Source organism: Centroberyx gerrardi, chromosome 23 (assembly GCF_048128805.1).
Source record: "Centroberyx gerrardi isolate f3 chromosome 23, fCenGer3.hap1.cur.20231027, whole genome shotgun sequence".
NCBI classification, from domain to species: domain Eukaryota; kingdom Metazoa; phylum Chordata; class Actinopteri; order Beryciformes; family Berycidae; genus Centroberyx; species Centroberyx gerrardi.
Genome location: NC_136019.1, coordinates 3,771,710 through 3,843,798, shown reverse-complemented (window position 1 = coordinate 3,843,798; position 72,089 = coordinate 3,771,710). Strand labels below are relative to the sequence as shown.

General features: G+C 39.7%; 4 protein-coding genes across 5 annotated transcripts in view; 2 read left to right on the top strand and 2 right to left on the bottom strand.

The window, feature by feature from the left end:
* Nucleotides 1-11,874: 11,874 nt before the first annotated feature.
* Nucleotides 11,875-17,638, bottom strand: LOC139914089 (type I phosphatidylinositol 4,5-bisphosphate 4-phosphatase-A-like). Its single transcript, XM_071902287.2, has 7 exons — nt 17,390-17,638; nt 15,333-15,514; nt 14,077-14,183; nt 13,140-13,251; nt 12,648-12,700; nt 12,212-12,302; nt 11,875-12,018 (listed from the first exon to the last, which is right to left on the bottom strand). The coding sequence occupies exons 1-7, from the start codon at nt 17,490-17,492 to the stop codon at nt 11,875-11,877; spliced, it is 792 nt and encodes a 263-aa protein (XP_071758388.1). The 5' UTR covers nt 17,493-17,638.
* Nucleotides 17,639-23,475: 5,837 nt separating this feature from the next.
* Nucleotides 23,476-31,223, top strand: LOC139914085 (uncharacterized). 2 transcript variants are annotated; one of them, XM_078291843.1, is made up of 9 exons: nt 23,476-23,668; nt 24,939-25,129; nt 25,870-26,007; nt 26,484-26,619; nt 27,142-27,319; nt 28,298-28,439; nt 29,863-30,009; nt 30,752-30,825; nt 30,986-31,223. In XM_078291843.1, exons 1-8 carry the CDS (start codon nt 23,549-23,551, stop codon nt 30,822-30,824), a joined length of 1,125 nt encoding a protein of 374 aa, XP_078147969.1. In that variant the 5' UTR covers nt 23,476-23,548; the 3' UTR covers nt 30,825; nt 30,986-31,223. The 2 variants fall into 2 exon arrangements, with proteins under 2 accessions (XP_078147969.1, XP_078147970.1); XM_078291844.1 differs by lacking the exon at nt 26,484-26,619 and having other exon boundaries at nt 27,174-27,319.
* A 15,617-nt stretch (nt 31,224-46,840) lies between these two features.
* Nucleotides 46,841-55,516, bottom strand: LOC139913397 (palmitoyltransferase ZDHHC3). Its single transcript, XM_071901399.2, has 9 exons — nt 55,387-55,516; nt 53,145-53,233; nt 52,884-52,957; nt 50,074-50,186; nt 49,656-49,717; nt 49,256-49,376; nt 47,608-47,680; nt 47,197-47,377; nt 46,841-47,072 (listed from the first exon to the last, which is right to left on the bottom strand). The coding sequence occupies exons 1-9, from the start codon at nt 55,509-55,511 to the stop codon at nt 46,981-46,983; spliced, it is 930 nt and encodes a 309-aa protein (XP_071757500.1). The 5' UTR covers nt 55,512-55,516; the 3' UTR covers nt 46,841-46,980.
* Nucleotides 55,517-57,126: 1,610 nt separating this feature from the next.
* The window catches only part of stk26 (serine/threonine protein kinase 26), a 24,158-nt gene continuing 9,195 nt past the window's right edge, over nt 57,127-72,089 (top strand). The window contains 5 exon segments of the mRNA XM_071913175.2: nt 57,127-57,336; nt 69,092-69,160; nt 69,456-69,617; nt 70,368-70,424; nt 71,773-71,881. Of these exon segments, the coding sequence (XP_071769276.1) occupies nt 57,316-57,336; nt 69,092-69,160; nt 69,456-69,617; nt 70,368-70,424; nt 71,773-71,881 (418 nt within the window). The 5' untranslated portion in view covers nt 57,127-57,315.

Sequence of the window (72,089 nt, the reverse complement as noted above, 5' to 3'; positions counted from 1 at the left end):
TAGTGACTGACGTATCTGAACCGATCACTAGTGACCGACGTATCTGAACCGATCACTAGTGACTGACGTATCCGGCCATGTTATTTTCACTGATGCTGGCTGTATTTACTATAACTTCAACAAGAATGTCGGTCGTTTTTCACAAATATATTTCAACAAATATATTCTGCTGTGAAAAACTGTTGCATGAACGGTTCAAACTTTAGTCCCGCCCACAAAGGTGCTGATTGGCTCAATTGTTTCTCCGAGTGAGAACAAGCTGTTGACTAGAGCGACACCAGACTCTCTGAATCGCTCGATAGAAGTGGGCGGGACGAGATTCAGGAGTCTGGAACCAGGCTATGAGAGTGTTTCATTACATTTGAATGTGTAAGCATGTCATATATGTATGTGAGAGGTAAAATGTGTGTATGTGTGAAAGTTAAAGTTTGAATTATGTCCTATATGGCACCTCATATGAGGCTACTGACATCTCAAAATGTTCTCAAGTGTCAAGTCTGTAATGAGGATGTAGGTGAAATGTAGGAGAGAAAGAGAGAGAGAAAGAGGGAGAGAGAGAGAGAGAGAGAGAGAGAGAGAGAGAGAGAGAGAGAGAGCGAGAGCGAGAGAGAGAGAGAGATGGGGATAGCTTGAGTTTTTCTTTCATCTCATTGCATTCTACAAGATCAAGAGAAATAAACTAAAATCATCTTAAAAACTCCATTGAGAGAGAGGGAGAGAGACACTCTCTCTCTCTCTCTCTCTCACACACACACACACACACACACACACCCTCTCTCTCTCTTTCAATTCAGTTAATTTCAATTCAGAGAGGTATGAAGCCTTGTTGACGAAGGAATCCAAATGGACGGCTCAAATATAGACGACAGGTCATCACATGGTTATAAATCAGAGAGAGAGAGAGAGAAACACCCAAAAACACTGTGTGTGTGTGTGTGTGTGTGTGTGTGTGTGTGTGTGTGTGTGTGTGTGTGTGTGTCGCTGTATATCAGGCTCCACATAAAGTGTGATACAGATACAGGCATCAGATGACAGAGTCGTGATAAAACCTGGAAATACAGACAAGGAGGACACAGAGGTAAATCAGATTTACTTACACACACACACACACACACACTACGCACACACAACACACACACACTCCTAAATCCAGCCGTCTAAATCCACAGCAACAGAGAGCTCAGAGCAAAGCCTTGCTTCAGACCAGAGCTATTTCACACCCTACATCCTAAAACATCTCTCTCTCTCTCTCACACACACTCGCTCTTTCTCTCTCTCTCCCTCTCTTGTTCTGTCTATCTTGCTCTATCTTTTGTTTCTCTAATGCTTTATTTCTCGTCTCCATCTGTCTCTCTTTCCATCTCTCTCTCTCTCTACTTCCATCTCTCACTTTAGCTCAAATAACACACACACACACACACACACACACAAACTCACAGTGGGGAGTCTTGAAGTGTTTATTTTGTTTTATACTATTATCCCATCAGAGTCCAGCCTAGGCCTATAATGGGCTTAAGGCATGAGACGGCCACACACACACACACACCCACACACACACACACACACCCACACACACTAATAAACGCCTCCCTTAACATCGCCATTCGTTCAAAAGAAGTCTCGGCTATCTTTGTGAGGAAAACTATTAAAAGAGTTTTGGATGTAATGCATCTGTTGCTTCACTCAACACTTTCTTCTCATGTTTCCACCAGAATTATTATTATTATTATTATTATTTTATTTTTCTGGTGGAAGAGTCTCTGACACAGCATAATATGAGTTTTGCTAAAAAATAAAATATTAGATATCCACCCTTCCAAACAAGTGACACCTACACTTGGTGTGTGTGTGTGTGTGTGTGTGTGTGTGTGTCCATAGGTGTTGCTCCCTATGGGATTATCTATATCATCAGTTGTCCTCAGTGATACTAGTTAGTGTTGAAGTCGGAGACACCACCAGTCAACACACACACACACACACACACACACAGAAGGTGGCTTATGAGGATGAAGTGATGAGGAAACCAAAGCAAACTGAAGCCGAAACACTTCACACACTGAGATGAAAGGAGGGAGAGAAGAAAAACGAGTGAGAACAGAAAGTATTTATGAAAGGATGATGATAAAATATAAAGTTGACGGAGTGATTGAAAAGAAGTGAATGAGTCAATGGATGAGTGAGGGAGTGAATGAAAGAATGAATGAATTTAAGAATGAATGAACTAATGAATGAGGGAGTGAATGAATGAATGTAAAAAATGAATGGATGAATAAGTGAGTGAATGAGAGTGAATTAATGAATGAAAGAATGAACAAAATAAATGAGGGAATGAATGAATGAATGATTGAATAAGTGAATGGATGAGTGTGAGTGGATTTATGAATGAAATGAATGGATGAATGAAAAATGGAATGTAAAAAAATGAATAAGCGAGTAAATTAATGAATGAGGGAGTGAATGAATGAATGAAAAAATGAATGAATGAATGAATGAATGAGTAAATGAGTGAGTGAGTGAATTAATGAATGAGGGAGTGAATGAATGAAAAAATGAATGAATGAGCAAATGAATAATGGAGTGAATGAATGAAAAAACTGAATGAAAAAATAATGAGAATGAATAAGTGAGTAAATGAGTGAGTGAATTAATGCATGAAAAGAATGAAAGAATTAATGAATGAAAGAATGAATGAATTACTGAATGGAGTAAATTAATGAATAAATGGCCGTATGCATGAATTAATTAATTAATGAGTGAATGAGTGAGTGAAAGAAAGATTGAATAAATTAAAGATTGAATGAATAAATGAGTATTTAGGATTTGTGTCCAATGAATGAAAAAATTAATGAGTGAATAAAGGAATGACTGAATGAACAAATGAATGAATAAATGAATGAATGATAGATGAATGAATCAGTCAGTAAACGGATGTTGATATCGACTAAATCAAGTAAAAAAAAAAAGCAAAATAGATGAAATGAAGGAAAGTCGACAGTTCAGAAAAACAGTTTGACTGTTAGTGGCTGTTATGGTGACACACACACACACACACACACACACACACACACACACACAGTTTCCGAATTGTTGACTTGTACATTCTTGTTGGGGATGACACAGTGACTGATGACAACTCATTTAGGATTCATGTCAAACTCTCCAGACGAGTCCAAACCAAAGCTTCTGTTTCACCCAGAGCAGCAAAGTGACGTGTCGTCCACTGGAGATTCATGTTTTCATGCTGATGGATCCAAAATTCACCAGCCGCTTTCACTATTTTACGAGCCAACTAAGTATTTAGGATAAAATAGGAGCTCTCAGTGATGGTTTCCTTCCAAACAGGCTGGTAGAGTAGACTAACATAAAACCAAAAGCACTACAGCTGAAACATAGGCGCGAAAACAAAAATGTCACAGCAAATGTAAAGAGGAGTATGCAAATTTTCTATAGTAGAGACTGTGTGATCACACCTAGACTTTGTTTTCTTTGGTCTGAACCATTTTTGCATTTGGTTCGTTTAGGTTCACGCTGTCCGATTACAAGTGAACCAGAGCTTGTAAACAAAAGTCACATGACTCACAAGAAGCTTGTTTATTGGACAGAGTTTTGGAAACCTGTCATCCTGCAAATTAGAGATTTTGGCAAAACAAATCTGATTCCAGTTCCTGTATCTCAGCATGATGGACTTGTCTGTCTCTTCTTCTGTGGTGTTCACACCAGTTAAGAACACATGAAGAAGTAGCTGAATATGAGCATCAGTCCAGACTTCATTTTGTTCTGCTAGGCTTTCCTTCTGGCTATCAGATGTCAACATCTGACGTCTACTTCTACCCATAATCCCTTGTGTTTTGGGGTTGTTTCCTGTAGTTGGTTGGATTACGTTCTCACTCCTACTGAGTGCCTACAGTGACATATTCACCCACCAATGTCTACTCAGAAGACACATCAGGTACGCTTGCTTAGGTGATATTATAGGCCTTGGCATGTTTATCATAGCGAGTTCGGTCCTTTGGCTCGAATTGCATTTTCACTACCAAGAAACTGCACCAGAGTTTGTTTGGAAGCGGACTGAGACCAGCCTCTCAAGATGGTCTCAGTCCGGAGTGCGGTTGCTGCGTTCATGTATGCCCAAACAAACCGAACTTGGGGAGGGGGGGGAATGCTCCAGGGTCCGAAATAAAGGCTCCAAACGAACTAGGTGTGAAAACGCCCTGAGACTCGCATTTTCATGCGTTCCGGTACGATTTTTTCAAACGGCATCATTCTCACCCGGACAAACGAACTGAACCAAAGGAGGAAACGCTGCAGAGTTCAAACACCAACAGAACAAACCGTTCCAAACATGCTCAGTGTGAACGCAGCCTAACTCAGGGGCCACAGACAAAATGTAGCAACAATTGTCTGGTGGTCATTTCAACCCAGACATTATATGATATCCTTGTCGAAGTAAACTTTTAATTCCTGGGATTTAGACAGATGGAATACCCATACACACACACACACACACACACACACACACAGTTGTCCTCTTGTTTTAGCTATAGGGTCAGAGGGGCTGCACAGGCTATTTCACACTTGCTAATTACTCCATATGCACACATGCCGACGCAAGAATGTGACTGACAGAATCAGAAAGAACACATCATGACAAACTTCCTCTGGTGCATTTAACACAGCTGGGATAGATAGTTTAGATCATGCTGAACAGGAGAATCGCTACACACACACACACACACCTCCTTCTTCTTCCTGTGTGTGTGTGTAAGTCATCAGTAACACCACCCGTCTGTCCTCATGACTGTAACTGAAGTGTGAAGTTATTCCTTCGTACCGTTTTACCGTTCCTGATGGAAGACGGAAGGAACGGCTGGTAGAAAATTATTTATTCGATTTGTTAGCGGAAAAAAACATCGCAGGATTCCCACGGGCCTTGAAAACCCTTGAAAGGAAAATAAAGTGAGGCCTTAAAGGTTTTTGAAAATGAACGGATGGCCTTGAAAGTACTTGACTTCGAAATTTGTGTTGATATCGCAGCACTTTTAAAATGATTTCTGAGTAATAAACGAAGCCTCTCTGGTGTCTGATTTTGAGTCCTTGAATTTCACCAAACAAGACCTTGAAAGTCACTGAAAAGTCCTTAAAATTTGATGTTCAAGTTAAGTGTGGGAACCCCGACGACGAGATTAAGGTTATTAATTGAAAATGTATTTTGCGGAACATGTGAAAAAAACAATCTGAGGTCGTATTTTGTGAGTTTGAACTGTAGTTTCTGCTCCGAATCTTCAGTTTTCACCTTTTATTTCAAACTGGCAAGAAGCGCCGGCTGATGTGACGCGTCCGTATGACATCATCACTCTCTCTCTCACACACACACACACACACACACACACACTGGTCTGTGTTGTTCTCACCGGTGTGCAGGGTTGGTGGTTTTACCGGTGGCAGAGTTTCGGGTGCCGTTGCTGATCTTTGACGCCTTCGGGTGCCGGGAACCCTGGGTCTTCTTTCCCTCCAGCATGGCCACACACACACACACACTCGTATACACACTCTTTCTTACTCTCTCTTTCAGTCTTTCTGTCTTCCTCTCTCACACACTCTGTGTATCTATCTACCTATCTCTCTCTCTCTCACACACACACACACACTCGTATACACACTCTTTCTTACTCTCTCTTTCAGTCTTTCTGTCTTCCTCTCTCACACTCTGTGTATCTATCTACCTATCTCTCTCTCTCTCACACACACACACACACACACACTCGTATACACACTCTTTCTTACTCTCTCTTTCAGTCTTTCTGTCTTCCTCTCTCACACACTCTGTGTATCTATCTACCTATCCCTCTCTCACACACACACACACACACACACACACACACACACACACTCGTATACACACACTTTCTTACTCTCTCTTTCAGTCTTTCTGTCTTCCTCTCTCACACACTGTGTATCTATCTACCTATCTCTCTCTCTCTCTCTCTCTCTCTCTCACACACACACACACACACACACACACACAGGTTCACTCGTGCAAAACGTCTTGAGTCAGTCTGTGATTTCGGTTGGGAAGCGCACTTCCGAATATCAAGATAAATCCAAAAATCCACTAATTAGGAAGTGAACAGAAAAAAATTCCCTCAGCTCTGTGTTACTTCCACGTTTAATTTTTTTTTTTTTCAATTCCCTCTTGTTTAATCCCAAGGTAATTCCAGAATAATTCTTGAATTGAGAGAATAATTCCTGATGTGATTCCTGAAGTGAACTGAACGATCTCCAAGTGTTCAGAAAACAAGATCCTGGGAAAAAAAGAAAAACACAGAAATCAGTCAGTAAAACCTTCTGAAAGTTCCAAAGGGAAAAGTACTTCAACATTCCGTATTCCGGAATTCAAGCATTCCGGAATTCAGGCGTTCAGGAATTCCGGAGGCTCAAGTCACTCAGCTCTCTGTGGGATTCAAGCCGAGGGACTGAGAGCTGAATTATGAGGAACGCCGCACTCGTCCCTCTGAGCCAGCAGCTGGAGAGAGAGAGAGAGAGAGAGAGAGAGAGAGAGAGAGAGAGAGAGAGAGAGAGAGGGAGAGGGAGAGAGAGAGGGAGAGAGAGAGAGAGGGAGGGAGGGAGGGGGAGAGAGGGAGAGAGAGGGAGGGGAAGAGAGAGAGAAAATGAGAAGTGAATGAGTGTGCGTGCTTGTGTGTGTGACATGGGTGTGTGTGTGTGTTTATTCTGAAAGAGAGAGGGAGAGAGTGTGTGAGTGGGTCAGTAAGTGAATGAGTTGGAGAGTGTGTGTGTTTATGGAGAGAGGGAGAGAGAGAAAGAGAGAGAGACAGAGGCTGACAGAGACTCAAGAAAGAAAAACTGTAATTGTAATCGTGTTTTTAATGTTTTAATTGTATTTTTTTAATGTGTTTTAATTGTATTTTTAGTGTTTTAATTGCATTTTTTAATGTTTTAATTGTATTTTTAGTGTGTTAATTGTATTTTTTAATGTGTTTTAATTGAATTTTTAGTGTTAATTGTATTTTTTAATGTGTTTTAATTGTATTTTTAGTGTTAATTGTATTTTTTAATGTGTTTTAATTGAATTTTTAGTGTTTTAATTGCATTTTTTAATGTGTTTTAATTGTATTTTTAGTGTGTTAATTGTATTTTTTAATGTGTTTTAATTGAATTTTTAGTGTTAATTGTATTTTTTAATGTGTTTTAATTGTATTTTTAGTGTGTTAATTGTATTTTTTTATGTGTTTTAATTGAATTTTTAGTGTGTTAATTGTATTTTTTTATGTGTTTTAATTGTGTTTCAGTGTGTTTTAACTTGTCTTCCAAATTGTCCAGTTAACCAAGCTGAAACTGAACTGAATCTTCTCTCTTCACTCTAATGGAAACAGGGAATCTCTTCACTGGAAGTAGAGCAACCTGAATTGACAAAATCTCTCTCGCTCTCTTCTCTCTCTCTCTCTCTCTCTCTCAATTTAATTCAAATCTGCTTTATTGCCAAGACAGGAAAGAAGTACAGTAATATCCACTTTTAAGGTGACAAACTGAATTTAAAGTCACAAACCCAACATGGGTTATAAAAATGAGGCTTTGCGTAAATAATGAAGTCAAATGAATGTATAGAGCATGCTTCATACAATGATGCAACTCAAAGGGCTTTACAGACATGATTAAAAACATGAGAGAGTAGGAATAGAAGTGTAAATATATAGTACATGTATAAAAGTGCAATGTAGTTAAAAGAAGATAAGCTGAATGAAGTGCAGCAGTGAAAAGATGCTCTGAGTGATGAAGATGTGTTGGATGTTTTCTCTGCTGACCCCCTGTGGCACAAAGTGATAAATACAGGGAAACATGTATATACTGTCTCTGTATAGCATTTGTTTCCACCTGCTTGAGGAGCCAGACAGTTGGTGTTTACTGCATCATGACACTACGGTCACAGGAAAATAAGATTTTATACTAAATTGACTTTAAAATATTTCCCATACTCCGACTTCACTGCCTTATTGTTAAAGGTCTTTGGGTCAGATTTGGATCAAATGGTATTTCCAAATACTAGCAATAATAATAATCTGTAATAAATGCTTAATGAATCATTATTTCATGTTTATGAATAGTTGCTTAATGTTAGCAAGTTATTGATGGTTCATTTCCTCTTTACTAATTAATAGTAAATGAAAGTGTACAATATTGACTCATTAACTAATGATGTTACTAACATGCAAAAACACGTTGAATCTCTGAGGGCCTAGATATTGTTAATTTATGTCTTATAAGCCACTTATTAACTATGTTAACCATTTCTTAACTATTGTAAACACTTAAATTTTATACAAATAAAGTTATACTTATCACTTACAAATTGTTAACCGAGATAATTAGTCATTGCTTTAATTTCATAACAGTTACGATTGATTTAACATAAATGATTAAATACGTACACTACATCATTTACTATTATTTAGTAAACAATGTAGGAAATGAGCTTATCATTCATTAGTTGTTACTTAACCCTTAAATGATAATGAATTAATATTGAATAACGATCAATTCAGCATTTATTAATGATAGCTATTCTAAAATTAATAAAATAATTGAAATATATAGTCTCTAATTAGCATTTGTTTTACTCTGCTTGGTTATCAGATGGATTTTACGGCATCAGAACAATTCAGAAGTCAGGAAAGAAAACTGGCTTTCAGTTCTTTCCTGTGATTGGCTGAACTTCCTAAACTAAAACATGAATTATTCTGATGTGTGGGAGGAAACCCGTCACTCACAGGATTATTGATAAGTGATGAAAAGAAGAATAAGTGTGTGGAGAAACAGAAACATCAGAGTCAGAGGACCTTGTTAAAAGTATTATTTTAGTTTCACAATGTACAAAAACCCAGAACAGACACCAGTATGACACCGACCAGGACACAGTGGTACATCAGAACAATGTAGTGCAACAAGTTTCACAGTCAGCTACTTACATGAATCAGCCAGGAGGGGAAGCCAGAGCTCAGAGTATTCTGTACAGTACAAAATAATCAACATCCACAGGAGATATTTACACGTCAACACAGTCGGGAGAGTTTAGTGTCGGCTGGATTCACTTTCTGATTGAAATAAGAAGCTGCACGGCTTTGAATTATAAAGACAGAAAGCTCAAATAAATAAATCCTTCCCTGTGTGCTGCAACTGATTTCTGTCGCTCACTCCAGGAAGAAACTGCACTTTTGATTAAAAACGTAGCACAGAATATGAAGAGTTATTTCCAAAATGCTATATATATATATTTATTTTTTTCAGAGAACAAAAAACAACTTGTGAAAGTTCAGTTTCTGTCAAATTTAGGCGAGATGGAAAAGTTTGCATTTTGTCGATTTACCTACCAGTCTTTAAAAAGAATTAGATTTAGTTTTGTGCATTTTAAAAGAGTAGGTGCCACTTTTTTTGGAATGAAACTCTTCATATATAAATCAGGTCAAATGCCCCGTGTCACGTGTGTGTGAACAGATCTGAGTGCCGACATGCTACTTGATTAAATGTTTAAGTGAAATAAAAATGACGCTGCTTAGTCCCAAATCACACTTGTCTACTGATTTATGTGACGTTTCCCCACGTGTAAATATAAATTACGTACTAATATTTATTTCCCTTGTCATATTATAAATGTTATCGTCACTCGATCAGTTTCTGTTCTTATCTGATCAGTTAGCTTGTCATGTTGATTTTTTGTTCGTTTGGAGCTTACAAGCTGCTTCGTTTTTGAATCTCATCCGCTCAAAGTAGTAATTTTGTCTCTTCTTTCTTTTATTATTGTATTTTATCTGTTTTTTAATAACTTTGCTTTTACATTTTATCGCATATTAACCAGCTTTAGAGTAATGAAGGCCTTCCTGTGCTGAATCAAATGACACATACTGCATGTTCATTTCGCTTCACATCATCTCTAAAAATCACTCTTACCTTAATTGTTCCCAATAATCTGTCAGTGATTTCTGTGACAATTCAAATTAGTCAATGCCAACTTGAAATTTCCCATTTAATGCACCATGCCACAAAAAAAAACCTGTTGCTCACCTTGTGTCTTTTAGATACTGCGTGTTTCCCCTTCTCACTTAAAATAAACCATGAAATAAAAAATATATGCATATATCCCACACACCCCCCTCCCCCATCTGTACATACAGTATATCAATTGATATGTGCAATTTGATTCATGTGGTTACCGAGACGAACGCATGTTTTTATATTTGGTCAATTGGAGAGAAGTTATTGATCGCCTGGTGTAGAGTCATCGAACGGTTTGTAGTTAGTTTGGTTTGTTAAGTTCTGCTCATCGATGACCTGCAGAAACCTCCAATTTAACCTCTGCCTGCCTTTATTCTAATTAAGTTCAACAAAATAAATTTAAAAAAAGCTCAGTTACAAAATGCATTCGCAAAGACCAACTTTCTGTTTTAATAATCTGGTCCCATTTTCATAAACTCTACTGGAAACCTTGGTGATCTGACTCTGTCCCTGCGTTCAAGGCAACACGAGTCGATCCCAGAAAAAACAGTTTGATCCAAATTTCAAACAGTAAATTGAAGAGTTTTATTCCGAAACAAAACGGAATCCGCTTTGGGAAAAAGACATGACTTCAAGTTCATAATTCAATTCCCTTCAGAGGATCCAGCCGGGGGAAAGTTACCTACTATCCTCTAAAAGGGAACGTCATTTCTTTTCGTTTTTGTGGTGTCGATCGTGTTGAAAATAGTAACGCAGGATTCACTTTTTTTGCCAGTGGTGGATTTCTCGTTTCGGAAGAAAACTCTTCAGCTGGACCCGGAAAATAACAAAATGAGCACAGAGAGAGAAAACCAAAAGCGGAAAGCCACACAGAAGGAAGAGCTACTGGAAGTCGAAGGTTTGGGCTGCGTTTCAATTAAAAAAAACACAACCTTTCCCTTTTCTTTCTAACTTTCCCTCAAACCTGCTCGGTTTGATACGGGATAATTACTGTTTTTTTCTTTCCCTTATGTGATATTCAGATGATTATGTAACCCAAAAGGCATAAAACACACCCCTCCTTTGTCTTTCTCTCACTCCATCCATCCTTCTCTCTCTTTATGTGACGTTAGTAAGGAAGTCTAGACTGATACATCGGTTTGGCTATATCATTTCATTAGTTTGAGTTTCTGTGGAGAGTTTTAGTGTCCCGTGACGGTCTAAAAGCTGCTTAAGAGGCTTTTCCACAACTGACAAGAATTCAATTCTGGGGGGAAACAGTGATTCCTTGTCTTGTTTTTGGCATGAAAATGGCCGAAGTTACATATTTAAAGAACATTAGCATAAATATATCGACTATCTGCAGCTGCAATCCAAAAATATCAGTATCGGCCTTCAAGAAACCCCATCGATCGATCGAACGTAGCTGAAAGCGACGGGGTCAAATATTCTCCGGTAAGATGTCGTAGCGCTCTCCTCCTTTTTCCAGCGCATCTATCCATCCCTCTCCATCCATCCATCCAACCTCATTTTCTCCTCCTTTCCTTCCATTCGTCCGCCCGACCTTCCGACCCCGACTCGCTGCCGCGTCCGAAATTCGTGACGCCAAGTAGGAGAAATCAGAGCCGAAACACAAAGCTCGTATTTACGGTGAATCTGATATGATTTGAACGCAGCACACTCTTTCCTTCCCTCTCTCAATCTCTCTTTTTCCCCAGCTATCCCTCTCTCTCTCTTTCTCTTGATCCCTCCTTCTCTATCTCCACCTTTCCCCTCCAGTCGCTGCTTCTCGCCATGGTGAGGATAGCTATATCAACCCGTCCTTTTGTTTTCCTTCCCTCTCTCCCTCCATCTACCCATCCCTCCTTCCCTCCCTCCCTCCATCCCTCTCTATGTGATGTTGGATATGGGGTCGCTGATCCTCAAACACCTCCAGTAGATGGTTCTTGCCATGGTGAAGAGAGCCAGCAGGATCACCAGCACCCACGACACGTAGATCCCTTTGGAGAGCTGGGCGGCCTTCCACGTACCCACCTGGACACACACACACACACACACACACAGTTAGAAATTTAACTGTCACTTCAAACAATATGAAAAATTAAATGAATAACTAACTGTTTAAAGGAATACACCGAGTTTTTGGGAGATTTATCCGATTGGTCTATGGAATAATCGTAACACCATGACTACACAAGTGTCTACACACACACACACACACACACACCATGAGTCCCGCAGTGGAGGCGGCGATGACGACGAAGAGCAGGAAGCACAACAGGCTCCTCCTCCTGGGGTACCGCCGGCCAATAGAAGAGCTGGAAATTAAAACCAGGAAGTGAGTTACAAAACCTTCTGTAGCTCAAACCTAAAAGCTCCTATACTGACGCTTTGAAGTACACAACGTTAAAACATGCTGAGGTTTTATACAAGTGTAACACAATGTAGAAGAAAATATTATATTTTACTTTAATAATAATAATAACAAAATGAGGTTTGGTGTATTTCTACCGCATACTATTTATTTACTAATTTTTGTAGGGTTGTTTTATAAAGACTGGGAGGATTTCTCTATCTCCATCTCTCAATCATTCTCTCTCTTCTCTGTCTCTCTCTCTCTCACACACACACACACACACAGAATTGTGACGGTATACACTTACACTTTGCGGCAGTGTGGACATCTGGCCAAGGTCCTGTCTGAAAACTCTGTCCACTGGAGGAGGGAGGGAGGGAGGGAGAGAGAGAGAGAGAGAGGTCAACATGTGTGTGTGTGTGTGTGTGTGTACCAGTTATCCATCTAAATCTAGTAAAACACAGAGAAGTATATAAGCAAACCACACTTTTCATAGCTAGATATTGGATTTAAAAACTCAAAGTACAGGTTAGGGTTCTTTATCTTCGTCATAATAATCACAAAATTTGTGTGTACACTTCTTGGTATTTGTGTGTGCTCTTAGGTGTGTTTGTGTGTGTGTGGATGCTTGAGTGTTCAAAACATCTCTGACACTCACAACATCATAACACTCATACAACTCATAGTACTATGAGGTGCTGTGGATAGAAATGCCTACCAAATGGCATATTATGTTATGTTGTGTGTGTCTATATGTACTGTGTGTGTGTGTGTGTGTGTGTGTGTGTGTGTGTCCTACCAGGAACGTATTGGAGCAGTGTCCACAGATGACCCTGATACCAACAGGCTGGTGCTGCGGTTCAGGACTGTCCCTCCCGATGTGAACCGGGCCCAGGTTGATGATGCGTTTACTGGGAGACAAACGAAACTCATTTAAAAACAACTAAAGCCTGAGCTCACACACTTGTCGTACACCTGTATATCTTTTCATTTGGACATGATTTTTGTAGGGCTGCCCCCTAATAGTCGACCAAATGTTAGTCGATGAGAAGAGTCTTGGTCGACCAAGTTTTTATTGGTCAGTTAGTCGCAGAAAAAAAAAAAAAAAAAGCCTCAAACTCCATTCGGGAGCTGCGCCTTGTCGTTAAAAAGTTATTAGACCAGGGTTGCACTTGGCGGGTGTATTGCTGGGGACCCGAGGACGTGCAGTGTCGGATTTGGTGCAATTTGGACACACGACACGTTCAATATTAATAAACTTTGAATAAACAAGCGAACAGCGCTCTGTGCAGCAGCGGGGCTCACAGCAAGCGACTGATAGCCTACGCCTATTGTGTGTTTTTTCCCGTGAACCAGAGTGTATTTCACCGGTGTTTCTGACCGCTAGAAGCCGCGACTTGGGTGTGTTTTTTCAACAAAAAAAAATAAATTTAAATTATTAAATTAATATCATAAACGTGTGACGACTAGTCGACTAGTGGCTTGAACTAACGACTACTAGTCGACTAGGAAAATCTTTGGTCGGGGGCAGCCCTAGATTTTTGTGAGATCTGATTCTACAGATTGGATTTCCCGATCACATCGTGTCCGCACTCGGCCTCTAACGATTACATCCGTGGAAACATTTTGCTGCCTGGCTGCTGAAGTTTCTCACACACGGATGCGGTGTTCACGAACCGGAGCCAACGCTGTGATTCACGTAAAAACATTCCCCACACAAGCGTTTCCTCTCTCACCAGTACGGTCTCGGACAGGCGATCCTCTGCGATGTGACCTTGCAGATCAGCAGACAGTTACATGGACAGCGGACGTACTTCTTCCCCACAGGAGCGTTCTTTATCGGCTGCAGAGAGGAGGATACAGAGAGAGAAAGGAGAGTAAGAAAGAAAAACAGACACTTTTTTCCACTTTCTTTCCCCCAGGTGTTCCCAAATCCCATCCTGAGGTTCTTCATTATTCGTTTCATTTCATTCTACAAGTTAAATTATTTTGGTTTCATCAGCAGAAATTCTGTCTGGTTTTCTCATATGAGACGATGGAAAGACTTATTGATCTCGGAAAGATGAGAGATTGACAAAGTAAAGGAGTTTGTCATTTTATAGTTTCCTAATGCAGTGGTTCTCAAACTCAAGACGATTTATGGACTGAAAAAAAACAAACAAACCCAAAAGCATTTCTGATATGTCTCTAATCTTTGTGACGTGCAAAGTGCTCTTCTGGTGACATAATGGACCTGTTCCAGCATTTAAGATTAGATAAGATTAAACTTGAATGATCCCTGTGGGGGAATGTGGCTGTTGAAGCAGCAAATAAAAACTGGATATAAACAAAAAGTGTAACAAAAGAGACTCATATTAACATGCATAACCGATGAGTCCGATGTTAGAATGTGAAGTAGAAATGTGTGAGTGAAAGTATGAAAACGTTACAGTGTTGAGAAGGGGTGAGCAAAATAGCAGCATTAGCATCAGCAGAACAAATAATAAAAAACTTTATTTCTATAGCGCTTCTCGCAAAACAGAGTGCTTTACGTGGTATGAAAACAAAAACAGAACAACAGCGGTGCACAAGAAATATTAAGAGGTAAAGACAAGCTTGTAAAAATGTGTTTTCTGTTGTGACTTCAACAAAGACACAGTTGGCCATTCGTATTTCGACTGGTAAGTTGTTCCAAAGTTTAATCCAAAAGTCAGAGGAGATTGGTCTGCGAAGCTCACAGTTTTGTTCACTGGGAGACAGAAGAAGCTCCTCAAAATAATAAACACAAATAAATTGAAATAGCTGGAAAAAGGGGGAAAAAATCTTTGGTTGGTGTCAAATTTGATCATTTTATGCTTGTGCAGCCATATCAGGGGGCTGAGAGCGGGAATTGGTTTATTTTTAGGAGTTACAGGCAAAAACCACTGTTCGAAAGTCCAGTAAGCGTAATATGACACTCCAGAGGACTCCTCAAATGTGTGTGTGTGTGTGTGTGTGTGTGTGTACGACTCACCGTAGCTTCATTGCAGATGCCACACTTGACCACATGCTGGTGCGTCTTGCCCTCCACAGATATGGCGCTCTGACAGACCCGGCAGCTGATGACCGGAGCGCTGCTGCTGTCCGGGCTGCCCTGCGGCGAGTAAGGGGGCGGAGCCTCGCCGGGCGCCACCGAGCTGGGGAACGGAGCGAAACCTGGAGACAGGAGGCATGAAGAGAACACATGAGACTTGACTTGATGCATGAAGAGAAGACTTGAGACTTGGGTTCTGGTGACTTGGGACTCGACTCTGACTTGTACTCTGATGACTTGAAAAGGTTTCTAAAGTCTTGACTTGAGATCTTGTGTTTGTGTAAATGACTTAGATTGAAAGTGATGAGATTTGTTCCAGCGGACGACTGAATTTAAATTCTGTTTTCTGAATTTGTATGGAATGATTGAATTTATTGAAGTTGAAACTGATTATAGAAATCAAACTCATGATGCTCTTACCAAGTTTTTATCCTATTAAAACCATATTGCATTGAAAAGTCCTAGATATTTAGTTTTCTTTAAGATATTAAATTGATACTGGACTCTTGATTTGTTCTGACTTGACTTGCTGTTCTACATTTAGACTTGAGACTTGTGCCTCAAGACTTGAGACTGACAAACAATAACAACATGTCTGTGGAGAAAATAAAAACACTGAATTTGGCCTCAGCAGTGTGAACAGGCTTGATGACTGAATTAGTGACATTCTCCTCACAGCAGTGTGTAACCACATCAACAACCTGTCTAAAATATCACATGATTAGTTGTGGTTTGCCTTGTGGGAAAGCGTCTCCATTTCCTTTTCCAGTTGATTGACTCTATTTACATCTCTGTGCTACCATCTTTTATCTTTTTTGCAGTCCAACATATACTACTACTTCTAAATCCTTATATTACCTCAGCTGACTTGGCTGCTTTATCACCACCACTACTGCTGTTGTTGTTCTCTGAGGTTTTGTCAGGTAATGATACTGATACAGGAATTGAGACCAGAAGCTCCTCTGTGGTCCAAAAGCTAAATCCCCCCCCCCCCCCCCCCACCACTGCTATAAACCACTGTAGAGGAACCATTACAGTTTAGATATTATTGTTGTCCTCGGGCACATTAATTTAATCTGCAGAAGCCAATAAAACATTATCTACCCACCTACAGTATCTATTTCTGGTGATGAATTTATTCTTCTGTAATACATCAGCCAACGGGACATTATCTTTGGCCGCCCAATGACTATGCATAACACGGGGGGGGGGGGGGGGGTATGAAGGGAAGTTGAGCATAAAGATTAAAGTGAGTGGTTAGCAGGAAACGACAGAGGAAGACAGGATGAAGATGATAAGAAGAGGATTTGGAAAGAAGGAACAGAGAATGGGTGGGAGGAGGGAGAAGCAGCGATGAAGAGGAGATGAAACAAGGAAGTAAAGTAAGAGACAGAGAGTTGAGGTATTAGGTTGGCAGGAATTAAGGCCCAGAAGAACAGGTAAAAACAATAAAAACAAATGGTAGAAAGATGAATCCAACAGTTATCCATGTTTATAACCACTGATGTACTGATGAATTATAGGCTGGGTGACCTCTGACCTCCAGTCAATAGGGCAAACAACCACCACTATAAACAAAAATCAGATATACTATCTGAAAAGCATTCATTTAAACAACCTATTGTGTACAACTTAAATCAGTAATACTATTTACTATGGTGTGTGCACCCTGAATTAACATCACATTTATGCCTAAAAACTCTATTTCTGCAGCCAAAGGGGTGCGTAAAGTGATTTTAGGTGGATTTATCCTCCACTATATCCCTGTTTGATTCATTAACTACATTGTTTACTGCTAACGTTAGCTAAACTGCTACCTTGTCAACTGAAGTGAATGCTAGCTAACGTCAGTATACAAGCTAATAACATTGACTGTCCCATTTTGTGCATCCTCAAATTTAAGTATACACTAAAATGCCTTATCTAGCTCTTTAAAAAAGCCAGAAATGTGCCTTAATCTTGCAAGCTAAGCTAGCTAACAGCAGTCACCGACATACTCTGCGGTTTTGGCGGATATCCATACGAGCTGCCCCCGGGAGAGAAGCCGTTGGTCCCGTCGTGCTGCTCGGACAACAGCGGCGACCGTTCCCCGTCCGCCATGCCACCGGAGCCTCTAGGAACGACCACAAGAACGGTCTGTGCCCGGGTGGGGAGCCCTCAAACCCGGGTAGAGCTTGCGGGGAGAGTCGCTGAGCAGATTTCACCCTGGATCCTCTCTCTTGCTTTTTTGATTTGACGTTCACATGACAGTGCGAGAAAAACGGAAGGAGGAAGCGAAACAACAAAAACAATCGTCACGTGACTTGACCTGACTCACGGCTGGGATGGACGGGGCGCTCAGCCAATGAACGTGCTCGGTGTGAGTGAGGAGGTTCAAAGGCGGTGTGGTGATTGGTTGGCTGGTTTGACAGTCAGGGCCGCGTTCAAATACTATTGCAAAGCGTCCTTCACTGCCCCTTTTAGACAGGTGTTAAACATTTTTGTGATATTAAACGCGAAGTACAGTGTATTTATCACATTTTAGGGTAGTTTCAAAGTGATGCAAGTTAAAAAAAAAGAAAAAAAAAAGCCATAAACTTACCTTTTTCTGAAAATGTAATTGATTTTTTATATTGGTGGTTGTTTGACTTTCACCATTATAGTTTACCCACTGCTTTATTTGCAGCTACATTATTGTTTGCGACCCAGAGTATGTGCACTTGCCTTGCCGGGACTCACCAGAAACAAGTAAGTAAGCAATTTTGTGTCCCAAAACATAGTTTAATAAACACTTTTCTAAAAAGAATCCGTATGAAAATCCAGTAACATTCCCAAAGAAATGTTATGCAGACTAAAAGACCAAAACTCTACCTCAGAATGACTGGAATGGAAGTTCTTTGTGGAGAAGCAACATCAAACAATACACATAATTCTATTTAAAAAGTAACTGCAACACTATGAGGATGTTTAAGATGCAAAATACATCATCTTGTTGATATGCATTCTTTTCAAAATTCAATGCATTTATGATACATACTCTATATCATCATCTTACTCCAAAAGTGTAATAGCTCAATGCCAAACTCACATAATTCAAAAGGTACAGGTTTTAAGATTGAATGGGATTTCTGCTTTATTATAATAAAAAAATCCAGTGACACAATACTCCACTAAACTGACACTTTGATTCATACTGTAAAAGAGATCTTAAACTTACCTGAAAGAAAGAAAGAAAGAAAGAAAGAAAGAAAGAAAGAAAGAAAGAAAGAAAGAAAGAAACTGTCACATCTATCTGGAACAGGAAGGGGGAGCTGCTGTCAAAAGAGCATGGCACATCAAACACCAGTGTCAGGGGGTTATGTTACCGTTTTTTGAAATCAGATCTCTGTAATCTGGTTACATATGTCCATGACTCCACAGTGCTGTGAAGGAACTTGTGAGACACAGCTCAACAGAAATCAACACTAAGCTTTTGTGCGCAAGTAGTTTGTTTTAGTTTTGTGCGTCACTTGATAAATCCCACCAAACATGTTGCCTTAATTGTATCCCTGAAATCAGTTCAATTTCTCCATTACATAAACATTAACTATCCATTAAGAATAAGATCGTAAGGGTTAGTATCATGGGTTTTTAAAGGATCTATTCATCGGTTGATTCATGGAGATAATACAATTAAGGGATTTTTTAATGCTTTTTGTGCATGGTTTACAGGGTTATTAATGAAAAGTTCTAAGTTATATTGTGTGTTTGTGGGGTGTTTAAGGGGGTTTCTTAACTAATTTTAAGGGGATTTTGCATGAATTCAGGGGTGAATTAATGTATATAATATCATATTTTCAATATCATATCATATTTGTAAAAGTTTGTTTTTGTGATTAATTCATTTTTAGAGCACAGACAATCAAACAAAGACAAAAAATATGAATCAGATAAAAAAAAAGGCAGAGCATGAACCCTAATACTTTCTATTTTTCTTTGTGTGCGATTGAATAATTGCAATTTTCTAATGTTCGGTTATTATTAGTTATTATTGCTATTTTGAATTGAATTGTTAGTGAAGCAGGCTTATAACTGGAGCGTCGGTGGTTTGAATCCTCAGACTGGCAGGGAAAATCTGGGTAGGTTAAAAAAATGAGAAGCACTCTGCCCTCGCTCAGAAACTACTGCTGCAGTGCCTTTGAGCAAGGCACTCCGCCTCCAACTGGCAGCTGCTCAGTGGCCAACAGCTCCAAGGTGTGTACTGCTGTAACCAGAGGTGGAAAGAGTGCTAGAATGTTCTACTCCAGTAGAAGTACTGTTACTCTGCTGATATTTTACTTCAGTAAAAGTAAAAGTACTGGTGTAAAGTGTCTCATTTAAAATGTCCTCAGAGTAAAAGTTACTGAGTTACATTTTAGAAAAGAGAACTTGTTAGCTGTGATCTTTTCCACATGATTCTTAAAGGATGAGAGGACAGAGTTCAAACTAGATTCTCTTAATTGGAAAATTTGGAAATTACAAAATAAAATGCACAAAGAAAGTAATGCCAGATTACTCTTCTCACTGTGAATCGCTGCACAACTGGCCAATTTATGATTGTCCAGTTTCTGTTGCTGATGCTGATGTGATTTAAATTGTAGGTAAGTACAATACTTCATTAAAAATGTAGTTAAGTAAAAGTAAAATTACTGACATTAAAAAATACTCAAAAATGTACAAGTACACAAAAAAAGCTACTCAATTACAGTAACAAGAGAAAATGTAATTAGTTACTTGCACCCTTGCCTGTAACTGTATGAAAGCTGAAACAGAGTTTGTGTGCTCAGGCAACTAAAAAACTTTCCAGAATAAATGAAGAGTAAAAAAACACTTTGCATGTAGCGGTCATGTGGCAGACAGGTAAACTATTCCTGGAGCGAAGAGTTCGCCCTCATATCACATACCGATCTTTTGTGTTACAAGTTATACAGCCAGGCAGCTGTCATGTGAACCGCTGAAGGGTTCAATTCCAAAATAAAAACAACAATAATCATTTCAAGGCACTCAATGATGCTTGAAATAAGAATAGGCTATCCACCATTTGAAATTCCTGAATTTCCTCAAGGGGATTAATAAAGTGCTATCTTATCTTATCTTATCTTATCTTAAAAAGTCCAAAATAAAACACATTAAAGGATAAGGCTGGTGTTTTTAATGCATTGCTTACCGTCAACAATTCCTATGAAAATAACAAAATCAGCAATGATTTTTTTTTAGCAACAAGTCTCGTCCATGTAGCCGGTGCCCAATGCAGCCTCATGTCCCAGCAGCCATAGAACTCCACTGTATTAAAAAAAAACGATTAAAAACACGTCAAAGAGCCATGCCGTTGCTCTGGGCAACATATTTCATCATCACGATGCACCGGGCCAGCCGACTTTTTCCTCAAACAACTTAACTACTAAGTTAGTAACTACTAACCGGAGTAGAGCAAACACATTGTTGATTTTGTTATTTTCATAGGATTTGTTGACGGTAAGCAATGCATTAAAAAACACCGGCCTTGTCCTTTAAGGTACTTTTTAGAGGACAGTAGATCACAAAAGTCCTTGATTGACACACTGATAACACTTGGACAATGAATCAATAACCTCAGGCAACAATTTTTTTTAATGAAAATGGATAGATAGCATTTTGGAACAGAACTCTTCATTTAATCATTTGTAGATTGTATACTGACACAGTGTTCAACCTTAACTGATTGTATTATTATTATTATTTTTAGTATTTTTATTATTACTGTTATCTTTTTTCTTCTTTTTCTTTCTGCATATGTATAAATGTAGATCTGTAGGCATGTGTATATTTTGCGTTTGTGTGTTTCTTTGTATGTATGTAATGCATGCATGTTCATTTGCATAATAAAAAAATAAAACAAATATGGGCCTGAGTCATTGATGTGGCTGTGAAAAAAAATAAAAAAAATAAAATAAAATACGCATTAATCCGCAATAGGAACATCTTCCTAATACTGAGCTCCTGTCCTCATCTTTTGCGTACTCCACTTCGAAATTTGAAGATACTGAATACAAACTCTGTGTTTCCTTAGTCCTTTTAGGGGAATTTCCTTTTCTCTTGCCACTCTGCATAGACAGGCTGTTCCCCTTATTGGCTTCAGTGGAAAATTTCAGTGTTAAATGGGACAGTAAAATCTCAGAGGACCCTTCCCTTTTTGTGCGTTATTTAAGCAAAGTACTCCAAACTGGTCTGACTGCTTCTCTGCTGTTTTCTGAGCCAACTGTGGTTATCGGTCATCGGGCTTCATTGTTGAAGATCAGATCCAAACAAAAATCACGTGTCACTGCTGCTGGACAATGTTAGGCCCCACCTGGCTCATCAATGACCTTCCTGTGAACTTTTTATTCCCTCTCTCCATCTTTTCTCTGTATTCTGATGACACCCTTAAGGTATCCAAAGGTACCGATACATTTCAGTAAACTAACTACGTAAAGTAGTTCCTGATTACCAGGCAGGTCAGATAACGATACCTTTGTAGCGTCTCCTTATCAGCGGGCAAACCTCCATCCCAACATAATTACTACATCTGACGGCACAATAGAAGACAAAAATTTTAATTGGTACTTGGGAGTGTAGTGCGTTATTTCATTACACAAATCACATATCACAAAATAGCGATAGTAGACACTTTCTCTCACTGTGAACATTTTTGGGAGTCAAACTGGGAGTCAATATGGCGACATCAACAGAACAGTGACGTCACTGCTGTATATTTATTGTCATTGGCGATTACAGAGAATATGACTCTGGTTGTACCATCTTACTTGCGATATGCATGTTACTATCCTTTGTATGTGACTTGTACAATCTACTGTCAATTATATGTCTTTCACTGTCCTTACGCGCTGTAGTTAGGGTCCTGTCGTCCCTCTGCCATGTGTGTCACTCATTCTCCGGCATTTTCAACTGTTCAGCGATGGAGGACGGTGTTACGAGTGAAACAATCAGAAAGGAAATGCAGTTACGAAGGCTAAAATGCCTTGTTCTAAAGCCAAAAACGTAAATGACAAAGCAGTACACCTATTATTATACCAATATTTAGTATGATGATATATTACCTCTTCACTTTCGTTTCGACATTTCTGTTGGATCTCTGCAAAGTTACAAGGAAAAAATAAAATGGTTCCAGTTCCTGTAGCTAACCATGATGGATCTTTCGGCTTCTTTGCTGTAATTTCCCTTCTCTGGTATTCATACCAGAAAAGAACACTAGGCTTTCCAAACATGAGGAACTGGCTATCAGATGTCAACATCCGTCTCCTGATAGCCATAAAAACGTGCTTTTTGGGGTTGTTACCCGTAGATTAGGAAATGGAGACGCTTTCCCACAAGGCAAACCACAACTAATCATGTGATATTTTAGACAGGTTGTTGATGTGGTTACGCACTGCTGTGAGGAGAATGTCACTAATTCAGTCATCAAGCCTGTTCACACTGCTGAGGCCAAATTCAATGTTTTTATTTTCTCCACAAACATGTTGTTATTGTTTGTCAGTCTCAAGTCAAGTCCCAAGTCTAAATGTAGATTACCAAGTCAAGTCCAAGTCAAGTCCAAGTCATTAATGTCAAGTCTCAAGTCTAAATGTAGAACAGCAAGTCAAGTCAGAACAAATCAAGTCCAGTATCAATTTAATATCTTAAAGAAAACTAAATATCTAGGAATTTTCAATGCAATATGGTTTTAATAGGAAAAAAAACTTGGTAAGAGCATCACTTTAGAAACCATTTCAAGTCATCAAAGTACAAGTCAAAGTCAAGTGCCAAGTCAGCAGAACCCAAGTCAAGTCAAGTCTTCTCTTCATGCATCAAGTCAAGTCTCAAGCAATCAAAACTGTGACTTGAGTCTGACTCGAGTCCAAGTCATGTGACTCGAGTCCCCACCTCTGCTCTGCATTGATTTCCACCAAGACAAATGACTGTATACTATCAACGTTCCCATCACATGGAAAATTGCTGCATACCAGTTTACTTCCTTGTTCATTGTTTGATCCCAAACTAAAGGCGTTTTTTCTTCCGTGTGTGTGTGTTAGACACAGATAAAAAGAGATAGGAAGAGAGAGAGAGACTGTCAGAGAGGGTGTGTGTGTGTAAGTGCCAGCATAAATCTACTGTCTGTGTGTAGAGAGACTACTACATTCACTATGTCTCTCTCTCCACTGCTGCTGCTGCTGCTGCTGGTCTGCAGCTCCCACGCTAGTCACTTCTATGGGACGGTGATGACTTTTATCCCCAAAAACAACAGTGCAGATGGATCTGTCCAGGTAGGTAAAATTATAACTGAAGAGCTTCATTCCAAACTGAGATATACACCATTTGAAAATAATTATAATAATTGTAACACATAGTCTTACAAAATGATTGACTGAAAACAAAATATGGTGGGGGGTTTTTCAAGAATGGAAGGAAATGTTTTCACAGACTGGTCTTCACTTTTGGGATACAGAAACAATTAAGAGTTTTATTCCAAAATGAAATATCTGCCATTTGAAATAATAATATTAATACACAGACTCTTATAAAATGAAACAAATTATGTTTTTGTTTTTCTTGAAGGAGAATTGTGTTATGTGTTTAAATGAAATAAATGAGTTTTATTCTAAAATTAAATATTCACCATTAGAAAAAAGTGGCACCGACAGTTACAGAATGAATAATAGCACAAAATAAAGATAAATTCTGTGATTTTTTTTTTAAAGGATAATTAGCAGCTTATGTTCTTTGTTGACAAAATGAGAATATTTCTACAGACTACACTCTTATGTTTTATAAATATTGAATAATGAATTTCCGGTAATATTCCCCCCCCCCCCCAACAAAAACATTGATTCATAGTGTTTTGGAAAAGAATGTTTCATGAGGTGTTTGTTTTACAAAGTAGTAATTTTTCCTCTTTTATATATTTTTTTATTTAATTGCATTTTATCACTGGTTTCATCACTTCACCTTTATGTTTTATCACTGTGCAAATTAACTAAACACTAAACAGTCTGTAAAACCTACAATTACATTTTATTTTTCTTTACGCATTTTATTCATTCATTTAATAGTTCAATAATGTATATATTTTATTATTATTATTTTTTCTTCATCTTCAAGGCAGTAATGTATCCCAGAGTTTCCTTAACATTGATTAGGTGTGGTGGGTCTCCCTGCTTTAAAGAGCTGCTGACACTAAAATAATTTCATCAGTCTGTGTTTCAGTGGAGAGTTTTAGTGTCCCATGATGCTCTGAATGCTGTTTCAGAGGCTTTCCCACCCTGACAAGAATACAATTCTGAATACTTAAAAATTTTCAGCATGAAACCGGAAAGATATTGAACATTGGCACAAATATCCTCCATCAGCAGCGTCAATACAAAAACATCACCATCGGTATCGGTCGAACCCTAATTCATACTGTTCAACGCGTTTTAACTGCATCAAAGTGACATCTATTCCCAAACTAACATCCTGAACAACTACCATCATAAATTATGTTATTAATAAGAATGATTCTTAATGTAATAATATCATATTATTGTAATATTGCAGGTGGTCCTTCGCTACAAGCTTAACTTTCACTCATGCACACAAGAGGACACGTGGGTCTGTATCAGCGGGGACTGTGGGACTGTTGAGAGTTTAACGCTGAACATCGTGGATCAGGAGAGCAGTGGGGAATGGTGCCAGAGGGAAGGAGTCATGTTTCGGCAGATTTCCACCAACGCTCCGTTTCAGCTGCGGTGAGTACACCAAAAAAAATCAGCTTTGCAAGTAATTTTGACAGCTTAACTGACAGCAAAGTAATTTGTACCCATCTGGTTTTCCACGGAGGGTAAAACAAACTAGAGTTTCTTCTCACTCCTGCCGGTGAAAACCTTGTATCTCCAAAATGTCAACGGTTCAGGAACTAATAAAAATAATCTTGTTTTTAACTTGACGGCCATGCATTTTTGAGTTTATCCAAATGCCTTTGAAAGGGTTTCATCAGCCCAAGCGTTGAAGAAATTTCTCATCCTATAGAGGAACAATTCAATTCAATTCAATTAAAACATGCAAAGCCCCAGAATTGGAGTTACAAGGTTTTCATCCGTCAGCGACAAAATACTACTTTGATCTGGTCTTCCTATATTATACAATATTGTGAAATATGGTTGATAAATAGTTTGGGCCACTGCCATCATGTTTAGAGATGAGATATGTTTGGTCCCTAAGATAATGAAGCAATTATCCCATCATGCTTAGCGTGTGACGTCCCTCCAGTAGAGTTCAGACACTTGTAGAATTGATGCCAAGGAGCGTTGAAGCTGTTCTGGTGGCTCCTGGTGGACTAACACCTTATTTACACACTTAATGTTGGTGTTTCCTATATCTTGGAAGTTACCTGTACATACACACCTATATAAATAGGTACATACAGTACATTCGTACACACACTTCTGAGCAACACAATAACCTCATCTCCCATGAACTTCCACCAAAGGTTGAATAGCGGCAACTGGGTAAGTAATGAAAATGGCATCGCTGCCTGGAGAGCCTTGACTCTGGTGGACCTGAGGAACCGGTCCGACACCGGCCAAGCCAACAGATCACCTCAGACCACCATCCTGCCGGCCCTGCGGTGAGCCTCTTCACCACTCTGTTGTTTTTGTTCTGTGTGAGGCGATTGGCACCAAAGATCCAGTTTTTCAGAGTTAGCTAACTGGCAAACTTCAATGGCAAAGAGAAATCTGGTCAAAATATAAATAAATATATTATATAAAATACAACATAAATGGTAATGACTTTTTATTTTTTATTTTATTCATTCATAACTATGGCATTCATGATCTTGGCAGGTCAGCCGGGTTGCAGGACTAACTAAAAACTAAACACCAGTGCATGTATTTTTGCATGGGTTCACCTCAGTGGGAATTGCTCACATCTCAGACAGAATATTGGTCCTGAATGCTTCCCTGCTGGGATGTTTTTAGACATTGCTTCCCAATAAATTCAAAGTGATTTTAGCTTGAAAGGTAACTTATTAGGTCACTGCTGACTCACAGAAGCTGTTATGATCTCTCTCTCTCTCTCTCTCTCTCTCTCTCTCTCTCTCAGAGTTCCTTCAAACTGTCAGCGAGAGATCAACCTGTTGGCGTTCGACCCTGATGGAGACCGGGTTGAATGCAGATATGGAAATACACAATCGGAGTGTAACCCTTGCACACCGCCGTCTGTTCTGAGCTTATCAACAGTGAGTAGCCGCTCATAACCAAATAGAAATAGATCAGTCCCACCAGGATTTTGCAGAGTTTTTTTGTGATTATTGCGGCCAAAAATGCTTGATTTTGCTGCTGCTTTTCTCAAAAATTGCGATACAATTTGCAAGGTTTTATGTACTCTTTTTGCGGTAAAATTGCGGGAATTGGGAAAAATGGCAAGCAAAGGAAAACTTTTTTTTTTTCTCTCACTCACTCACTCACTCACTCACTCACACACAGCCTCCCCCTATTCTCTCCCACTCTCCGTTTAAGCTATTAACTCGAATTTGAATTTCGAAGAGCTTGAATTTTGCAGTTTGTAAGATTAGCAGATTTTGGAAGATTGGTGGATTTTCTATTTGACAGAATTCGGAATGTTAAATGGAAAATGTTTTGTTCCAAAATATCCACCATTCTTACAAAATTATGTTTCAGACATTAACTCTTCATTTACATAAAACAAATGCAGCAATATTGAGTTAGGTTGGACTTGTCTCCTTTCTTTTCTTTTGCAGTCTTGTGTTTTGTCATTTTCCGCCACCAGCAGGAGTAATGAAGGCTCGTACGTGGTTCAGCTGGTGATGGAGGACTTTCCCAACCAGAATATTGTACTCACCCAAACCGATGGTTCTGAGACGGGGAGAAGTACTAACGAAGCTCTCAGCAGTCTACCTGTCCAGTTTGTTGTAAAGGGTAGGAGATCTCTCGTCACCTTTTTTCAGACTGAAGTTTTAGCTATACAAACAAACAAACATTTCTCAGAGGCAGAGCTGCTTTGGAGATAGACATAATCTCATCGATTGAGTTGAACCCAATGGGCGGAGCCAAACAACTACAGTTTTTCAGAGCCAAGTTAGCTAATTGACAAACTGGCAATGACGGAAATCTGGTCAAAATAGATATAAAAAATACGAATGACAGTAACTTCCTTTTTTCATTCATTCATGATAATGGCATTCATGATGTTGGAAGGTCAGCAGGCTAGCTAGCTACAGGCTAGTATGGCTAGTTTGAACTTGGAAGGTCAGCTAGGCTAACTAGCTAACCTAGATAACTTAGTATGGATAGATTGCATTGTTTCAGTTCGTAGCAACAGCGCTAGGCTTCATAATATTAGTTTCCTCCTCTCTTACCTCTTGTCTTTTCACTGGACTTCAGTCTAATGCTACTTAGCCAGAAAAACTGTGGTTCTCTGAGAAATGTTTGAATAACAAGCTCCAGTCTGGAGTTTGTAGTGTTTGTCGCTCGAACAGCCACACAATATTGCTGTTATTCATAAAAGCTGTAGGTCTGATGCACGCATAATCAATAGTAGACCAACTTGTTTCAAGTTTTTTATTCTTCTTCTTATTTATGTAATCATTTGGCACATAGAAGATGTTTCGCATTGCTGCATCGTGAAGATATTCTGCATTACTGGGCCGAATCAGAGGAAGCAGCATTGTGAAACGTGCGATTCACAGACTACTGCACTTAAAAATCTAGCAGTCCATGGTGGAAACTTACTAAAGAAATTTTGAGAACAAAAAGCAAAGGGATTTTTTATAAACCCCGTGAGGTAGGCGCTGTATCAGAACCTGATTTGATCCAGAAGCTTCTTGCTGCAGGATTGTGTAGACACTGAAATTACACAAGGTTACACTAAAACTGTATTTTTCTTTATTGTTCCAGTGGACGCTCCAGTGCCATCCTGTACAGAGGGACACTATCTGCCCAGGTTCCTGCCTCCAACCCCAGCCAACAGAGCTCAGCTGTACACTCCTGTCCGTCAGACCTTGTCAATCACCATCAACGCAGAGGCAAATAACGCCATGTGAGTAAAAAGCAAGCAAACAAAAAAGCATTCAGATATTAAAATACCATAGATCCCCTGTGTACCCCTCTGAGATGCTGGTTAGAGAAGGAATAATTATCAATTTAAAGACACAAGTATTTCAACAGGTGCACAAGGAATTTCACCTGATTAATTTGTACTGATAAATGCCAAGACAATCACACAATACAGGTTTGACGCAGGTGCAGCAAAGTGTAACAAAACCTAACATATAGTGCAGACAAGATATACTGACAAGTAGATGCAGAAGTATGCATTCAAAGCCAAAAAACATGACAACATGAAACTTGTCCAATCGTGCTGATAATCAATTTCATTAGATTTTAACGTTTTCATGCCAAAAAATCATATGGATTCAGTATTTCCCACAGATTTTTATTCTTGCCACTCTGGTGAAATTCCTTTAGGGTTAGCAGGGTGACTCACCCCACCCATTAAATGGTAAGGGGAAATTGGGGATAGATTACTACCTGTAAATGAATAAAAAAAAAAATTAAATGAATAAATAAAATGCGCAATGAAAATCAAATGTCATTGTAGGTTTTATAGATTACTTGTATGTAGCTGTGGTTAAGAAGGAATTCTGCTTGGCAACTAAAGTGATTCTGATTCCTAGAGTATCATGCCAATCTTCCTCGGCACATCCAAGATGGCTATGGATTTACACTGGGGGACGCCGGGGACATGTGCCCATCACTTTTTGAACTGTCTTGATTCTGAACTGATTCTGTCCCCACCATTTTTTTTAAACCTCCTTTAAGCGATGCAATCGGCCGTCTCACAAACGGCCTCTCAGCAAATGCAAAGGAACCCTCAGCGATGTTTGTTGTTAGATATGCAGTAGAGGGAACCTGTTAAGAGATGACAAAACTTTTCTATTTATTTTGCGGGCTGTGCATTCCATAGTGGCAAAAATGGCACAAAATAAATGTATTCCTTAAAAGTCAGAATTCCCATTATCTAAAAGTACAGCTAAGCAAAATTGTTTGGATCCAAATTTTTGGCTGCGACCAGCTGCTAGTGCAAATCACTCTGTCGGTCATTTGGCCCAAATATTTCAAGAAAGTTGGATGCAGACAGATTGCTGTGTCACTTTGAGTTTAGCTTGGCTGGTAAAGCAGGTTTGCCATGCCAGAGATCCCAGGCTCTAATCCCCAGTGAGTCAATTTAGTGCTAAACTGGTCGCACCTTATCACACATTACGTGCTTGTTCATTGGTAAAAGAAAGCAACGCATTTGACATAAAAAATCAATCATACAACTATCATGAGGAACAAAAGAAAGCTGAGTCAGAAGCCATTTGTCCATTTGTGGGCGGAAACTCAGAACAATGGTGTGTTCACCACAATCTTTTGGGTAATGCTGATTCAACTCAACATGCCCTCCTTTCTGTTTGTTAAAGTGTTTCAGAGCTTTTGTTCAGCGGGCCACACAACACAGAAAACCCGACTGGATCAGTAGCAGGACAGTTCATCCTGACTTGGACACCGTCCGAGCAGGAAGATGGAGAAAGCCATCCCATCTGCTTTGTGGTCCAGGCAGTTAACAAGTCAGTCTCTTGTTACTTCATTGTATTAACCTAAGCATTAACCTATCGAAAAGTATTCCAAGTACATAGTAACACTGTAGTATTATATATATGTAAGTATTTCAGGAAAATCTCCCTCATAAGGTTTTTCGAGAGGGTAATATCACAATGCAATTACAGACTGTACAATGTAACTATTTGCACTTGTGTTGTGTATGGCACAGTATAAAGTCATTAACCCATGCTAACCCATTTGAAGAGTACATGATGAAATAAAAAAAAATGTTTCCTAACACTACAAAACCAAACCCCTTAATTTTATCCCTGAACTGTCCTTGATTTCTCCATTTCATAAACATTAATTATCCGTTAAAAATAACATAGCTTTAAAAAAGTAAGGTTAGTATCATGGGTTGATTCACAGAGACACTAGTAATTAAGGGATTTTTCATGCCTTTTGTGCAGGGTTACAGGGTTATTAAGTGGAAATTAATGACAAAGTTCCTCCCTGAATTTTTCATTTAATTAGAAAGTAAGGAGTCAAGATTAAGGGGGTGTTTAAAGAGGTTTCGATGGGATCTCCTCCATTACTAACTCCCTTAATTAAGTTTAAGGGGATTTTGCATGAATTAAGGGGTTAATTCATGTAAATTAATGAAAATGTAAGGTTATTTTAAGGGATTACTGCTTCATAGTAAATCATCTAATTTCTCCAAAGATGTACATCACATTTTGTAACAAAGCTATTGATTTATTTCCTCAGCCGTCAGCCTAACCCAATAAAGTATCACTCGGCGCTACGATGTGTGATTGTACGCGTTGGAAATGGTGAGTAGAGTCAGTTACTCATTTCTCCAAATTTCAAAATCCTTTGCTGATTTCCTGGTTTGATAGAGTTAATGTGAAATGTTTTTGTAACTTATTTTTACAGAACCAACATTACCTGGAATGGACATAGATTCGAACACCCAACTGACAACGGGAATAACAACTTCAGCTGTCCCTCCTACAACTACAACACTGCTCATTACAACTACAACCAACACACCAGCTACGGTCACTACCACACAAAGTACAACCAGCACTCCCTCTACAATTACACAAGTAATCACAACAACCACGACTACACCAACTGCAGCAACTACCGTACAAGATTCAACCTCCACTCTCCCTACAACTACACCACTAACTACAACCACGACTACACCAACTGCAGCAACTACCATACAAAATTCAACCTCCACTCTCCCCACAACTACACCACTAACTACAACCAGGACTACACCAACTGCAGCAACTACCATACAAGATTCAACCTCCACTCTCCCTACAACTACACCACTAACTACAACCAGGACTACACCAACTGCAGCAACTACCATACAAGATTCAACCTCCACTCTCTCTACAACTACACCACTAACTACAACCACGACTACACCAACTGCAGCAACTACCATACAAGATTCAACCTCCACTCTCTCTACAACTACACCACTAACTACAACCACGACTGCACCAACTGCAGCAAACACCATACAAGATTCAACCTCCACTCTCCCTACAACTACACCACTAACTACAACCACGACTACACCAACTGCAGCAACTACCGGACAAAATTCAACCTCCACTCTCTCTACAACTACACCACTAACTACAACCACGACTACACCAACTGCAGCAACTACCATACAAGATTCAACCTCCACTCTCTCTACAACTACACCACTAACTACAACCACGACTACACCAACTGCAGCAACTACCGGACAAAATTCAACCTCCACTCTCTCTACAACTACACCACTAACTACAACCACGACTACACCAACTGCAGCAACTACCGGACAAGATTCAACCTCCACTCTCCCCACAACTACACCACTAACTACTACACCACTAACTACAACCACGACTACACCAACTGCAGCAACTACCGGACAAAATTCAACCTCCACTCTCTCTACAACTACACCACTAACTACAACCACGACTACACCAACTGCAGCAACTACCGGACAAAATTCAACCTCCACTCTCCCCACAACTACACCACTAACTACTACACCACTAACTACAACCACGACTACACCAACTGCAGCAACTACCGGACAAAATTCAACCTCCACTCTCTCTACAACTACACCACTAACTACAACCACGACTACACCAACTGCAGCAACTACCGGACAAAATTCAACCTCCACTCTCCCCACAACTACACCACTAACTACTACACCACTAACTACAACCACGACTACACCAACTGCAGCAACTACCGGACAAAATTCAACCTCCACTCTCTCTACAACTACACCACTAACTACAACCACGACTACACCAACTGCAGCAACTACCGGACAAGATTCAACCTCCACTCTCCCCACAACTACACCACTAACTACTACACCACTAACTACAACCACGACTACACCAACTGCAGCAACTACCGGACAAAATTCAACCTCCACTCTCTCTACAACTACACCACTAACTACAACCACGACTACACCAACTGCAGCAACTACCGGACAAAATTCAACCTCCACTCTCCCCACAACTACACCACTAACTACTACACCACTAACTACAACCACGACTACACCAACTGCAGCAACTACCGGACAAAATTCAACCTCCACTCTCTCTACAACTACACCACTAACTACAACCACGACTACACCAACTGCAGCAACTACCATACAAGGTTCAACCTCCACTCTCCCTACAACTACACCACTAACTACAACCACGACTACACCAACTGCAGCAACTAACGGACAAGATTCAACCTCCACTCTCCCTACAACTACACCACTAACTACAACCACGACTACACCAACTGCAGCAACTACCGGACAAAATTCGACCTCCACTCTCCCCACAACTACACCACTAACTACAACCACGACTACACCAACTACCATACAAGATTCAACCTCCACTCTCTCTGCAACTACACCACTAACTATAACCACGACTACACCAACTGCAGCAACTACCATACAAGATTCAACCTCCACTCTCCCCACAACTACACCACTAACTACAACCACGACTACACCAACTGCAGCAAATACCGGACAAAATTCGACCTCCACTCTCCCCACAACTACACCACTAACTACAACCACGACTACACCAACTGCAGCAACTACCATACAAGATTCAACCTCCACTCTCCCCACAACTACACCACTAACTACTACACCACTAACTACAACCACGACTACACCAACTGCAGCAACTACCGGACAAAATTCAACCTCCACTCTCTCTACAACTACACCACTAACTACAACCACGACTACACCAACTGCAGCAACTACCGGACAAAATTCAACCTCCACTCTCCCCACAACTACACCACTAACTACTACACCACTAACTACAACCACGACTACACCAACTGCAGCAACTACCGGACAAAATTCAACCTCCACTCTCTCTACAACTACACCACTAACTACAACCACGACTACACCAACTGCAGCAACTACCATACAAGGTTCAACCTCCACTCTCCCTACAACTACACCACTAACTACAACCACGACTACACCAACTGCAGCAACTAACGGACAAGATTCAACCTCCACTCTCCCTACAACTACACCACTAACTACAACCACGACTACACCAACTGCAGCAACTACCGGACAAAATTCAACCTCCACTCTCCCCACAACTACACCACTAACTACAACCACGACTACACCAACTACCATACAAGATTCAACCTCCACTCTCTCTGCAACTACACCACTAACTATAACCACGACTACACCAACTGCAGCAACTACCATACAAGATTCAACCTCCACTCTCCCCACAACTACACCACTAACTACAACCACGACTACACCAACTGCAGCAAATACCGGACAAAATTCGACCTCCACTCTCCCCACAACTACACCACTAACTACAACCACGACTACACCAACTGCAGCAACTACCATACAAGATTCAACCTCCACTCTCCCTACAGCTACACCACTAACTACAACCACGACTACACCAACTGCAGCAACTACCATACAAGATTCAACCTCCACTCTCTCTACAAGTACACCACTAACTACAACCATGACTACACCAACTGCAGCCAACACACCAACAACAGTAACTACCACACACAGTACAACTACCATTCCCCCTTCAACTACTACACCATCAATCGCAACCTCAACACCTGCAGCCACAACTTCACCGACTACAGCTTCCACGCCACCTGTAACCGAAATCTCAAACACGACAAGTACCGAAAGTCCTGGGCCTCGTGAGTATGACACAATAACTAAGCTGTCAGGCAGAAATGCACCGGAAGCGTCACACGTGCGCTTTTTCCAAATGCGTCAATGGATTTCAGCAAATCTCTTGTCTGAAATGCCGCCATAGAAGCATCAAATTAGCAGCGTGCATTATGTGATGCCTGTCATCTATCGCTTCTGGTGCATTTGGGCCCTAAGATTGTTTGACTGTAAAATATGCAGAGCTTCACTACAAACTGAGATATTTGTCATATTTTTGAAAAGTATGACTGCTACTTTGACCAAATAGCTACTGACTGCAAACCAAATGCAAAAATACAGCAAAGTAATCTTTTCCACTATGGTTCGGACCAAAGAAAACAAACTGTAGATGTGATTGCCCCCTAACTTCCCAGCCACAAACAAAATTTTCCAGCATTTGGCTGGTTTCTGGTGATAATTTCCCACCCTGAACTCTGTCTGTATTCTATTACTCAGTTTCAGCACTTTCTATTGTGTAATAATAAGAATCTATTGTTATAAGCTTTCTTTCTTTCTGCATTGTAATGACGAGTCACTGTTTCTCCAGGTTATGTTTTAGGTCTGAATGTGAGACTTTCCTCTGAGACTCCACTGTCTGAAGACAACATCAGGAATGAAGTCCTACAACAGGTCTGTCATGTCTCATCAAATCAAAAGACAATTTACTAATGACCCATGTAACATAATGCTTAGTCAGATAACTGCACCCTCCAACTTGGATACACTTGAATAAGCATAGTTCCAGTTAAGGATACTTCCTGATGTGAGGTTTCCATGTGAAACTGGAATGCGGAATTAGTGCTGGGGAGACTGTTCTTCTTTTAACTATCTTGATTCTTTCGGATTATCTGATGGTAGAGAATCGATTATGGACCAGTCCTGTTGATTCACCTTTGTTAAAATTACAGTTTCGTAAGGCAAAAGCACTTCGGGCTACACTCGCAAATGAACCGCTGAACAAACTGAGTGAATCAATCATGAATCACCTACACACCTAAACAGTTTGTTTGGTCCGATACAGAAACTGAGCTACTAACCCTAGCAACTGAACAGCTGAATCAGCTGAATTAATCACACACTTGCGCTAAGGAAGTAATATGCTGTTTGGGTGTCACATAATCATCAAAATGAATGAAGGAACAAGGAAGTTGTTAATGGTTAAGCCCAGTTTTGGAGAGCAGCCATGTAGCATTGAAGTCTTTGCCAGGATAGGCAGAGACTTATACAAATTAAGACTAAACCGCACACCCCTCACAACGCTTTTTGCAAATATTCACCAAAAAACATTTCAAACCTTGTTTTGTTTTACCCAGATCCTGATAGAAAAAGAAAATGCTGAGTTTCAGTAACTCTCCCTTCATAAGAATTGCACACGTCATTGATATAAAATACAAACCTCCCTATGTACAGCTAACACAAACAAACCTGGGCAAGTATGCAGTCAATATTGTAAAGTATAACAGCCTGTCACAGAGAGTTTGGAAAGTGGTTAGCAGTCGTTACCAGGGACATACCGCCATGTTGGAAGAGTGACAACAAAAGCAAGTCCTGTCCCGTTCATAGTAATAGTTAAACACCCTAACACCCACAGAAATAAGGCATTTTCTCTGATATGGGAGGAACTGTGCATTCCCTCTATGAGCAACATGATCAACAAGTCACCAGAAGTCAAGTCACTTGAGCGACCAGGGAAACTCTTGGGAAGAACGTTCTCCACAAGCACATAAGTATCGACTTGCCGTTCTTGGTTTTGATAATCAGCCCAGATTTCTGCGCTTCCTTCCTTGAATACTGGAGATTCACCAAATAGGCAAGTGACACTTTGCTGAACATCTACTTTTTGTCACCTGATAGTTGAGTATCAACACTGGACTGTCCAAATAAAGTGTTACCAAAAAACAAAATTGTATATTAAATGAATAATAATATTGGCCCAATCCATCTAACCCAAGGATCAAGATCCATTCAAAGTCAAAATGTTAGCTGGTAATGTTTTGTACGAGCGCAGTACTGAAAAGTTACGCATCTCGTCCCTGAGCGAAATGTGACGAAAATAACAAATCTTTTAAAGTGTGTGTCCATTGTGACGACCCTCCCACTCTCCTGGCTCTGTGTGTCTTGCAGGAGCCTGGGGGGTGGGGTCATCGTTGAGGCTGATTGGTGTACTCCTTGGGCTTAAAAAGCCTTCAGACATCAGTGTCTCTCTCCCTCCTCACCTATGCACACCTTTTGTTCTGTTCTTTTAGTTTGTGTTTGTTTTCCCCTAGAATTTAGTTAATAAATTGTTTTAACTTTTACTTTGACGTATGGCTTCCTCATTGTTACTTCCTTGAGCCGGGTTGTAACACCATGTCTGTCTGTCTCAGTTCAGTTTGCCTTAAGAAATCTAGTCCTGCCACTTCAGATACCTCAGGTAACAGCTGTCATATCTCAATGCCACCCTTTCTTTTCTTTTCCAGCTTAAAGATGAACTGGTCAGACAAGGGCTGCCAGCAGACATCACTCTACGCCTCGTACGCATTAAGTAGGAAGTGGAAAACGACGCCTACAGCGCTGCCTGCTGGCCACATCGCACTTTACTGATCCATTTAGGGAAATTTTCTTTTCATTTGCCTCCCTGCATTCCAGAGGTCAGCTGCTTTCACATTACTGTTTAATATGGTTTTTTTTAATGTATTTTGAATTATTATTTTTTTAATTGAATTACTTTAATGAGGACAAGGACAGAGGGAAGAAGCGGTTTTTGGGTCTGATATGAACATAAAGCTGCTCTTGGGAGGGACAGGTAGATTCAAACTGATACTAGAAAACTTTGGATCCTTGACTTGCTAGTAAAAGATTGAAGATAATATAAATTCTAGTAAGCAGGGCCAATATTTTATCATCGTCATGACCCTGATGAAGACTATTAGCTCGACATTATTTGTAGTTGTCTTGCAGCCCATGCAATAAAGGCTTTTTGTCTCTTTTGACTTAAGACACAGTGCCTTGTTTTTTTTGGATCACTGCTTTTAATATATTTTTTTTTACTAGCAAGTGAAGCAAGTTTTTCTAGTATTAATTTCATGACTTTGCCACAACAGTCATTTTTGAAAAGATAAGGGTGCAAATTAAAATTTACTTCAATTAAGCCTTATAAAAATTAACTTTATTGATCCTTAAGAAGACATGGCATCATTGTAGCAGCAAAGAATAGGACAGATAATAGAATAAATAAAAAATATAAAGATAGACATTGGTTTTCATCATGCTAATCCTGTTGGTTAGAAATAATTCTTGATATGTTGACTGTTGACAGACTTGAATATTTACAGATTTATAGATATTTCTAGTTTGCAGATTTACAAAGCACATTTGCAAATGTGCACCTTTCAGCATTTCGCTGGATAGAAATTACTAAAACCAATGAAAGATTATTTTTATACTGAAATGGACTGAAATTTGAATGTATTTGAACGTACAATTTTATGTCAATGCCATGTTTTACTTCAGATCTTGTTGATTTTGTGGGACAAGTAATCCACAAGTAAATGAAAGCCATGAGATTACATTACTGACTAGGCCTGTACCAATATGAAAATTTCATAATACAATTATGTTGACCTAAATTATCTCAATACACAATACTATCTTGTGACTTTGTGGAGAAAGTTCTTCCCAAGTCGTCTTGGAGAGAACAATCTTCTCATTAAATTGAACAGAGGAGCTTCCTTAGAGTTTGAGATGGACTGTGCGCTTCACATCGCACACAATTAAGACACACAGCTGTTACTTTTCCATCTGTTTCATGTTGTTCTCGCAATGAATCTTGGGGCTTTCAGTTTGTTGTTTTTGTTCAAGTCACCATCTGATGCATCCTCAGCTGGCAAGTAAACTTCCGGGATGTTTTATCTGTCCTCTGTCCTCTAATTCTTTTGTTTTGGAATCATACTTCAATGGTTAGATATTACGTAACGTGTCATGGAGGAGACAAGAACCTACAAGAACACCTATTGATAAAGAGCTCAGGTGTGGCTCATTAACCGCCAGGGGAGGAACAAAAACCTTGAGGACCAGAATCGAGTACCTAGGGCTGCGGTCGAATAGTCAAAAAAATACGTCCTAACTCCTATTCCTAACCACTTTTCCTTGACCTCGTTGGAAAACGTCATGAGGTCAAGGAAAGATGTGAAGGAGAATTCATAAGGGCTTAGGAAAAGACAACCGCGGTGCTAAGAGAATCCGACTGCACTTACACTAGGCTACGTAATTATGCGACGGCGGATGTTAATGACGTGGGTCTGCCGTGGTGAAACTACAGTGTTCCAAAGATGGACTACTAAAAGCGCATCTTAAGATACTTCGCCCTGTGCGTTCTTACCGTGTTGTTTCATATAACCCGGTGAAAAATATTGCTTCATCACCAAGGTTGGAATTGAAATAAAAAAGGAATATAGGCTACCAGAAACTAAATGGTTGTCACATTGAGAATGGTTGCTCACGCTCACCCTCCTGTCCACTCATATTTATCGACATGAATCCCAATTAGTATGATTGTATGAAAATAATTGTTAAATTCATGCAAGATAGGCATAACATGTTAGTAAACACACAACTCAGTAAACACCTTGAAATGTTGACTTGATTGTGCTTTGAAGTTGTTATGGCTGATACAGGCCTTTATTAAGGCAAGGGTTTCAGCATCTGTGACTGAAGTAAAATTAATTAATGATATTCCTAAAGGCTGGCAATACAACAACGCTCAGAATGAAGAAATAACTAATGCAAACTGAGCATAGGTTACGCTACAACGTTAACTTCACTTTGATCATTTTACAACAGCAGTGTAACGTTCATAGTTCGCCTCTATGGGTTTAACATATTGTTGAAAGTTCAAAACATATAAGCATATTAGCAAGTTATGGCATAAGATGGAACATGCTTACTAAGAAACGGTAACTTGCATGATGATCTGCGTCCCTTGTCGGTCATGATCGTTTGTTTTCGTGAACGGCCGAATGGTGCGTCGCTTCAAATGTTGCTGCCGCACGGAATTGTGGGACGGCATTATCTCCTTTCGTTTCGTAAAGGATAGTCCAGTGTACCCTATGCTAAAGGAGCTAAGTAAGGAAGCATTGAAGCACCTTTCCTTAACATTTAGAGAATTCGAACAGCTCTTATCATGGCTGCCACTTAGATACTTCTGGGTCATTTCACTCAGGAACCTTCCTAAGCAAAAAAAAACAATTAGACCGCAGCCTAGGTCCTAAATCATCTTGATCCTGGTCCTCAGGACTCGGCCATGCTGGTTTTCATAGCTGTATAATCCAATAATAATAATACACCTGGGATGCAAGGTGAACGCAGTTAACTCCAATGACCTACCTGGCAGAACAGAAAGACTGCAGTACTCTGGGCTCCGAGGACCAGGATTGAGAACCACTGGACTCTAAAGGTTGGAGAAGCAGGCATGTGAAAGTTGCTAGTTTGAATTCCCAAATCTGCTTGGGGAAAGTGAATGAATATCACTCTTCTCGCCCCTAAAGAATAACTACTGGGACGCTCTTGAGCAAGGAATTTAACCCTCCAAGTTCCAGGTTTGTGACTGTATGAATGTGAAGCAGGACGATGCTGAAAAAGAGCAGACGAGTATTAGATAATTTGTTTTTATGTGACTGTTTGATCAGCAATTTACTGCTTTTATTGTTTTTTGGCTGCTGTTGTCATTGATTTTATGTATGCTGTGGACTTGTGTATTCATTTGTGTCTGTTTTTATTCACGTCAACTGCAAAAAGAATTTCCCCTTGGGGAGAATAAAGTTGAATTGAACTGAAATGACGTGCCCAGAAAACCTTCCCAGGGGAAAAAAGTAAAAGCACCAAAAAAGGAGAAGAACCAGTAAAGTTTAAGACATCTGTTTTACTTCCGGTTGACTGAGCCAGAGCAGCATCTCAATAGGAATAATACACAGGTCACGGTTTCAAGATAGTAACAATAAATAAACATCAGTCGGTTGTAAACTTGTTCATCATGAAGCCACATGATAATAAACTCTTTGTTGGTTTGTTCGCAGGGCATGAAACTAACTTCTTAAGTCAACCAGCCAAAGAATCAAGAGTTTCACCAGCCAAATGAATTTCTTAGCATCCGAAGTACAAAACATCAAGACCTCCTCCTGTGTCCATGATCCCTTATTAACCTCACCTGCTAAACCCACTTTTACCATGTAACGGTGATGAGGAGACGGGCTACAAGATTTTTAAGCCTTGAGATAAAAGGAATAGAACGTGTAACAGGGTTCAATATTAGGAAGGTCCTCTTAAACGGGTAATAAGTAAGGTATGGTTGTTTTTTGGTGATTATTTTGGGACAGTTTTTGCCTTTATTAGACAGTCAAAGGATCCAAACCTGCCTGAGACTTGTGTAGGAGGAGAGAAGGTCTGTCAATGTTGGTCGATAAATGCCCCTTTAATTGTTTGAACACTGACTTTGTTTGTACACACTAGTTATCAGTATAGAACACAGGTTGGTGAATCAGTCAACTGATATATTAACCAGCTAAGTGACATTTTCTAGCGTCTGGCTGGTGGCTAGTGTTAATTTCAAGCCCTCATTATTTGTACACACATTCCTTCCCGCTGTCAAGTAAAACAGCAATGGGGGTGCGCTTGTTTTGTTTCACCGAACGGTGGGTGGAGGTCAATTTGGAGGTTCTGAACAGGGAATCAGTGGTACAGAGGCAACTCCGCCAATGTGGGTGAATCAAAACAAGTGCACCATGTTAATTAACATTGATACAAAAAACAAAAACAAAACAACTGCATTTTTCAACAGAATCAAACAGGCAAGCCAGTACCCTGATAGTTAACACACACCTGGACAAAAAACATTTACAATTTGAAATGTTTTCAGATATTTGACAAAGCTGAGGTGCGTTTGATTTTAATTATAAGACGCAGAGTGATTTGAGAGGGGATTAAAGAGGATTGTAAGTTATTCAGTGCTTCGCCGGGTTAATATAAGATTTTGTGGCAAAAGGCATTGTCAGGCAATTTACCCACTAATCACCAAACTGCTCGTATCCTTATACAAATTAAGACTAAACCTCACACCCCTCACAACGCTTTTTGCAAATATTAACCAAAAAACATTTCAAACCTTGTTTTGTTTTACCCAGATCCTGATAGAAAAAGAAAATGCTGAGTTTCAGTAACTCTCCCTTCATAAGAATTGCACACGTCATTGATATAAAATACAAACCTCCCTATGTACAGCTAACACAAACAAACCTGGGCAAGTATGCAGTCAATATTGTAAAGTATAACAGCCTATAACAGAGAGTTTGGAAAGTGGTTAGCAGTCGTTACCAGGGACATACCGCCATGTTGGAAGAGTGACAACAAAAGCAAGTCCTGTCCCGTTCATAGTAATAGTTAAACACCCTAACACCCACAGAAATAAGGCATTTTCTCTGATATGGGAGGAACTGTGCATTCCCTCTATGAGCAACATGATCAACAAGTCACCAGAAGTCAAGTCACTTGAGCGACCAGGGAAACTCTTGGGAAGAACGTTCTCCATAAGCACATAAGTATCGACTTGCCGTTCTTGGTTTTGATAATCAGCCCAGATTTCTGCGCTTCCTTGTTTCCCTACTGATGAGATTTAGTTTCACGAATCATACTACTTTTACCTGACAAGAGCAAAATGGACTAGAAGTTGATTCCATCCATTTAAAGCTTTTATTTTAAAGACTACAGGAATAATAACGCTTGAAGATGCTTGAAGAACGGTTGCATCCATTGTTGGGGTCGATATATAGCTCTGTAGTCATATTATTGTTTTTTCTGTTATTTTTAATTCATGCTAACTATATAGCTAGCTAGCTAGCTATGTTAACTCATCAAAGCAAAGACCTAATGTTATGAAAGGCATTACCAAAGCAGTAAAAAATACATGTTTTGTGTAAATACATAACTTATTTTTCTTGGCCAGAACTGTGAACGCATGGTAAAATGTGATATTACAGTCTCTCCTTTAATGTTCAGCCCTCCAACAAGGCTGTATGCCCCTCACTGCTAACCACTATCCAGATATTCTGTTGCAGGTCTGCACTGGGAGAGTGAAGATAAAGTTAGCATATTCTGCTGTTGTTTCAGCATGGTTTAAAATATAGGCTAATAAAAGACCCATTATTGAAGATGACACAAAATCCTTTTTTTCTTATCATTTTTAGGTCGCACTCTCGATACTTATGCAACTGAATGTACATTTGTAGTAAGAGTACTTTAGGCCTAATTTTCCGTTGAGTCTTAAAATCATACTTTTCTTAAAGCAAGTGAAAAATCATTTGCCAATGTAGTGTGACAATTTATTTTGCTTTTGCGCTGAAGTTTCACTTCACTTTTCTTAAACTAAAATTAAGTGACAATATCTTGAGAAAAGGCAGATCACTCAAGAAAACTCAAGAAAACAAGGTGATTTACAGTGGAAACAAGAGAGATCATCTTTCTCAATTGGCAGTTTTTCACTTGTTTTCAAGAATGTGATTTTAAGACTAGCATAAATACTTGGTTAAAATGGATGTTTTTGCAATTTAAACCACTGAAACACTTCTCATGATTTTCCCTTATATATTTCAAACTCCCTCAACTCATATTTAGCCCAGGTTGGACACAGATAGTTAGAGTAACTATTTACACGTACATAAAAACACGCTACGGGGTGAAGTTGCCTTTGTATCTGTAGAGGAGGGACCAGTTTCACTACAACCTCTACTCAGTGTAAAGTAAGACGCCACCCACAAAAAACTTTTCATTGTTTCACAGTTACATTTGAGGCATTCAGCTGACGCTCTTATCCTGAGCAACTTAGGCCCGTTACATAATCACACACAGCAACGAAAACATAGTCACACAGCAACAAAGGGGCTTTTCTTGCGTAGAAAAATGTGTTGTCCAAAATTTTGTAAAGTGAACTTAACGTTAGAGGTGGAAGCAATAGATGCAAATACTTCTAAAGGAAGAATTAAAAACAAAGAAGTAGTTATCGACTGTAAACACATACCGACAACCGTCATAGTTGCCAACTTGTCTAATCAGAGGCAATACGATGAAGGAGGTTGTCAAATTTTGATGCTGACATCTGAAAATATTGGTATTGCCTCTCTTCACCTAAATTTAGCATGGGCAAAAGAACAGAATAATATTCCTGTAGCAATATGTTGTGAACCTGCGTTAGCGTATGCGTGCACTGTCTTAAATATGTACCAGGCCTTAAAGTTAAGTGCAGCAGGAAGGGGTTCAATGCCTTGCTCAAGGACACTTTGACAGGGCACATGGCTGTTGATGGACACATGGACTGTAGCAGGAATTGAACCTACGATCTATTAGGTATTTGATAATTTCACTAGCTGTTGTGGGTCTCTTTAACCAGTACATATATATGAAGGGATTGATTTCAAAGCGGTATTTATGCTTCTATCCTCAAACATCTATTCTGTAAGCCAAGGACTTTAGGCGACTCATAACTCTAATAAAAACCAAAATGTGCGTTACTGTATTGCTAGCAATCATTTCATAAGAGTAGGTGTAAACTTGTTCAAAGGCTGGATATCTCATATACATATATCACAAATACATACATTTGTGCGTGTCCAACTGAAGTAAAGCATAAGTGAGGTAGTGACATCACTACGGGTAGCCAGGACAGCCAATATTGTTGTCGGTTGACTGTTAGGTGAACCCACACTGGGAATATGTGTTCCCAAAGCTACAACTGTTACATTTAAGTTAATCGTGCGTAGCCACGCCTCCGACTTAAACAAGGAGGTCTGGAGAAATTCTCGTCATAAAACGTGGGAGAAGGAGACCTTGCTGGGCCAAAGGCAGCTCTGATTGGCTCTGAGTTTGAAATGGGATTCTAAAACAAACCAATAAAAACGGCAATACTGGTTTGTTTTTCAGCCCGAGGAGAACACGTTTGCATTGTTGGCTTAGCTACAACGCTGGCTACGTCACCGAGTTAATTCACGTTAATATACACACTCTTTGGATAAATTAAATGAGCGAGATAAAAGATAAGATTTTATGGGCTGTTGCCGCTGCACATCGTTTAAACCTCGCCTTTGTAAAGTTTAGTTTTGCTAGCTAGCTAACTGTAGCAACTTCCTTGTTGTTCCTACGTAAACGAGTGAGCAGCAGTGTCAGGCTCCGCCCAAAGCGAAATTTGATTGAATTTCTGGTTTGAATGATGACGACACCCCACTGCGTCATCGCCGTTTTCTAACCAACTATTGTGTTTAAATTTCTCCAGACCTCAGTCGTTTTTAGCCGGAGTCAAATATCACTTTAACCATTAGTGAGGAAGCAGCAAATCCGAACCATGATTAGTGTAGAAAGGCAACTTCACCCCTTCACATAAAAATACACAGTCATTGGTAGAGTCAACTCCACGGAATAGTTAGAAACAAATAAGTTAAGAATTGTCCCTTCACTGAGATATTGTAGAATACTGAAGTGTGTGTGTGTGTGTGTGTGTGGTTAGGGTGATTTGGGGAGGAATCAAGGAGGTTAACATTGTCCTTTTTAGCACAAAATATTAATTTAATCTCCCTAGTTAAAAATAGAATTTAAGGAAAATGTCTCAGTAAACAATATTTATGTGCCTGCCCGACATCCCCCTCGTTTTAACAAATCACTCCGTTTGCATGTTTGTATGAGTGTGTGTGTGTGTGTGTGAGTGTGTGTGTGTGTGTAGTGGTGTAAATCTGTATGTGTAACACAGTTTAGTTACTAGCACAACAAACTGCACTTCTTTGCATTTCAAAATAAATACAGGAATGAGAGGAAAACAGCAAAACAAAACAAAACAAAACAAGAATCTCTTTATAGACAATTTCTGTCTCCTGAACCAAATTCCCCAAGGCATGACATTAAAGCCCCGATCTGGTAAGCTGATAACCTTTTTTCATCTTATAATATGTTAAAAAAAAACTTGTTCAGGAACAATATGAATGTAAAAAAAAAAAAAACCTTTATGGTACGTTTAAAACTCGATTTTGGATGTTAAATACTGTCGGTAATTGGTATCATGAGCTCAATTGATCGATTTGAGAGAGCAAAAAATTCTTTGAACTACATTTTGTTTGACTCCTTTTTGTTCGTGTTCGAAATAAGGGGCGGGACTTCAAGCTAACTCAGTAACTAAAGCAGTAACTATTTAAAGCTTGACTTAAAATGAACTGGGATCCCAACAACACTGAAACTGGGTCTGTTAAGAATAAATAAAAATAAATTTCTCAGTCATCTTGTGCAACACAATTGAACAACATCATAGAAATTTTAGGGAAACATCTATTTTTACAGTACAACAACCTAGAGGCCAATTTTGGTGATTTTAGTGGTTTTTGATTTAGGGGGTCAAGGTGTCAAAATGCATCACGGAACAGGAAATAGATCCCAGGCCACGCCCCTCAACTTCCTTTAGATTTGAGTAGCTTTTGAAGACGTTGACGCTTGTTACGTCGGTGTAACCGGCGGTCTGACGAAACTTCCTCAGGGATACCATGATAATAAACTAGGGTTAGACCGATATATAGGGCCAATATTTACCTTTTATTAGAAATACTGGATGGATATCATGCAGTTTGATTGAATATTTATTGTATAACTGATCAATATTAGACTGGCTGTCTATGGGAAGCCCTTAACTTGAACTGAATCGGATTCCACACAAGTACGAACAAATATGTGTTGTTATTATTTAGGGCTGCAACTAACGATTATTTTCATTGTCGATTAATCTGTCGATTATTTTCTCGATTAATCCATTAGTTGTTTGGTCTATAAAATGTCAGAAAAATGTCGATCAGTGTTTCCCAAAGCCCAAGACAAACAAATGTCTTGTTTTGTCCACAACCCAAAGATATTCAGTTTACTGTCACAGAGGAGTAAAGAAACCAGAAAATATTCACATTTAAGAAGCTGGAATCAGAGAATTTTGACTTATTTTTCTTAAAAAATTACTCAAACCGATTAATCGATTATCAAAATAGTTGGCGATTAATTTAATAGTTGACAACTAATCGATTAATCGTTGCAGCTCTATTATTATTATTATTATTATCTTGGGGTTTCAGTGGAGAGTTTTACTGTCCCACGATGGTCTAAATGCGGTTTCAGAGGCTTTTCCACCACGAGACGAGAAGAAAATTCTGGGGGAATCTCTGAATACTTGCAATTCTTTGCATGAAAATGGTAAAATGTATAGATACTGAATACCAGAAAATATCGGCTATCAGTAGCTTCAATGCATAAAAAACCAAAACATATCGGTCGAACCCTAGTATCGCCACAGAGTCGGCTCTTCCAGGCATCCCATAATAATCAAAGAACGCTGTGTGTTAAACTACGGATCGGGACCAAACGTTTGTTTTCATGAGCCTGGGTTCTGGGGATCAGAGACAGAATTTTTGTTTTAGGTCCTCGGGTGAAAAAACACTCACTCACACACACACACATCATTATTCATTCATTCTTCCTCTGCCTCTTTCTCCTTCCTCTTCATCACTCAGGTCAAAGGTTAGACATCGTAGTCAGGCAGAAACTTCATTCTCTCTCTCTCTCAGACACACAAAAAATCTTTCTTGCCATCCCTCTCGTGTCGTCTCTCGCTCTTGCTCTCTCTCTCTCTCTCTCTCTGGGAGGTCAAAGGTCAGACGTCGTAGTCTGGCAGGGCGGAGTAGCTGATTCCACCGACCGACGGAGGGCTGGAGTGGAGGGGAAGAAGCCAGCAAAACACCGAACCTGGAGAGAGAGAGAAAGAAATTTGATTAACAAAGGGAACAATTAACAATCAATCTGCTGTATGTTCACAAGTGTAATTACTTAACTGAATTTGTGCACAACACACACACACACACACGCTCACCTCTTCCGAAGACCTCCCGCAGCAGGGCGAGCTTTGGCTTGCGGGTGTGTGTGGGGTGATGGGGCAGCTGGGAGGAGGAGGAGGAAGAGGACGAGGAGGAGGAGGAGGAGGTTCTGTCCTTCATCATCAGCCTGTTCCTCATCTGCTCAATGGGAGTCTCGTCTGTTATTATAGAGACCAACTGGAGCGAGAGAGACAGACAGAGAGAGAGACTTTAATCAATCGTTATAGGCTGGAAAAACTCATTACCAATATTTTCCTTTAACATGGTATCTGTAATAGAAATAGAATTTAAATACAATTTAAGGAAAATGTGACAGTAAACAATACTTATGTGCTTGTTAAATATGAACAAATCACTCCCTGTTTGCGTGTGTGTGTGTGTGTGTGTGTGTGTGTGTGTGTGTGTACCTGGTCGTAGAAGATGACCATGACAAACACGCCAAACAACACCGACTCCACCAAGAGAATGATGTAGTGAGCACTGAGAGAGAGAGAGAGAGCGGGAGAGGAAGAGGCAGAGAGAGAGTAAACAGCAGACTCATCAGTAAGTTGAACCTGTAACCTCAGTGTCTTTCAAGCAGCAATTCACAAAAATTATAATTCCAAGTCTGCAATGTGATGTGAACCAAGTAAAAAAGTGCAGGCCGGTCACTGCGCTAACTGACTGGCTAAATCACTGACTGACTACCTGACTAGCTAGCAAAATAACTGACAAACTAACCAATGGACTACCTACCTACCTAGTACCTACCTAAACAGCTAACAAACTATCTGAATATCCAACTGACTAGCAAACTCGCTAACTGATGGACTACCTAACCAGCTAACTAGCTGACTGAAAATCCAACTGACTAGCTAACTATCTGAATATCCAACTGACTAACTGGCAGACTACCTAGCTAACAAGCCAGCTAGCCAGCTGACCATCTGAATATCCAGCTATTTACCTAGCTAGCTAACTGACAAACTAAATGACAACCTATCTACGTACCTACCAAACTGGCTAACTAGCTGACTATGAATATCCAACTATCTACCTAGCTAACTAACTGAAAAACTAACCAATGGTCTACCTACCCATCTACCTATGTACCTACTTAACCAGATACCTAACTATCTGAAAATCCAACTATCTAGCTAACTAACTAGCTAACTGAAAAACTGATAGACTACCTACCTAGCTAACAAGGTAACTAAATGATTAACTATCTGAATCCAACTGATTAACTAGCTAACTGACAAACTGACAGACCTAACTAATTAACTATGTGATAAACAAACTATCTGACTAATTAGCTAACTGATAAACTAATCGAATAACTGACTAATTAGCTAACTGACTACCTGACAAACCAACTGACTGACCTGGAAGTGGACGTAGGTGCTGTCCTAGCTCCTACGGTCGTTACTGCTGTCCGAAGTCCCATCTCTGATGCTGTTTCTACCTGGATTTGAATCGTGAGTGCTGTCCTTGTTTCTGTGGACGTTAACGCTGATCTCTCCACTCTCTGCCTCATCTGTTTTTCTTATGCCACTGTCCATGTTACTGTGCGTTCCACTCTTTGTCCCGGCCAAGGTTTCTTCCGTTTCTTTCCTAATACGGTTATCTTGGAAGTTTTTCCTTGTATGTTTCGCCGGGTACATTATGTAGAATAGGTAGGCTGTTATGTCTTGCTAAAACTTGCTATCGTATGTCTTGTGCTTTGTGCTGCTTCCTTGTGTTTGTCTTACATCATTCTCTTCTACGATTGATTGTTGATCAGTTAGATCTAGTTAGGCTCTTTCTCTGTAAAGTCGTTTGAGTCATGCTTGTGATAAAGGGCTATAGAAATAAATGAACTTGAACTATCTAAAGAACTAACTGAGTGACTAAACAGATGACTGGCCAATTGCCTAACTTACTATCTAAATCAATTTATAGTGGTAAACCAATATTTCTCCACATCCTTTTAGATCTATAACTCAGTTTTACACTTTTGACTGAAGGCCAAATCGTTAATTACATGAGGTCTGTACATAATGCTAGTCATGAGCGAATAGGGCTATTTTTTCTCACACTATCAGGTGCTTGCTGGGCGTCTCCTCTCCTTCTTTCTCGGCGTCGCCCTCTCTCTCGCTGCGTATTCGCCACACCCAGGCCGACACCACCAGCACCATGGAGTACAGGCTGGCCATGCCTACAGATGGAGGAACAGGGATAGGGAAGTGGTTGTGATACCGTTAGTGTTAGTTTCAGTAGTAGTTGTGACAGCAGTGATAGTGCCAGTAGCGGTACTGGGTTCCAACACTTTAAAATGTATTTTACAACAACTGGCAAACTTAAAATCATCATTTAAAATTACATTTTTTCCAAAGTTTCCTGGAAAACAAAACAACTTTTCCAGGATTTCCATGACTGGTAGCAGTAGCAGCAATAGTAAAAGTAGTGTTGGCAGTAGTATTAGTTGTGTACTCACCGGTGTAGAAGAGAAACTGGATGAAATACTTCTGGTTCAGCTCCCCGACACAGTTGTTGATCCTAAAACAAACACACACACATACACACACACACATACACAAATTACAAATTTAGCGTAGCTGCTTAGTGGTTTGATGATCAGGGAAAGAGTGAATAGGAAAGTGGATGACAAGAGGGGAGAGAAAAGAAAAAGGAAAAGAAAAGGGGGAGACAGGGTGATGGTAAGCAGGAGGAGAGGAGAGAGAGAGACGGTGTGGTCAAAAATCGGTGTGACAAAATCAAAGGAGAGGAGAGAAAAGAGAGGGATGAAAAACAGAGGGATGAGGGTAAGTAGTGAGAAGACATAATGGTGAGAAACAGAAAAGGAGAACAGGAAAGAAGGGAAAACAGAGAGAGGGCTGGAGGTTTGGACTGACCAGGGACAGTGATGGTCCATGCGGCGTATACACCTCTGACAGACCCTGCAGTGATGCGCTCTGGGAGGCCTGTAGGTTTCACACCGACTGCACACCGTCCAGCCTTCACAACCCTGGAGGCAGTGCACAGAAAGCTAAAAATACAAATCCTGAATCCACAGTCATCTCTGCTGTCGTCACAGCATTAAAGGTCCGGTGCAATGAGAACTGCATTTCTCAATTTTCGTTGTATAATTTAACAAAGGACCTGTTAATGTAAAGTTACCCACATTATTATAACTGTCAGCACTGTGGAAATTTGACTAACACAGAATCAAACAGATTTAGAATCCCAACCTATTTCCTGGTGTAAACGATGTCACCTAGACAGGGGTTTTAATGAATGCTCTGATTGGTCGACAGTGTGCAGAGTTAATGAGGTGTCCCATGGTCTGTCAGACAGTAGCCAGCCAGCTACTGTGGCTAAACTAGCCAAAATGTCCATGCCTCCATATTTGCTGGGTGTTGAAGTTCCAACTCTGGATATTTTTTTAAGATTGAAATACAAGCTTTGTACCATCTAATAGGGCTGAACGATTTTGAAAAAATATCTAATTGCGATTATTTTGACTGATATTGCAATTGCGATATGATTTGCGATATTAGAGGGAATGATCATTTTTACATCATTATTCTCATTTTCATTGAAAAACGTATTAAAATGATTATGCTGTGATTTTTGCGGGGATCTGTACCAAACAAAGATGTTTTCTTAAGTCTGTAGAATATGATGTGTAGGCCAGGACATCTCTGCAGCACGACAATATTTAATCTAAAATGGTATTTTGACACACATTCTGCCTTTAACAAATATTGCGCCTCCTGCGATTTGAAAATTGCAGTAGGCCATATTGCGATTTAGATAAAATTTCGATGAATTGTTCAGCCCTACCATCTAACCATGAAAAACTGAAAAAAATGAAGCTCTTTGTGTTAGAAATCAACATCAAACTTCTCCTGACTGAGTTGAAATCACTGCACTGGATCTTTAAGCTCCAGGTTGTTGTGGCTGCAGCAGGAAACCAGCTGCTCCACTTCTGACTTGTCGCCGTCGGATACGAGTCCGATCAGCATCGGCGTCGTCAGCAAACTTGACAGCGCTATTCCCGACAGCACCTGAAGGCAGCATAATGCCACAGATGCAATACGCTTCACGACACTACCCAGCAAGCGTCTGACGGACGGAGCAGGCCGAGTCCAAACCCCGATGGTCTACGTGACGTGCTGAGGTGCAACGTCAACCCAAACAAGCAAAAACTCTCACAATATACTGTATTATGGCAGAGAAAAACATCATATTAAAACAGCTTTGGAAACTGTTCTGATGTCAGAAAGATATTTAGGTCCTGACTTCACAAAACGATGCGGGTAGTGAAAGCGTGACATTTCCTGTTTCCCCTGTTAATTGACCCTTTGCATGTGAAATTAAGTTTTCACATGTGAAACAAATATTGTCACATGTAAAGGCAGGTGAAAGCATGTAGGAAAAAAAAAAGTTCACGTCACATGCCACACTATACATTGAAATTTTCACATCTGAACTAGCTTGATATCAAAATACAACGTGAAAAAAGCACTGGATACATGTGCTTTTCTGTGTGCTTTGAATTCACATGTGGGTTTTTCACATGTGACTTTTTGGGGTTTAATTGCCTGGATAAATAAAAAGAAAAGAAATCCCTGACACACACAACCTGTTTTGTGATTTGATATGATTTGATGTGATATGATTCACAGGAACAAATCACTCGCAGGAACGTCACTGAACTAATTACGCCGAGTGCAACGCTCATACGCAAAACAGCATCATGGACACAGTTCTTCACAACGCCGTCATTTAAAAACACACCAAGCAGCTCAGCCACTGTGCTCATAAATTACATACTAACAAGCCCTGAAACCGCCATAAACACAGTCACACAGTCATAAATACAGAGTCTCACAGCCATAAATGCAGAGTTTACAATAAGTGCGGCTTCTCTCTGATGCTCTGCACCGTATTATTAGTGGGTTTTTTTGGCATTTCGCTTTCAGCCAGAGCAAAGTACAATGAGGGAGCAGGTGGAGAGTAAGTAAGTAAGTAAGTAAGCTTTATTTATATAGCACTTTTCAAAAACAAGTTACAAAGTGCTTTACAAAGACATAAAAACAAGAGAAATTACCAGATAAAAAATAAAAGTAGAATTGATACAGTAATCATGACAAGCGAGGTATGGATTACAAAAACACAATAAAACAATTAAAATAAAACAGAAGAGTAACTGATTCAAGAGAAAGCAATTCTGAAAAAGTTCGTTTTTAAGAGAGATTTGAAAGAAGAAACAGAGCTAGCCTGCATGATCTCCTCCGGCAGGACGAGAGATCAGAATCTTGCTCAAAGACACGCAGACGATATCGAACCTGTGACGTTTCTGTTACGGGCCACGGACTGCGATCCTACAGAAACTTTGGCTCTCTGAAACCTGTTGATTTTCCCATTTACGTTCACGTGTTTTTCACATCTTCACTGTGTTATTATTCGTGGTTTGGCTCGATCACAACACATAATTAGATTGTGATATTTCGATTTTTTGCTGATTATTGCAACAGTGCGTTCTGCATATATTCCATTGTTGAAAATGACTATGCAAACATTTAGGTGTTAGTTTGATTAAAATGGAGAGTCAGTGGACCCTCAGTCCCTGAAATTAACTTTGTGCCTCACCTGCCGAGAGCTGGAAAGCTAAAAAGAGAAGCGAGGAGTTCACATTCACACTGAGAGTGAAACTCACCCTCTCACTCATCCGTGACGACTGGGACCGCAGGTCTGAGAAGTCTATGGCCGTTTCAGGAAGAGGCACCATACCTGGACACACACACACACACACACACACACACACACAGAGTTAAAAAGTATATACACACATTTTACATGATGGATTAAGCGTACTTTTTCCTTTTTTGGTACTTTTCCCTCAGCATTTTTCCCTCATGACTCATTTAACTGAATAGTAAATGGACACACGCACACACACACACACACACACACTAACCAGGATCTGAGAAGACAGCTTTGGAGTGGCAGGCCAGCAGCAGCAGCAGAATCAGGTTAAACACTGATCCATGTAGAGTACACCACACACTGTCAGAGAGAAGAGAACAAATAAATAGCATATTCATTACCTGAACAAATATGATTTCACCTTCCTGATTTCATTTATTTTTCTTCTATTTGCTTGATGAAGGAATACTCTACAAACCAGTAATCCCTTAAAATACTCTTACATTTACATTAATTGATGCAAAAGCCCCTTAAAATGAGTTAAGAGAGGGAGACCCCATCAAAACCTTGTTAAACACCTCTTAACGTTTGACTGCTTACTTTCTAATTTAATGTAAAATTCAGGGAGACAGGAACTTTCCATTAATAACTTATTAATAACCCTGTAAACCATGTACAAATGGCATAAAAAAAATACCTTAATATTTATTGTCTCCATGAACTAACCCATGAATAAATCTCTTAAAAACCCATTATACTAACCTTAGTTTTTTAAAGCTATTTTATTTTTAATGGATAATTAATGTTTATGTAATGGAGAATTAAGGACATTTTGGGGATAAAATTAAGGGGTTTGGTTTCACAAGCTCAACGAAAGAAACACAGACGGGGGTGTGGATCACAAACGCAGCGAGAAACCAGACAAAAATCACACACAACATTAACTAATGCTCCCTTGAGATAGACAGACACAACATTATTATGAATTAAATAATTGAAGGAGCTAGCAACATGTTGAAAACTACATCTAGCTTATTAATGGAAACCAAAAAGATGCACTGTTTGGTTTGGTGGATCCAAAGCACAGCTGGTAAACAAACAAAAACAATACATTTCCTCTAGCTCTTTATCTAATTTACCCAATTTGTCCACAGGGATCATTAAAGCTTCATCTGATCTATAGGTGGATACAGTTAAAATATATGTTGTATTGGGAAAAACAAGCTGATACAGAGCCAGCAAAGAGAATTATATGATGTTAGGTACAACACTATCAATGTTCAGGTAGCTTATAGCTAAATGTCAACTCTATTTCTCATTAGTAAGGAAATAAACAGGCTAAGAAGACAGTGAAAACTACATGAATAGAAAACTACACATATCTAACGTTGACTAAGCCCCAAACCATTATCTTTATCAAGTTTGTCCACTTTCTCCACAGGGATCATTAAAGTTTTATCTAATCTAACACGGGCACAGCTAGAATCTGTGCCGTTATGGGAAAAACAAGTAAAATATGAGATGTTAGCTACTAAATGCGAATGTTATTTCTCATTAGTAACAAACTTAAGAGGCTGGGAACACATTGAAAACTATGAATGGCAACAAAAGAGCTAGTAAACTAACAAAATCTACACATATCTTGTCTTGACAAAGTGAAAAAGTATTATGTCATCAAATTTACTCAATTTAGGTTTCATCTAATCTAAAACAAGTTCATATAGAGCCAGTAGAGTCACACATGTGGTGTCAGTTCATATTAAGTACAGCATGATCACTGTTTATGCAGTTTATGGTTAAATGTCGACGCTATTTCTCAAAAGTAAGGAAATAAATAGGCTGGAAACACACTGAAAACTACACCTATCTTAGGAAGAGCAAACAAAAACCTTCACTGTTTGGTTATGGCTGATCATAAACTAGTAAACAAACCAAAACTACACGTATCTTATGTTGACGAAGCCCGAAAGTTTAAGCTAATCTAACGAAGGTAACGTACAGCTAAAATGTATTTAAACGTATATATCTTAATATGAGAAAACCAAGCTGACACAGAGCCAGAAAACTAAAATATATGTCAGCTAACGTTAGGTATAACATAATCAATGTCTGCGTCGCTTACAGCTAAATGTCAACACTATTTCTCGTTAGCAAAGCATTACAGATTGTCAGCAACAGAAAACTACACTTGTGTTTATGAATAGCAACCAAAGAGCTTCATTGTTTTGGCATGGATAAAAAAAAATAGCTAGTAAACAAACGAAAACTACGTGTATCTCGCGTTGCCCATGTACAAAAGCGTTATTAACATCAGCCCAAATATATTCAAATACGCGTGATTATTGAAAAAACAAGTTCATACAGGGCTAGCAAAGAAAAATACGTTATATTAGCTAGCTTAACCGGCTAGCTGTCATTCCCCTCCAGTATGAAATGAATGGAGCGCGCGCTGAGCCACTGACGCCATGTCGTTTCTTTACGGTTTAAACTTGACAGAAACAGAAAGCACCGACCTTCCCGAGTAGGCCGGGATGAGGACATACTGTATGACCACGTAGTCCGCGTAAAACACGCTGAAATAAGTTAAAATTAAACAAATAAAGCCGCAGGGGTCTCGCCTACAGCGCAGCGACGCCATCTTCTGCTGGGCTCCGCCCCCCCTGTCCCCCGCTTCCGCGTGACGTCGGGGAAAACCTGGTGCTGCCTTCAGGTGCTGTCGGAAATAAGAAGGTTTTATTTATTTTTGCTTTATTTGTCTGCACCTTATTATTGATATTTTCTATTAAAAACAATGTGATTACCTCCCAACAAAGCGGAGAATACATTGGGAAAAGTTGGAATTTTCTATGATAGCAGAGATGCTGAAATGTCACATTTAGGGGGCGGAGAACATAGAAGCAGTGTCGACAGTTAATGACAAAACGTATGTATTTAATGATGGAGAAACTATGGATTATTCTCCTTCCATATGGTTATTTGTTTGTTCGTTCGATCATCCGGCATATTACCTCTTTAATCTCCTCCCATCAGGTAGAAGATACAGGAGCATTAAGTGTAGAACATCTCGCTGCAGGGATAGCACCTACCTCAAAGCCATCAGGCATCTGAACTTGCATTAATTATCTCTAAATGCACTTAACCTAGCACTTTAACACGGTATGCACTTTACTACGTGCTGGATAACGTACTGTTTTCTGGGTATTGTGCCGTAAATGTAAATTCTGTGTGTTGTATAGTGCTGTTTACTGTTTTACTGCGTGCATATTGTGTGCTGCTATTGCTTTGTTGTAGTAGGAGAGTGAACCAAGACAAATTCCTATCAACTATGTTGACATGGCAATAGAATTATTGAATCTTCAATCTTGAATTACACACGATAATTCAGACACTGCTTATCAAATTTTGACAAAAATGATGCATCTCACCACTGTGTTTCTGACATATTTGTTACTGATTGACCCAGAGGCAACATCATGTTTACTGTTACCTTGTTTATTATTGTTTATATATGTTACCTTATTTCCTCTTGTAACTTCAACTGAAGGAAGGATTACATGGTGTATATATCTATGGGGTGAGAAAATTCAGTGACCCATTCAATCATTCAACCTTTATTTAGTTGTCAGAAGACACACAACAACAACAACAACGACAAAACAAATAAATAAAAGAACTTAAATGTGCGACAAGTTGTATTCACGACTTCGAAGCTCAGAAATCGGAGCTTATGAGTATGACCTGAAGGCAACATGAGGCTCAACTACCTTTTGTTGATTCCTTCAATGATTCCTTGCATCTTTCCTTCCTAACTCCTTCCTTCCTTCGCCTGTTTCACTGCATTCACTACATTTATTTATCAAAAGAGGACAGACAGCCAGACAGATAGATAGATGGATAGATAGATAGATATATAGATAAATAGATAGATAGATAGATAGATAGATAGATAGATAGAGAGCACAGTGCGATGATAAAGACACGAGGTGGCGGTAGACTGCCTACTGTGCAAAATTTACTCTCTCTTTTTCCTACACACACACACACACACACACACACACACACACACACACACACACACACACACACACACACACACACACACAGTCGCTCCTCCCTTAAAGTGGGCAGTAACCAGCTCGTCATTCTGCTGCTGAACACTTTGTTGCTGCAGATACAGGACGTGTGCTTCTGGTTCTGAGGGCTTCTTTTTTTTTTTTTTCTCTCTCTCTCTCTCTCTCTCTCTCTCTCTCTCTCTGGTGTTTAGAAACAAATCCCATTTTCTGTCGGATTTTTCTCACGGCTCGCGCGCAGGTAAACCGGAGCAGGGGTGCGGAGACGCTCGGAGAGAAGAAGAAGAAGAAGAAGAAGAAGAGAGAGAGAAAGTTGCAAAAGAAAGCTGAAAAACTGGAGGAGGAAAAGGGCGTTTAGACTTCGAAGTAACCATGGAAGTTCCTGGTATGCAGGTGAGTGGAAAGGTGGACGCTCAGCAGCAAAGATTTCAGCCGGACTTGACTCTGTTTGGGCCTGAAGTTCACCTCCTCTACACCATTTATCAGCACTAGATTCTGTATCGTGGCACTAACAGGCCTTATCCTGCTGTTAGGAAACATTTAGTGTTGTTTATTTCACTCTAAACCTCAACAACGACACTTTCATTCCGCCGCCCTGCCTCGTTCTCCACACCCAACATGACCAAAAGTCATTATAATATTCATATAGCAGCTTGTGATATGTCTGTATCACTGTTAAGTTTCCATATGAACATAATAGTGAGTCTGTGGTGTTCTACAGTGACTTTATGGTGTGTTTTTTAAAGTCTATAATATTCATATTAGGACATTTGTGTGTCTGTATTCCTATAATATTCCTATAATATACCTAAAGTGACTTACAGTGTGTCTGTGGTACTCAATTGTGAGTTTTACAGTGGCTTTATGGTATTTTTTTATCTCGTATGGCATCACTATAATATTCCTATTATATTCCTTTGTGTGTGTGTGTGTGTGTCAGTATAATATTCCAGTGTGTCTGTAGTTCTCAAAATTGAGTTTATAGTGATTTTATGGTATTTTTTTTAATCTCTTATAGTATTAATATAATATTCCTATAAGGACATTTGGGTTTGTATCGGTATAATATTATTTACAGTGTGTCTGTGCTAGTCCATAATGAGTTTACAGTATATCTTATCTTCTTAACAGTGTTTCTTATCTCCTATATGGTATTCCCGTAATATTCATTTAGTAGGGCTGGGCGATATTAATATTACAGTTTACCGTCTTTTAACGTGATATCAAATATCTGGTCAGATTTCTCAAAATTTCCAAAAATCATATGAGAAAGTCATGAAGAATACAGTTTCGGTTTAATACTTCCAGTTACCATACAGCTCAACATGATGAACATCAACTGGATTATTTAGCACTTGTTATTTATCAGTATCGAAAAAAAAATCCAACTAATTATCAATTATCATTTTTTTTGTATTGTTGAGCCTTATATACCTTATAGTGACTTATAGTGTGTCTGTGGTACTCAGTAGTGAGTTTATATGTCTTATGATATTAATATAATGTTCCTATAAGGACATTGTGTGTCTGTATTCCTATAATATTCCTATAGTAAGGCAGGCGATAATTCAATGTTATCGTTTGGAATCATATGGTGATGATTTGGTGATTTTGGGATATCGTGACACACAGTTCTGTCTGAACTGATGACAACAAGCAAACTTTATTTAAAAAATAAGGTATGACACATTTTAAGGAATATTATTTGACAAATTTCAGTTTTGTTTGACACACCTAACATTACCATTCCCTTCAATGGGATGAACATTCATTTGATTCATCATTTCGTGATATACATATAGTGATATTGAAAAAAATCCTTATAATTATCGTGATTATTGATTTCAACCATATTGCCCAGCTCTATCCTATAGAGACTTACAGAGTGTCTGTGGTTGTCAATAGTGAGATGGTATTAATATAATATTCCTATAAGGACATGTGTGTGTCTGTATTCTTATAATATTCTTATAATATTCCTGTAGTGCCTTACAGTGTGTCTGTGGTACCAAATAGTGAGTTTACAGTGACATTATTTGACCTCCTATGGTATTACTAAAGGATTTTCTACAGTATAGCTTGTTTCACCTATAGTCTCTGCATGGTGTTTGTATCGTATCCCTCTAAAGTCCATTCCAGGATGAGTAAGCAGGTGTGTAAAGTGAGTCCAGGTGTGTTTAACCCTCCATTAGCGCTGGTTGGAGGCTGTCAGGTGTGTCTACCTGTGGGACTGCCAGTCAGCCTCCTCATGCTGCTGGGAGCCTGCTGGGAGCCTGCTCTGCCTGCTCTGTGTGTCCCAGGTGGGCGGTGCCAAGAGACCGGTTATCACAACACACACACACACACACACACACACACACACACACACACCTGACGCCTGACAGAGCCAAACGGCAGCTGCTGTATGGCAAAGGTTGAGTGTCAATTCATGAATGAGCTCATCGATTCCAATTCAGCCGAGGAACTGGAATTAGAATTTGAAAAAAACGGGAACAGGGAACAGAATTGGAATTTTAGTTAATTCAATGTGAAATTCCATCGTTTTTTTTTTTTTTTTTACCACATATCTGAAATTCCACATAGTGTTATATAACATCAATACGGAATATCATAACATGTTAAAGGAACCTTTCAGCTGGTTTTTGATGCAGAACATGTAATCATAATAATCCATACATTATGATTGAATGTTTTTGATTTGTTGAACTGTCTTTTATTTGATTCATAGTGTTTAATTTAGCGAGTCGAGACAAAATCTCTTAGAAGTGGAATTTCATGGATTTTAATGGGATTCGGTTCTGTCTCCTGTCGTTCCAATTTAGTTTCCATACAGCTGGGTGACTTTCACATTTCAGAGTCTACCTGCAGTCTCAGTTCAGTTCATGAATGGACCAAACTCTGCTGTATAAGAAGTGACACTGGGGGGGAAATGACGTTCCAGTGCTCATTTCCAGCGTCGGGCGTGTCGACAGCAGGGAGTGGCCTCTCCTGTCCATTGGCATTTTTACAGCTGCACCTTTTTCCAGTTCTCACAGTCAGGCAATCGCGACGTAATCACAGGCTGTCACACTGAAACTTGAAAGGGACTCCCGCTGTAGGTGTAGGTGTGTGTGTGTGTGTGTGTTTGTACATCAGGGTGAGAAATGCAGCCAGCAGCCAACTGCTTGTAAGTTTTGGCTGTGGTGTGTAAGTCAGAGGGCGATCACACCTGCGGTTTGTTTTCTTTGGTCCGAACCATAGTGGAAAAGTTGACTTTGTTTTTTTTTAGATTCACGCTGTCTGGTTACAAGTGAACCACAGCTTGTAAACAAAAGTCACATGACTCACAAGCAGCTCCTTCATTGGACAGAGCTTCGGTGACCTGTCATCCTGCAGGTTAGAGATTTTGGCAAAACAAATCTGCTTCCAGTCTCTGTAACTTTGCTCTCTTCTTCTGTGGTGTTCATACCAGCTAAGAACACATGAAGAAGTAGCTGAATATGAGCATCAGTCCAGATTTCATGTTGTTCTGCTAGGCTTTCCTTCTGGCTATAAGATGTCAACATCCGTCTCCTTCTACCCATAATCCCTTGTGTTTTGGGGTGGTTTCCTGTAGTTGGTTGGATTGCGTTCTCTCTCTTAACGAACCGCACCACAGTTCTCTTGCTGGAGGACTGAGACTCTCGGTTATTTGGTCCCACCAGAGTTCAAACGGCGTCGTTCTCACCTGGACAAACGAACCAAACTGAAGAAGGAAACGCTGCAGAGTTCAAACAAACCGCTCCAAACCTGCTTGCTGTGAACACATCCTCAATTTACTCTACCAGCCGCTTTGGCAGCTAACCAACTCCTCATTTGGAGCTGCTATCCTGAGCTAAAAATCTAGTTGGCTGGTAGAAAAGGGGAATTGGTGTGTGAATTACCCGCTACTGTACACACACCTGTATGTGTACCAGCCACTCTGACAGGTGACCATCCAAAACCAAGGTGACTGGTAAAGTACTGGTTAACTTCAGAATCCACCAGTACACTGACTAAAATAGTTATTTTCCTTGTAGAAAGCCGAGATACTCGCTTTAAGATTGAAAACCTCCAGTGAGAAGAAAGTAAACTCTTGAGCTGCGTGCACAATGTCCCAGGAAATTGAAAAAGCCTTTATTGTCATGGCTTGGAGCCAACGTGTTTCGAACCATAAGGTCTTCATCAGGGCAAAAAGATTTATGTTTAATTTCCTTCCTTTGGGTCAGCTATTTCAGGAAGTAAACAACTGAATCAGCTGACATGTGATCAGCTCTAGTATTGGTTGTGTTCATTTCTGTTTTGTAGCTTTGATGTTGGAATGAAAACAGTCGGGCTGATCCCAGTACAGGGAATCCTGCTGCCATGGTTACAGAATGTCCACACTGTTGTCGGGGAAACCGATTCTTTCATTGTTAAGTCATCAAACATATCAATTGATAACTCTTTTATTTGCCAATGATAGTGATGTCACAGTTATAGTGATCATATTCAGTGTTTAGACCTTTTTATTGATAGAGGTGCATTGTTGAGATGCGCACACACACACACACACACACACACACACACACACACACACACACACACACACAGGCCTGGTCAAATCCAACAACGTTCAAAAGTCTTCTTAATACAATTGGAGAAAGAGTAAACAGACACAGTGAAGTGATACAGCAGGCAATTCTTTAGGCAACTCTCACAGCAACAAAGTGAGACGGCGTCATTCAAATGTCTTAAACGTCACTGAGACAAATCTATTCAAATGTTTCTTGGCAACAAGATAATCCTGAGTCATTAAAGCAACAAGGCTGAGGCAACTCTTTGTGTGGTGTTGCCCAAAAAAGGTTGCCTTGAGTACCATTGCCATCAGAGCCTTTTACTTAACCAACTAATTGAAAATTTCATTAGATGGATTCTGAAATGAACAGATGCAATGATACAGAATGAAAGACTTGGTCATTTTCATCGTTTTGTTGTTCTTAGTAATGCTAATGCTTTTATTGTGGTTCTGTGTAGCTCAACGGCACAAAACACTGTCAGGGTTACTGGTTCAGTTCCACTGAGGTCACCCATACAAAGATGTTGCCATTCATGGTACTGTAAGGCACTTTGGATAAAAGCATGCACCAAATAGCTTGTGTTATGTTATTGTTGTTATCATGGTGCTATCTGTTGCACCTGTCAGACTAAAAAGTTGTACAGTTTTTGGGATACTGACTTGGTTGGTCAACTTTATTGATGAGAACATAGACACCAAAATCACCCTGGTAGATCTTTGGCTCCAATGCTCCATGCTAACACCTTAGCATACACTGTGTTGAGTGATAGGAGGCTCCATGCTAACACTTTAGCATACACTGTGTTGAGTGATAGGAGGCTCCATGCTAACACTTTAGCATAGGCTACACTATGTTGAGTGATAGGAGGCTCCATGCTAACACTTTAGCATACACTGTGTTGAACGATAGGAGGCTCCATGCTAACACTTTAGCATACACTGTGTTGAGCGATAGGAGGCTCCATGCTAACACTTTAGCATACACTGTGTTGAGCGATAGGAGGCTCCATGCTAACACTTTAGCATAGGCTACACTATGTTGAGTGATAGGAGGCTCCATGCTAACGCTTTAGCATACACTGTGTTGAACGATAGGAGGCTCCATGCTAACACTTTAGCATACACTGTGTTGAGCGATAGGAGGCTCCATGCTAACACTTTAGCATACACTGTGTTGAGCGATAGGAGGCTCCATGCTAACACTTTAGCATAAACTGTTGAGTTATAGTAGGCTCCATGCTAACACTTTAGCATAGGCTACACTATGTTGAGTGATAGTAGGCTCCATGCTAACACTTTAGCATAGGCTACCCTATGTTGAGTTATAGTAGGCTCCATGCTAACACTTTAGCATAGGCTACACTATGTTGAGTGATAGTAGGCTCCATGCTAACACTTTAGCATAGGCTACCCTATGTTGAGTTATAGTAGGCTCCATGCTAACACTTTAGCATACACTATGTTGAGTGATAGTAGGCTCCATGCTAACACTTTAGCATACACTGTGTTGAGTGATCTTGAAAGTGAGAAAGTGACTTGTAGCAGCTCTAAAGGTAAATAGTAAGGAATCTAAAATGATTTGCAGCCATGTGATTAAAAAGCCATGTGAAACATCAGAACCTACTTTCCCTGTTTCTAAGAAAGCCAACCATTTTTGAAACCAGTGTACAATGTGTTTAGAAAGGGTTTTAATGAGGTTAGGAAAGTTACCCGGCACGCAAGAGAAGACGTCACGTTTGGGTTTGGGTTAAAAAATGGGAAAAGTTAAAGAGTGGTAAGATTTTCACATGATAGCGTCCTACAAAGGTCATTGTTGGGAATGCTGTGTTTGTACTTCGTCCTCCAGCAGCTGTAACCTTTGACCTCTAACACACACACACACACACACACACACACACACACACAGCTTTCTTGTCACGATATTTGGACACCACTTGTTAGTAAAAACATAGATCCCTCTTTTTCTCTCTCTCTTTCTCTCACTCTCTCACACACACACACACACACAAAAAAAGTTTCCATAGACTTATCCAAGTTTTCCTAGGCAGCAGAATGTTTGCATGTTTGACAGACCAGGCAGAGTTCAACGACCTCTCTCTCTCTCTCTCTCTCTCTCTCTCTCTCTCTCTCTCTCTCTCTCTCTCTCTCTCTCTCTCTCTCTCTCTCCCTCCATATAGCTTTGAGCCATATCTTATCACCCATATAGCCTTATCACCATTTAACCTACAGCTGCAGAAATCGGTGTGTGTTCTCTCACCATTGTTAGTTCAAAAGACGCTCAGCTCTGTTTTATTATATTTTGTCATGAAGCTGTTCTGAGCATCTGTATTATATGAATCTTTTGTCGATCTCTCTCTCTCCCTCTCTCTCTCTCTCTCTCTCTCTCTCAATTCAGTTCACTTCAAAGACCCTTTGTTGGTATTGCTGTCAAAAATAACAATATTGCGATCATGGTTCCTGTTGGGAAATGGAACTGGAGGTTTTCTAGAAGCCGTACTCCATGTGCTAGTGTTGCGCATAATATTTACAATTGTCACCTTGCCTAAAATTCACCCCCATGAACGTAAATTGTTGTAAAAACTAGTCTATTTACACACAGATTGAGTTTGCCGTAGATTTCGCCAGAAACTCCTGTGGTCTGTTGATCTGTTTCACTGCTACAATGAGAGAACAGTCAATCTGCAAGTTCCTTGTTTTTTGTTATTCATTTACTTTTTATTTTCATTTTTGGTGACATGTTTAGTGCATGTTGTAGCTGTCAGTATTCTCCAGAATTGTCTCAGTATCAGGACGTCTGTCAAGTTTCTACAGCAAAACAGCTGGTTGTCTAAACTTACAACTTGTCTGTTTCTGACTGAACTGATCATTTAATCACTGATCCATCTGATTGATTTAGTGTTTAGATAATGTCAGCTTGTTAGCTAGCTAACCATAGTATCTGGTCAGCTAACATCACTGTCTTGTTGTTAACACATCTGATTAGCACACTAGCTAACGTAGCTAGTAGCAGCTAGCGTTAGCATGTTCACATTAACATCAGTGTGTTTGCTGGCTAGTTAGCTAGCTAACAGTTTGTTCAGGTTAACTGAGCTGACTCTTCTCAAGCTACAACTCAGAGTGTTTTGGAGTAGAGCCTAGGGCTAAAGACAAGACAGTTTTCACTTTTATATTTAACATTACTGGACTGACCAACACCCACAATAATAAGCTTTTTAACTAGCTCACTTTTTCAAGTCTTTGTTCTATATTTAGCTATCATTTGCACGTAGTTAATTCTCCAGTGTATTTCCATGTTTGCACCAGATGTGGTTGCTGGGAGATTTGCAACACAAATGAAAAACCTCTCTTTGAAAGTCGCCGACATTATTTAAACATTCGTTTGACATTGTGGCTTCAGCTAAACATTAACTTCAAACACCTTTTTAACCCAGGAAAGGTGTTTGTTTGCTTTTGTGTATCTGTAATTCTTCTTGAATCCATATGGAAATGCCCGCAACTGATAAGCTAAAATTAAATTTCCCAGACTGTCGGTAACAGTTTAAACATTAATTTGAACAGACTTGTAGTCAAACATTAACTTGAAATGAGTATCTTTTTTTTAATCTGTCAAAGATGGTGCTTTTATATTTCTGCTTCTGTTTGTCCCATTCATCAAGGATTTCTGTGTATAAATGCTATAAATTTGTCTCCATAAACACAATTCCCAGTATGGTCTGTAACGATTGTCTGAACCTTGAATATTTAACTTCCTTCCTTGTTTCCTCCATGGCTCTTTCAGCACGGTGACACAGGGGTCAAAGTGCAGTGCTGAATGTTTATATAAGCCCCTTGCATGTATAACCTGTTATTTTCTTTATCTTTCTTTCTGTCTGTGTTTTATCAGTTATCATACTGTGTGCAGACAAAGTCTATAGGCACACAAGTCATAAAGCACATAAGCAAATGCTAGTAGTATGTGTATTTTATTTGTGTATATTATATGAACAAATTAAGAGTATTTTACACTATTTTACGGTGAGAGCCAAGTCCAAGCTCTTCCCGTCCTCAGGGGAAACCCTACTGGCCGTTATCACATTATTACGTTATAATTGATATCTAAACAACCGGGTTCCACACTTCCTCATTGGTCGAAGGTGAATCAACGAGCACGTCATTATGATCGCCCTGGATGTCGCGCACACTTTTTCAAAACGTACAATAAAAAAAGATTAGATTAAGGGATATTTTTAGTTCTTTTACCGTCAATCTGCCCTGTTTATTGTCTCTGTCTTTATCTTGCACTAACTCTGACACACACACACACACACACACACTAACACACACATACACACCCTCCTTTGACTCTCTCCCATACTTTGTTCTCTCTCTTCTCTATACTTTCCTTCTCTCTCTCTCTCTCTCTCTCTCTCTCTCTCTCTCTCTCTCTCTCTCTCTCTCTCTCTCTCTCTCTCTCTCTCTCTCTCTCTCTCCCTCTCTCTCTCTCGCTACCAAGCTAAAAGTATCATTAGACAGTAACCACTGTGTTTGCTGACAGGGTGTGGCTGCACTGTGGGCACAGTGTGTGTGTGTGTGTGTGTGTGTTCCAACTGTTCCTTTTTTAAATTCAATGGTGAAATCAAACCAACGGCATGAGAATATCATATGCTTGTGTGGGTTTGTGTTTCCAAATTATACTTGATGTTACATAAAAAATGTGTTGTGTGTGTGTGTGTGTGTGTGTGTGTGTTGTTCTAACTTGCATAACGAGTGCTTGCTGAGGCAACGATGGCAGCGCTACAAACACTGTTTCCTCTTTATAGTTCAGAATGACAGGGAGTGGAGCTGCTCTGCTGCAATTAGAGACAAGAACTCTGTGTGTGTGTGTGTGTGTGTGTGTGTATGTGTGTGTGTGTGTATGTATGGTACTTCTTTCCCTGTGCTTATTCATAAAACTCAATGGTAATAGAACTCTATTGCAGTGCATGAAATCTGCATCTTAGAATTTGAGTTTATTTATAAATTTACTCCCCCCTTATTAAACTCAACATGTTAATTAAAGTGGTAATCCTCGAGTTCCTTGTATTTTTATTCAGTCTCCATCTTTGTCACTCAGCCTCACTGTGGTGTTTCTGCACTGCTCTTCCCACAGATCACCTGTCAATCAAACAGTGTGGGCGGAGCTTGGATTTTCTGTTGCTGCAGTTTGAGTTTCTCTTTTCTTTGTCTGTTCAGCCATGGTGGCTATCACTGCTCATGCTAACTACCCAGTTCTTCTTCTACTGTTTATTACAAACAAACCAGAAACATAAAACGCATCACTTCCTGTGCGGCAGGGGATTTTTTCCCTGGAAAGAGCAGGCAGCGATAGAGAGGAGCTAGAAGGAGTGCGCACGGTACTTTGCGGGTCAAGAAACGAGTAAAATATAAACTTTACTGTCATCCAGAACTTGCTTCTTATCCCGCAAAGTATCGTGCGCACTCCTTCTCTCTTGCAGGTCTTGGTATTTTGCTGAAGGACTTTTATTCTGAAGGGCTGCGTGAACTGTGTGTGCAGCAGCGTAGAAACGTCATCAGCGAGCTAGCATTAGCTTTTAGCTTCCAGCTCCTGAAAGCTGCGTTTTGGGAACTTTTTTTGGTATAATTCAACATGATAATAAAGACCAAGGAGGAAGGCTGACAGTTTGAGCCACGGAGCAGCTGTTCGGAAACCAAAATGAAGGGTTGGTAGGTCGTTTTGTGTAGAAGTTTTTGGGATGCTAGTAATAGCACGTACAAATTAACGGCCTCTAGCGTCATTGCGGCTAAGTACTGATATGACCGTACAAGCAGGAACCATAAAGATCCATCTGGCACGGAGCGTCGGTAAACAGATCGCAGTGACTATACAAACATTTGTTCACATAAGTTCAATTTCAATTCTACTATACTGCCACCGTTAGCATGATGTTATGGGACCGCCACCATACAGTCTTCTTATTCACAAACATGAATTACTGGGTCAGTCTAAACATGACGCAATATACTGTAAATGAGTAAAAACACAAAGAAGTGAAACTGACTCAGTAATTCACGGTTATGAATAACAAAACACTCTGTGGTGAAGATCTGAGCGTCACACTAACCTGCTGGTGATGAGGGTCAGAGGTTAGGAAATGAGTGTAAGTCAATGGAGAGCCCACAAATATGAGAACCAACGTGTGTGTGTGTGTGTGTGTGTGGTAGAGCAGCTGTGTGTGTTCAGTTCCTGTTATCTTTAACTGTCACGCTGGTTTCCTTCTGCGTTTTATGCCTTAGTGTGTGTGTGTGTGTGTGTGTGTGTGTGTGTGTGTGTGTGTGTGGTTCAGTGGTGACAACATGGCTGTCATGTTGCAAGGCCTTGGCAGTGAGGAAGTAAGTGTCAAAGTGTCTGGAAATGTAACATAAACAGTTGTCACTTCTCTATAATTTCTGGTTTTGCCCACGTATTATTATTGGTAGTAGTATTATTATTGTTATTATTTAACCACTTTTTCTTTGGAATGTGTTTCCCTTTGTTTTTATGCCTTTTTGTAAAGCACTTTATAAATTCTGCTTATAGATACATGCTACATAAATAACCTGGTGCAATATTCTCTCGATATACTGTATGTACCATAGACACACAAAGTCTGTTTCTATAGCGATTGAATGTCAGACTATGTTAGTTCCTATAATAATACTATCTTTCTAGCGATGGCATTGGCTCGCTAGAATGTAAACAACAATTTAAAAATGTCATTACAAAGTGACAATAATATAATTTGGATGGAGAGCTTGTGAAACTGTGATGGTCAAGCGTCTCACTAGTGATTACTACAGCAGAATAACATAGAGCTGATATCACCATTCATTTTTCTGCCCCACCATACGTATTGTCACATTTTTGTATTGCGATATATTGAATTTTGTTTGTCTCTGGTTTCGAGTGCTCTGCAGCCTGGTTTGTTAACTGTCTTCTCAGCCTATAAATGAATATACTGTAAATATACTGTAAATATACTGTATGGCCTGATGTGACCTGTTATCGAGTCAGGAGTTCGGTTTCCTGACTGAAGCCACAAACGGAAACGACAGAAAGTGACATGACACCACGCCTTGTCAGAGCCAGGCTGCTCGCATCACACATTATGTGTTTGTTTTATTACTGACAGTTTTTTTATTACATAGTTTCAGTGCAATCAGTCAGGCTCCAACAGAAACCTTGTGCATAGTGTATAAAATAAGAGACATATTTCCAAAAAATGTTTTGAATTGTTTGTATATGCTACTTATACTTATATACTACTTGTTTGTGTATATATATATATATATATATATAATTTTTATTTTTTATTTTTTTTATATACTTTAAATACTACTTATACACTACTCTTTTTTTTATTATAAATACTAATTCTAAAAGAGACACATTTCCTAAATTTCTTTATATACTACTTTATATACAAAAAAATATATTCTTCTTGTTGTGTTATGTTTAATGTTTATGTCACTGAAGGAAGTCAAATTCCTTGTATGTGCAAATTTACTTTGCTAATAAAACACTTTTTGATAAAGTTAATTATTATTTACTAATTTTGGCTCCTCTCTCCTCTCCAGAGTTCTCATGTTGATCCAGAGGAGTTGTTCACCAAGTTGGATCGGATTGGGAAGGGATCCTTTGGAGAGGTGTGTGTGTGTGTGTGTGTGTGTGTGTGTGTGTATGTGTGTGTTGTAATGTTCTTGTATGTTTTTAACTTTTCATATTTCATTTTTTGTGATCATATCTGGTTGATTGACAGTGTAAACTTTCGAAATATTGCTTAAGAGTGTCATGTATGAAAGACAAATTCACATTTCCATTGAAGTTTGTGTAACCGACTCTTGATTTGCTTCCTCGTTTCTTCTCTTCTCTTTTCTCTTCTATTTTCTTCCCTTCTCTTGTCTTTTCTCATCTCCCCCCCCCCCCCCCTCCCCCCTCCAGGTCTTTAAAGGTATTGATAATCGGACTCAGAGTGTTGTTGCCATCAAGACCATCGACCTGGAGGAGGCTGAGGACGAGATCGAGGACATCCAGCAGGAGATCACAGTGCTGAGTCAGTGTGACAGTCCCTACATCACCAAGTACTACGGCTCCTATCTGAAGGTGAATGTGTGTGTGTGTGTGAGTGAGTGTGAGAGAGAGAGAGAGAGAGAGAGAGAGAGAGAGAGAGAGAATTTGCTTTTACTATTCTAAGGGGTACAAATGTCCCCACAAGAACAGAACACCTGACAAAGTGGTGACTTGTGAGGACGGTTCACTAAACCTTATTAAGGAAAGTTGTATCCATGTTTCCATTTATTAAAGGAGCTACATGTATCATTTTAACATCAATAAGTCATTACCATGGTAATTTAGAGACACTAGTGTAATTACCGTAAACAAACCAGAGCATCAGTGGTCAGCCTGTCAGCCTCTATCAGCCTCTACTCTGCATCCTCCATAGTTTCTCCACCTGGTGGATCTGGAGGGAAATCTGCTGGATCGCTTTACAGCACAAAACAGGAAGAGGTTCTTCTTCTGTTCTTCCAGAGCAAACGGAGCTAAAGCTGAAAGAGTTTCTGGCGGCAGATGGTGGAAGGAGGGAAAGGAAGATGGAGAAATCACTTCCAACATGTTGATCCTCTTCAGGGAGGGGGAGGGGGGGCAGGAAGCAACGGGGCTGATGGGAAATGTAGTCTTAATGTGGAGAAACGCTAGAACTAACAATACTACTGCTGTGAGATAGAGGAGAACAATCGTCTTGGCCATGGTTTCATTAGTTTATGGCACTGGAACACTAATTCTCTCTCTCTCTCTCTCTCTCTCTCTCTCTCTCTCTCTCTCTCTCTCTCTCTCCCTCTCTCTCTCTCTCAGGGCAGTAAACTATGGATCATCATGGAGTATCTTGGTGGAGGTTCAGCGCTGGACTTGGTGAGTGTTACAGCAGTGATTCAATAGGATTTATTTATCTAACTGAACTGAACTAACTTTATCAAGTCCGAGTCATAAATGCGGAGCTTGTACTAAGATAACAGAAGATCAACTGTATTGATCCCTGAGGGGGAAACTGGGGGGTGTATAGAGATGCAGGTTGGTGGGGAAAAAAGAATAAAAAGGTAATAAAGGATATGAATAAATTGTAATAACGAGTATAAATAAAAATATAGTCAAATATTTAATTAAAGATGGTGTGTCTTTATGATCCATAGAGTTTCTGCTTTCCAAAAAGTACCTCTTGCTGTAATGATTATTGACAGATTTACAGAAGTTTGCAGTGTACAAATTTACACATTTACAGTCTACAGCAAAGAGCGTATATACCAGATGTACGAATGTGCATCAGTGGCTATCTACATCATCAATACTGTAATATCAATTTGTTAACAAGTCAATCCTGTAAAGAATCTTATTTTTGTTTTGTTTTGACATATCCCAGAAAGCATTTCACGGACCGCTGTGTGCAGAAAGTTCAACGCCAACCCAAACAAATGCAACATTTTCTGAATTAGAGCTGCAACGATTAATCGATTAATCGATTAGTTGTCAACTATTAAATTAATCGCCAACTATTTTGATAATCGATTAATCGGTTTGAGTAATTTTTTAAGAAAAATAAGTCAAAATTCTCTGATTCCAGCTTCTTAAATGTGAATATTTTCTGGTTTCTTTACTCCTCTGTGACAGTAAAGTGAATATCTTTGGGTTGTGGACAAAACAAGACATTTGAGGACGTCATCTTGGGCTTTGGGAAACACTGATCGACATTTTTCACCATTTTCTGACATTTTATAGACCAAACAACTAATCGATTAATCGAGAAAATAATTGACAGATTAATCGACAATGAAAATAATCGTTAGTTGCAGCCCTATTCTGAATATAATACTACAGCGCAGTAAAACCTCGTCTTAAAACAGCTTTGGAAACTGTTTTGAACTGATATCATAAAAATATTTAGGTCTCGATTTCACAAAACGATGCAGGCAGCAGCTGCGGGCGATTTAACAGACGTCGCCTGAACTCGTTTTTTGGCGCTACAGTAAAATTTACGTGGGATTTAAACGTCGGCGCATCAGCTTCTGTTCAGCAACGAAATGTTTGCTGGGATGCTTGACCACATCTGCTGTGTTGAGTCTTGTCCTGAACGCATCAAAACAGAACAGGGTGTGTTGTGTGTTTGGGCTCCGACACGCTCCCTTCAGCATGTTGATGTGTGTTTTATATGTGTGTGTCGTCACTTGGTGTGTGTGTGTGTGTGTGTGTGTGTGTGTGTGTGCAGCTGCGGGCAGGTCCGTTTGACGAGTCTCAGATCGCCACCATGCTGAAGGAGATCCTGAAGGGACTGGACTACCTGCACTCTGAGAAGAAAATCCACAGAGACATCAAAGGTATGGATAGGACTAAACTGTACTAATGTGTCTCAATAAACACTGCTGCTTACTATCCTGCCACTATATATCAGCTGGTTAGATAATAAAATAAAAAAACTTCCTGCACTCCTGAAAAGATCGGATATGGATAGGACTAAGCTGCTTTAGTCTACCTGAGATCAGTCTATCCTGTTGCTATATGAATCAGTTGTTTTAACAGAGCAGA

What these genes read in the sequence shown, in the direction of transcription:
- LOC139914085 (XM_078291843.1), top strand. Translation starts at nt 23,549, where the DNA reads ATGTCTCTCTCTCCACTGCTGCTGCTGCTGCTGCTGGTCTGCAGCTCC. An exon ending in ACCATCCTGCCGGCCCTGCG is followed by an intron (nt 26,008 to 26,483) that starts GTGAGCCTCTTC and finishes TCTCTCTCTCAG; the next exon opens with AGTTCCTTCAAACTGTCAGC. An exon ending in CTGTTCTGAGCTTATCAACA is followed by an intron (nt 26,620 to 27,141) that starts GTGAGTAGCCGC and finishes TTTCTTTTGCAG; the next exon opens with TCTTGTGTTTTGTCATTTTC.
- LOC139914089 (XM_071902287.2), bottom strand. Translation starts at nt 17,492, where the DNA reads ATGGCGGACGGGGAACGGTCGCCGCTGTTGTCCGAGCAGCACGACGGG. An exon ending in ATATCCGCCAAAACCGCAGA is followed by an intron (nt 15,515 to 17,389) that starts GTATGTCGGTGA and finishes TCCTGTCTCCAG; the next exon opens with GTTTCGCTCCGTTCCCCAGC. An exon ending in CCTCCACTGCGGGACTCATG is followed by an intron (nt 12,019 to 12,211) that starts GTGTGTGTGTGT and finishes GTGTGTGTCCAG; the next exon opens with GTGGGTACGTGGAAGGCCGC.
- LOC139913397 (XM_071901399.2), bottom strand. Translation starts at nt 55,511, where the DNA reads ATGGCGTCGCTGCGCTGTAGGCGAGACCCCTGCGGCTTTATTTGTTTA. An exon ending in AGCTGTCTTCTCAGATCCTG is followed by an intron (nt 52,958 to 53,144) that starts GTTAGTGTGTGT and finishes GTGTGTGTCCAG; the next exon opens with GTATGGTGCCTCTTCCTGAA. An exon ending in CGTCACGGATGAGTGAGAGG is followed by an intron (nt 50,187 to 52,883) that starts GTGAGTTTCACT and finishes CACTGCCTCCAG; the next exon opens with GGTTGTGAAGGCTGGACGGT.